The 72,089-nt window shown below is 38.1% G+C and overlaps 2 protein-coding genes across 2 annotated transcripts; both read left to right on the top strand.

Annotated features, from left to right (window-relative positions):
- The first annotated feature begins 32,252 nt into the window (after positions 1-32,252).
- Positions 32,253-51,761, top strand: LOC149815095 (protein disulfide-isomerase-like). The gene is made up of 6 exons (XM_089990477.1): positions 32,253-32,365; positions 42,356-42,644; positions 49,935-50,012; positions 50,141-50,287; positions 51,275-51,379; positions 51,594-51,761. The coding sequence occupies exons 1-6, from the start codon at positions 32,253-32,255 to the stop codon at positions 51,759-51,761; spliced, it is 900 nt and encodes a 299-aa protein (XP_089846603.1).
- Positions 51,762-69,037: 17,276 nt separating this feature from the next.
- LOC149815096 (early nodulin-93-like) lies at positions 69,038-70,744 on the top strand. Its single transcript, XM_089990139.1, has 4 exons — positions 69,038-69,215; positions 69,609-69,670; positions 69,805-69,880; positions 70,537-70,744. The coding sequence occupies exons 1-4, from the start codon at positions 69,110-69,112 to the stop codon at positions 70,626-70,628; spliced, it is 336 nt and encodes a 111-aa protein (XP_089846265.1). The 5' UTR covers positions 69,038-69,109; the 3' UTR covers positions 70,629-70,744.
- Positions 70,745-72,089: the final 1,345 nt, after the last annotated feature.

A 72,089-nucleotide genomic window follows, 5' to 3' on the forward strand; every position in this document is an offset into this window, starting at 1 on the left:
TATCTTATTTGATGTAATTACAAATTAATTCATTCATGACTCTATTGACATCCCCAAGGTAGCTGACTTACTTGGGAGTGATTACAAATTAACTTTTAATTGAAATTAAAGTGCCTAAACACACTGACTTGAATCAGTAGACCATGAGTTGGCAGATTTCTTTTATGGACTCTCTTGGTCACTCAGACTCTGTCATTGTCAAAAGACGGAACTTGGTTCAATTGGGAATTCGGCAATGTCCCATACATCCACATTAACCAGGCTTGGTCCATAATAGCTGGTCAAAATTTCTCCCCGGTAAGCATATCGCAGACCAGGCCATGTTGGTCAAATTTGGCCTGCATTGACTCTCAGGCTCGGGTGTATGCTCCTTGGAGTCCTTGTGGATCTAGGTTGAGTCCTTTATTGTTCACCCTAAGTGTGTTAGGAAAAACCACGAGCAAGAGACAATCAAAAGGAAACAAAGAACAAGAACGATCAAACAAAATACAAAAAGAACACAGATTTACGTGAAAAAACCTCTTCTCAAATTCGAGAGAGTAAAAAAACCACGGCCGCCCAGAGAAAAATATTATTACTCTTAACAGACAGTTACAAGCTCAAGAAAGAAAAGCGAGAATATAAACAAGGCAAGGGCGACAACCCTAACCCTAACCAAATCGGGTCGGATCCACTGAAAACCGGGACCCGCGCCGGGGGAGCCCCCGGACCCCCTTCATGCAAGGGCAAAAAACAGTGAATCAGGCTCCACAATTCATCAAAGTGAACAATCATCTAATTAGAAAGTCCTAATTGAACCATTATTTGGGGTGTCTTGGCCCGAGTACGCCGGATCATCTTGACCCGTTTGACTGAGCCTTTTCCCTTCTTTTTGCACCTGCGTGGAGCACTCATGGTAAGTACGACCAAGTCATGATACGTTTGTTAGTATTTTACTGCTTGTTGTGTGCATCCACTCATTCAAAGCCGTACATCATAATAATGCAAGATGAGAAATATTTATAAACCCTAGAATGGCTTCTTTCCCATTATTCAATTTTGATGGCAAGTTGCCATCTTGAGTTCAATCCTCCTTGAGCCCAACATGGTTTTCTGTCTAGCGAGCTCATCTTTATCCAATTATTCACTTTAAATAAATATAAAGGTCACACTAGCTACGTGAAAAAGTTTTGTTTTGTTTGCAAAAGTAGCATGTTCTCTTTAATTGATTATCGCAAAGCCTGCCTAAACACCAGCTTGCCAAAGTTGCATGAAAGCGAGAGGTCCATCCCTTGTCATTCCCTTCAAAATCTGCATCTGATCATATAGATGTAATTTTCATGGTTGAAAATATATGATTAGATACTTTGATTAAAGTTTTTTGATGTGTAAGATTTTATAAAAATAACATTTTTAAAAATTTCAAAACTGTTGATTGGAGTCTATTCATATGATCAGATTTGCCAAAAAAAAACATATCTAACATACAAATTTTGAAAGGAAAGACAAGGGGTGGACCATTTAATGAGTGAATCATTCCCCTTCTCATATATATATATATATATATATATATATATATATATATATATATATATATATATATATATATATATATATATATATATATATATATATATATAGAGAGAGAGAGAGAGAGAGAGAGAGAACCTACTCCCTCCTAATTAAAGATTTCTTTTGTCAAATTTAGTTAACTTTTTAGATGATCAGACCCTATACATATAGATACTATCTATAAGCATTATTTAGTAGATATGTACATTTTTTAAGACCTTTAAAAAATCAATGGTGCAGAGTGTATCAAAATTTTATGATTTAAAAAATCTTACTTTTATGTTAAGAAAACATGATCCAATTTCTATCAAATAAACCATGTTAAGTACATCTACAAGGTTTAATTGACAAGATAAACCTACAACCATGATTTCTAGTATGTGGGAGTAAGGTACTCTCAAAGCATCGCTCATATATATATATATATATATATATATATATATATATATATATATATATATATATATATATATATATATATATATATATATATATATACAACAACAACTATGCCTTCATCCCAAAACAATTGGGGTCGGCGATATGAACCAACAAAGAAAATCATTATGGGTCTTCCACATGAATCCTTCTCCTTCATTCATTTTTATCCAATGCCATGTCCTAGCGCAGTGAGGTTCAAAGCATTCATATCCTTTCTTATCACCTTCATTCATGTCTTCCTAGGCCTACCCCGACCTCTTTTAACTAATATATTTTCTCATTTCTCCATCCTTCTAACTGGAGCATCATTAGGCCTTCGTCGAATATGTCCAAACCACCGTGAGGCTCATATATATATACACCTTAGATGTGATTTATGAAGATACCAGTTTTTCTCAACTCATAAAACATATTTTTTCATTGAAAAAAATGGTCCAAGAGTGATTTCCCTTAAACCGATCATGCTAAATATATCTAACGGTTTAGATCTATCATAAAACACTTAGGACCTATAGGTATACTTGGCAGAACGAGAAATGGGGCCTAATATTTTCAGTTTTTTTTTTCTCTCAATGTGTATAACAAAACCTTAAAGACAATTCAGCTCCTGGGTTGTCACAAATGAAAAGATACATATTACAACTTTTTGTAAAAAAAATCATTAACATGTAAGGAGACGATATTATAATACATTAGAATATCTCTCTGACCTCACTCCTGGTGGCGTGAAATTAAAGTTGGCATTTAAATAGAGGCCAGCCAATGTGCGGTCTGTGAAAGGAGGTTTGCTCTTAGCCTAGCCAAAAAAAAAAATTTGACTTTAATCAAATTGCCAAACAACTTGGGCTCGCTTTGCTTTGACAACTAGGGCTGTGAATGGGTCCGATTTTATTTAATGACCGACTGAAACCTGCTCCTTTTAGTGGGGTTTGGCAACCCAAAATCTTATCTAGTTATAACTAGACGCATATATGGTTTTTGATTTTTTGCTGACGAATATAACCACTATTCTGATTTAATGGATGTCTGAATCCAATTACATGTAAGGAACCGGATATGATAAGAGTTTTTTTTCATCCAAATTCGAATCCAAATCTGAACCCATTTAGCTAACATCTGATTAGTAGAATATGATAATAACCACATCCGACCAGGATTGAGACTCTTTACATCCCGATTCAGTCCAGAATCAAAGCAACCCCCGTCAAGTTGGTTGTCCCCTGCAGAAGCGAATGCATGCGCCTTCTTGAAAGTGGCTAAAGGGGTCATCTTTATCGGAGCAGGATATATGTCCACCCCGGAAACATGCACTATAGCTACAGTATGTGTTCGGGGTCTGATTGAGCACCGTGTGGCACTCAGTCGGGCGTAGGGGGTGCTGTACATCGCCGTATGCCAGCCTGCAGGCTGTATGGCGGTGTACGGCACCCCCTACACCCGACTGATCAGCACCACGCGATGCTTAGTCGGGACTCCTGAACACACATTGTAGCTACAGTGCATGTTTGGGGGAGAACACGCAACACCCTCTCCATCCTTATTGGTTCACATGAAACTGATCACTGGACCAAAAATCCAACGAGTTTTGCGAACCCGAGGTTAACAGCGTTAGCCCAGCGCTACCAGATCTTCATGCCGGGTGCGGTTTCTTGGGGTTATAAATCCAAAAAAAAAAAGAGATACATATCCGTTAAGGGTGCCAGCCATATGCATCGAATGGTGATCGCTCCAATTACTGGATTCGCTCTCCTTCTATAAAGTGACAGACCAGCATGGACCCTGTGTTGGCCTAGACCACTCCCAATGCACATGGAATGCCCTGATGGCCGATGTAAATGGCTCATGCATGTCCTTTGTTTTTGGGCATGCATGTTTAAGCTAGGTCATGTGCTTCTGATTTGCTACTTGCGCCCATGGACAAGGGTGTTGGAAGTATGCATAACATACTCAAGATGGAATGCAAGTACTTGTGCCATGCCTTGTCAGTGCATCATGTGCTATATGGAAAATAAAGGACCAAGACAACCATGTTGAGGTATATATGTCCTATTCACTTGCCTATTTGCATATTGGAATTTCCTTGTTTCCACATAGGGCTGGGAAAAGAGATGAGCTGTTTGTAGTTTAACTATTGTATGATCTATAAAAAGCTCGTTCAAACTCGTGAGATACGTTACTCAAGCCAAACACAAAGAACAGGTGCTCGGCTCAACTCCATTAGGATAGGCTGGTTACCTAGTAGTAAATATATTTTATATCATAAAGCTTAAATTGTTTGAAGTGTTTGACTTGCATGCAATAAGTTTATAGTTCAAATCCTGTTGTTTACAATCATGAAACAATGTATTCATTATGTGAATAACCCACCTTAAGGTTAGCTTTAGAGTCGAAGGTCTATTATTTTTAATTTGATACCAACCAATTGAAATAAACCAAGCCCTGGTAAAGTCCATGGGTTGGCTAGTATGCTTGGGCGAGTTCATAGGGGCGCAACTTGAATATTTTTGTAAGCTCCTAAGGGCATGGGTTGTTGGATAGTTAGTAAGGGTATTTTAGTCTTTTAAAGTCATTGCGCGAGCTGACACATGCATATGGTGGGACCCCACTTGGACCACTAGGTAGCTCCATGGATGTGCTACTTTGCTCGTCGAGTCTATGATGCGGAAGGAAAATCAAAGCGCAAACCAAAATGGTCTAACACTTTTGCACTCACAATGACCAACACATTGTCTATGCCACTCAAGTGCAAGTGTGTAAGGATTCGGCGTTACCTAGGTGGGATCCACGGCCAAACCACGATGTGGGCTCTCAAGGGAGTGTGGCACGCCTATGCAAGGGTACAAGCACAAAATACACAACCTCACAGGGTTGGAGTACGAGTCACTTGGGCAGCGAGGGTGCTGAGACCCTTTAATTACAAACCCCAAATGCGTAAAGGTGAAAAAGTGTCAAGCAACGCACAAAAGTTCTCGGGCAGGATCGGACTATGGCGAAGGGAGGTTCAGTCCGAACCACTACAATGCTTGGTCCTAGGTATGTGGTGTGAATGTGCGCAGGTGCACCCTGATGCCACCCACCTAACTGCACCTCCTACTCAATGTTGCATTGTCGTTTGTTGCTTGATGCTCACGCGTGCCTGTGCGCCAGCTGGTGTTGCAGGTGGGCTGTGGTGGTGTGTGTGCAGCAGCCGCAGGTGGCCTGCGTGTTGTGCATGCACGTGCACGGGTATGGTGGGACCTTAGATTTTGGATCCATTAGTGAAGGCGAAAGACCTTGCTCAAGGTCTCTAAAACTCTTTTGCACGAAAGTTTAGTCTTCTAGAGCTATTTTTCTTAGCTCCTTTTTTCTTTTCGCTCTAGTTTGAGGTGCCACTTGTGTAATGTGTGCTTGTGATTGATCCACTATTTTTTACTACACTATTACAAGGTTTAAGACGGGTTTTGTCTATCCTTAGGCTAACTTAATGGATGTCTAAATCCAATTACATGTAAGGAACCGGATATGATAAGAGATTTTTTACATCCAAATTCGAATCCAAATCTGAACCCATTTAGCTAACATCTGATTAGTCAAATATGATAATAACCACATCCGACTAGGATTGGGACTCTTTACATCCCTATTCAGTCCAGAATCAAAGCAACCCCTGTCAAGTTGGTTGTCCCCTGCAGAAGCGAATGCATGCCCCCTTTTTGAAAGTGGCTAAAGGGGTCATCCTTATCGGGGCAGGATATATGTGCACCCCCGGAACATGCATTGTAGCTACAGTACATGTTCGGGGTCTGATTGAGCACCGCGTGGCACTCAGTTGGGTGTACGGGGGCATTATACATCATCGTACGCCAGCCGGCAGACTGTATGGCGGTGTACGACACCCCCCTACACCCGACTGAGCACCACACGACGCTCAGTCGGGACCCCCGAACACACACTGTGTGAGTTTTCTCATGAAATTGGGTTGAGTTTCTACATAGAATGAACAAGTGAGTTCTTCACCCCCATAGTGAGAGCTAGAACCTTCCTTGATTCTATGACCTTCATTGGCTTTGACACCACTGGGTGGGACCTTAGATTTTGGATCCATTAGTGAAGGCGAAAGACTTTGCTCGGGGTCTCTAAAACTCTTTTGCACAGAAGTTTGGTCTTCTAGAGCTATTTTCTTTAGCTTATCTTTTCTTTTTGCACTAGTTTGAGGCGCCACTTGTGTAGTGTGTGCTTGTGATTGATCCACTATTTTTCACTACACTATTACAAGGTTCAAGAGGGGTTTCGTCTAGCTTTAGGATAACTTATAAGCTTAGAACAAAGATTACACAAGACTAGGCCACAACCGACCTTAGCTACAAACAACCTATTCAGTCCAAGCCTATCACACAGGACATCATACACACAGTGCTGTACACTGTAGCCGGGGGAGGTTATCTGCTCGCTCAATAAGAAATCAATTCTATAGGGTTCTGGCAAGTGGCGCACTAGCATGCACAGTGTGACACACGCAGGTAGCGCTGTGCATCCCTATTGCGCTTCATACTCCCTGAATGACCTTGCCACATTGCTTTGCTCGTGGTGTAGGTTTGACCGAGAAAGGTGCCATCCACATCTCTTAATGACAATAAAAGGAGATGCTGGGAAGAACGTGGCGAAAGATCAAGATGGTTGGATTAGGTACTAGTCAAGGAGTATGAAGCGCTGAGAGAGAAAAAGGTTGCTGTCTAGCAACATAAAGCAGTTTAGAGGGGATTGGCCATGAGTTTCCCCTGTCAATGCACCAACTTTCGGTGTTGTCTGCGATACAGACTTTGTAATGGTGGTTCAGAGATTAGAGCCCCAACAACCAACACCACTCAGAGGAGGATTAACTGTCGAACCTATTCAGTCCATAAAAACCCAGTCCCTAACAACACTCAGCTGAACGATCCTCATCTGCCGCAGGCAGTTGCACCTCACAAGAATCTCCTCATCATGAGGGTGGAGAGATGTTACCTAGGGTCCCTAAAAAATCTCTCTCAATGGGGGCGTCCATGTCAGCTTTCCCTTTCAATATCAATTGTAAATACAAATGGAGGTAGACCATCTTTTTTATTGGTGGGTTCAAGGGGCGCGAGCTGGCATGTTTTACCAAACGCCGGTTGGTTGACACATTATGAGGCTTCATCCCCATTCTCTTTATACAGACCGGTTTCTATTCCTCATTTAATGAGCCACCATTGCCTGACCCAGTATGAAGTGGACCTACCACACTTGCAAGCTTCATTTGAGGACCCGTTCCATCAAACTTCGGATACAGGTCCACTGCAGAACCTAGACCTATCTAGTCCAAGGGCCTCTCTGTTTGTTGCTGAGCAGAATTTTTGCTTGGGGGGCAACCGACCTCATCCCCACCTGTCATAAACGACACTTACCTTGCCTGAGAAAGATGGTAATTCGTCTGAGAGTAACCGAGTTTCAGTGGTTGGGGAGGGCTATGACAGTGATAATGACTGCACATTGTTAGACATATTGGCTGCGATGAAACTAAAGATATCGACTCCTTCACGGTTGAAGCTTGTTGCAGGAATGCGGTCCAAGAAAGCTGAGATGCGGGCGTGGTCGCCCAAGGGACTGTTAGCCAGTTCTAGCTACTGGGGTGGTTAGGGTCAATTGGTTATTGATGAAGATATTGACATGGAATGTTCGTGACCTGGGTGTCAGGGAGAAACAAAATTCTGTCACACATCATCAGACATAAAAGGTCGGATATTATATGTATCCAAGAGACTAAAATCAACTCATTTGAGAGGGTGTTCTTGGATGAGAATTGGAGAGGATGTCAATATGCGGAGAGGCCAGCGATTAGGCGGTATTCTCGTAGCTTGGGGAGATGATATGACTGGAGTGGTCGCACACACGGGAATTTTTTATTACCATTCATTTTTCGAATTTTCCTGGGTCACAGTTTGTGCTTACTACCATCTATGGCCCCTGCACTGGGCGATCAAAAAAATGTGTTTTTGGGAGGAGCTAGGAAAGACTAAGAATGAAGTGGTGGACTGTACATCCACCTCTTGGTGTGTGGGTGGATACTTTGATGCGTTACTTAGGCTCAAGGTGCAAAGGTATACAAATAACATGAGGCATTTTGCTTCATTTCTTCATTGGGGGGGGGGGGGGGGGGGGGGGGGGGGGGACCTTTCTAAGATACCTACGCAAGGGGCTACTTATACATGGTCCAATAACCGCATTCCCCCAGTCATGCGTAAATTGCACCACTTTCTTATCTCCTCTCACATGATACAACATCACGATTGAAGGCCTCATCGGACCCCCATTGCTTTATCGAACCATGCACCCATTTGGCTCTCTTGGGATGATCTGACAGTTTTGATGAATAAGGGATTTCATTTGGATCTATGGTGGCTTGAGGACGGGTATCTTAAATCTGATTTGGTTGTGGTGGGAATCGGCACCATCTATGGGGGAGATGGGCAGCGCAATAGATGGTCCCTAAACTTGCCTTTGTTCGTAGCAAGTTAATTGATTGGAATAGATCCAATAATGCTGACAAGTTTGCGGCCTTAATGACTTGAGAGGATCGTTTGAAATCAATCCAGCTCTTAGAAGAAAGGGTAAATGACGTGTTGGAAGCCTTAGAGCTAAAGAAAGAACAGGAAGAGCTTGTGAACAGTATTAGTGTTTGGCAGGTAAGAGAGTTTGCTTTGGAAGCAAAGGGCCAAGGCACATGGGCTTTAATCCGATGAGCTAAATAAGAAATTTTTTCATGTGTTCTACTAGGAAGATGAATCATATTGTGTCAATGGTCATTGATGGACAACTTTATCGGGATCCACCATTCTTCTAAAGGCCACCAAATATTTTAAGAGGTGTTTTACCTTGTGTTCATCGATCGTATATGATATGGCAGAAATGGATTTTAAAAAGTTTTCGTTGGCTGATCGGGAACATATAGAGGCTTAGTTCACATTGGAGGAGATTAAAAATGTCATTGGTGTTGGTCATTATAAGTTATGGGTCCAACCCACAAATGTGACCCTGTTTGACACCCTCCTAGTGGGTCACGTTAGTGACCACGTAATGGGGTAGTGGGTGGGAGTTACGTGAATGTGGAATAACTTCATTCACGTAATTGCCTAATCTCCCATTACATAAGGGGTTAGGGGCTACAAGGATGATGAGAGTCTCATAGCATTTTCCTGCCAAATTTCGTTTCGCATTCGGACGCAGCGGAATAGGGTCCTGCTCACCGTCGACCTAAGGCCTGGGCTCATTGTGGGCATCGACCGACTGAGGAGAACACCGAATTACCGACACGAACTATGGCGAATTCAGGTACGCTTCCTGTCATTGTTGTTTTTGCAGGGATACGCCATCATTGGGTAAATAGACCTCGGGTTCGACCCGGCTCTAAGTATGGGTCGGGTCAGACCTGAATCCCATTTAAACTGGGTCGGATCCATGAAAGCAAGATCCAAACACTATTAAGACTGAATCGGATCAGGAACCTGATCTGACCCCTTTCGGAACCGGTTCAGAGCTGTTTTTGACCGGTTCTTTCCAGTTTTTCATTGGTCCCGAGATGCTGAAACCCTGTTTTTATAAATATAAAGAGATACAAGGATTTTGGCATACAGTTATAGGGTTTTATGAACTTTTGTTCATATTAAGTATTGGTTTATAAGGTTAAGAACCGGTTCAGACCCTTAGATGACCGGTTCGGGCGGTTTCAGACCGGTTCATAGTGTTTTTAGACCGGTTCCTACTTGAGGACCCTGGGTTTTACCCATATGAGCATGTTTTTTTGTTATTTTTCATACTTTATAAAGTATTTATTTTGAATAATGCATGACTTATGCATGTTAATTCATGTATTTTGCATTGGTTAAGTTGTGCATGATGATTTTAAGCATGAATTGTAACTAAATTCATGATAATTAGTTTATGCATATTTGTTGAAGTATGAATTTATATTATGTCATGAATATACATGCATTAAAATGTGTGCATGGGCGTGCTCCATAATACGAATAAGATTTTCGGTAAAAGATCTTGATTGACTGATTCATGTAATCACCAAAGTGATCTGAGTCGTATTAATTAAGGATTCTTTGGACCGTATTAAGATTCATAATTATGATTGCGTGTGAATTTATGAAACATCGATTCTACCCAAAGGTAGGTTGTTGTGTTCCAAATTTACACAGGGTGTGATAGTAGATGTGTTTTTCAGCCCATGAAGCTTGTTCGTACTCAAAGGTACAATGCAGAATTGCCTCTGGTTACATAATCTGCTAGTTTCACCGACTGATGTCAATTCCTTGAGAATTGAAGAGACGGAGCAAATATGAGTATTGTCGTTTTCACCAAAGTGAAACAATAATGGTTCAACTATGCTTGTCTCAGAAAAGGTGAAAATAAATGGTCTCACTTTTACTTTTTCAACACGAGTCTCGTCTGAGCAATAATAGTAATGTCTTTCCATTTTCGTTCCTCATTTTATCAGGTTCCTACCATATCGACGGTTCTAGTAATATCCCCATCTTAGACGGATCAAATTTTTCTGATTGGAAAGAAATCGTGTTATTCACTTTGGGCTATATGGATTTAGATATGGCCCTTAGAATTGACGAACCTTCCGCTCTTACAGAGCAGAGTACAGCCGATCAGAAGGCTGCCTCTGAGAAGTGGGAGCGCTCGAACAGACTTAGCTTGTTGCTTTTGCAATCTCGAGTGACTAAGAATATTCGAGGCGTCATTCCTCATTGTAGGACTGTGAATGAATTTCTGGGAGCCATTGAGGCTCAGTTCGTCACTTTTAATAAGGCAAGGGCCAGTACGCTCATGTCCAAATTAGTGTCTATGAAATATGTTGGTGACAGTCACATCCGACAACACATTTTGGAAATGAGGAATATTGTGACTCAACTGAATGACATGAAGTTCGCCATCTCTGACTCCTTCTTAGTTCATCTGATCTTAACCTCGTTACCTACTGAGTATGGACCCTTCAAAATTACCTACAATACACATAATGATGAGTGGTCTTTTAATGACCTATTGGCTAAGTGTGTTGAGGAAGATGAGAGATTGAAGGGTGAGAGGGTGCCAAGTGCACATATGGCCTTTCATAAGGATAAACAGAGGTCGAGGCCAAAGAAAAGCTCATTCAAAAGGAAGAATTAGAAGAAAGCCATTGGGGAGAGTTCAAACTCTCAGGCGAAAGCTCAATCCCAGTCAAAAGGCTCTTCTATAAAGTGTTTCTTCTGCAAGAAGAAGGGTCATAAAAGGTGGATTGTTTGAAGTACAAGAAGTGACTCAAAAATAAAGGTAATAAGTCATTTGTTTCTCATGAGTGCAATCTAATTCATGTTCCATTGCATAGTTGGTGGATTGATTCTGGTGCCATGGTGCACATTGCCAACTCTTTGCAGGCATTTCTGAACAAAAGGGAACCAACATAGCATGAAAGAAGCATGTTCTCAGGAAATAAGATGCGTTCGCATGTCAAGAGCGTTGGGACCTGCATAATTGTGTTGGAGTCGGGATTTATATTGGATTTGGTCGATACATTTTATGTTCAATCTTATAGTCGGAACCTAATTTCAATTTCAAAACTTGACAAGTTTGGTTTTGCTTTTAAATTTGAAAAATCTGAACTTATTATTATGAAAAATTCAATGAATATAGGTTCTGCATATATGTGTGATGGTTTGTATCGATTAAGAACCAAATTCCAAATTCAGGAATCTCATTTCATTGAGAACACAATGATTGGCAATAAACGTGGCCTAAAGGATGATCAATCCTATTTGCTTTGGCATCAAAGATTAGGACATATCTTGAAAGAGAGAGTCCAAAGACTCTTGAAAGAGAGAATCCTTGGATCCCTTGATTTTACGAATATAGAGCCATGTGTTGACTGCATAAAGGCTAAGCAGTCTAACACATATAAGAAAGATGCCAAACACAATAATGAAAAGTTAGAAATAGTGCATACGGATGTCTGCGACCCTTTTTCACCATGTTATACAAGTGAAAAATATTTTGTCACCTTTATAGACGATTACTCACGGTATATGTATCTCTACTTATTATCTGAAAAATCAGAGGTCTTCAGGTTTTTAAGGACTTCAAGAAAGAAGTAGAGAAACAAACCGGTGAAGTTATTAAGGTTGTCAGGTCAGATAGAGGTGGCGAATATTATGGTTGTTTCACTGAGATGGGATAAAAGGAAGGTCCATTAGCGCAGTTTCTAAAAGAGGAAGGCATTGTGCCTCAGTATACCATGTCTGGTAGTGCTTACCAGAATGGTGTAGCTGAAAGGAGAAATCGTACGCTTAAAGAAATGGTTTGAGCGATGTTGAATCACTCAAACCTTCCTTTGACCTTGTGGGGTGAAGTTCTTAGGACAACGGTGCATATTCTGAATAAGGTTCCTACGAAGGTTGTTCAAAAGACTCCTTACGAGTTATGGACAGGTAGAAAACCTTCTTTATCATATATGCACATATGAGGATGTCCAGCAGAAGCTAAATTGTATAACCCACATATAAAAGCTTTTGATCCTAGGACAACTAGTGGTTTCTTCATTGGTTATCCAAAAAGATCGAAAGGCTTTAGGTTTTATTGTCCATCTCATACACCACAGATAGTGGAAACAGATAAAACAAGATTTCTTGAAAATGATTCTATTGGGATAGATGTGTCTCAAAATATTGATTTTGAGGAAATGCAGGATTCAGGTTTCACACCTGCTAAGGATAAAGACCCAATTTTCTCTACCATTGTTTCTTCGAGTAATGTAAGAGAAAGTCTAGTCAATGAATATCAATCCCAACTAGATCCGATTGTTGATGAGGATATACAACAACAACAGGATACAAAGGCTCATTTTGAACCACCTGTAGCACCTGTATGGAGGTCCACCAGAATTAGGAAATCTACTATCCATCTGGACTATGTGGTGTATTTACAAGAGTCAAATGATTTCATAGACATTGATGAAGATCCCTTCACATTTGCAGAAGCCATTGAAAGTGAAAGATCAACACATTGGATTAATGCCATGAAAGAAGAGCTTGACTCTATGGCAAAGAACCAAGTGTGGGATCTTGTTCCTTGACCTGATAGAGTTAGACCTGTTGGTTGTAAATGAGTTTATAAAACCAAAACAGACTCTAAAGGTCATGTGGAGAGGTACAAGGCTAGGTTTGTTGCAAAAGGTTTCACACAGATAGAGGGCATTGATTATAATGAGACTTTTTCTCTTGTCTCAACTAAGGAATCATTAAGGATAATCATGGCCCTCGTAGTTCATTTTGATTTAGAGTTGCATTAGATGGATGTGAAAATTGCCTTCCTGAATGGGAATCTGGATGAGGAGGTATACATGCAACAACCTCCTGGTTTCAGTATAGATGACTCGAATAACTTAGTTTGCAAATTGAATAAGTCAATTTATGGACTTAAACAGGCCTCCCGCCAATGGTATAAAAAGTTCAATCAGGTAATTATGAACTTTGGATTCACTGAAAACATTTTAGATTAGTGTATTTACATTAAGGCTAGTGGGAGTAAGTTCATAATTTTGGTTTTATATGTTGACGATATTCTTCTTGCAACTAATGATTTGAGTCTTTTACATAAAACAAAAGACTTTCTTTCCTCTCATTTCGATATGAAAGACATGGGTGAGGCCACTTATGTCCTTGGAATCGAGATCCGTCGTAACAGAACTAAGGGTGTTTTTGGTCTATCTCAGAAATCCTATATTCTTAAGGTTCTTAAAAGATATGGGATGGAGAATTGTTCTCCTAGTTTGGCACCTATAGTGAAAGGGGTAAAATTGAGCTTAAAGGACTGTCCTCAAGATGATATTGTGAAGGCTTAGATGGATGTTGTCCCATATGCTTCAACAGTTGGGAGTTTACAGTACGCGCAGACCTGCACTCGACCTGATATAGCATTTGTTGTGAGAATGCTTGATAGATATCAGTCAAATTCAATCATTGCGCACTAGAAGGCAACAAAGAAGGTCATGCGCTATTTACAAGGAACGAAAGACTATATGTTGACCTACAGGAAAGCTCACCAACTAGAGGTCGTTGGATACTCTGATGCGGACTTAGGAGGGTGTATTGACAGTAGAAAATCCACTACTGGATACATTTTCCTTCTAGCGGGTGGTGTTGTCTCATAGAGAAGTGGAAAGCAGTCTACCACTGTTGCTCATACCATGGAGGCGAAATTTATTGCTCTATACGAGACTTCGCCACAGGCCATTTGAATAAGGAACTTCATTATGGGTCTTGGTATAGTGGACTCTATTGAGAGACCACTAAAGATCTTTTGTGACAATGAAGCAACCATGTCCTTTTCAAATAACAACAAGAGCTCAACATCGTGTCGACACATGGAGTTAAAATATTTTGTTGTTAAAGAAAAGACTGAGAATCATCTGGTATGTATTGATACAATTGAGACAAAGGAAATGACTGCGGATCCCCTTACTAAAGGGCTAGCACCGGGATTGTATTCCCAACATGTAAAGGGGATGAGTCTTTTTTATTTCTTCTGACGTATGACAATACATTATGTGATCACATTTGTGTTTATGTTTTGATTTTTTAAAGTTTTGTGTTATTGTTGATTTTGCATAAAGAATCTCTCATATGGGTTAGAGAGAATATCAAAATAACAATATTAAAGGACCAATAGAATAGGTGAGAGACCAACCTATTCATAAAGGTAATTTTTTTACATGCCTAAGCACTGAAGGTGAATTGTAGCGTAGTACATGGAAATATGACATTTCATAAAGGGGTGTTCATATCCTTGACTCATACGACTCATCCTTATGATAAAGGGTGGCATGTGAACCCATATAAAGAATTAAATCGAGATAACGGTATACACCTCGATTTAGTACACTTTTGGTGTCAATGGGTCAAGTGGAAGAATGTTGGACATTATCAGTTATGGATCCAACCCACAAATGTGACCCTGTTTGGCACCCTCCTAGTGGGTCACGTTAATGACCACGTAATGGGGTAGTGGGTGGGAGTTACGTGAATGTGGAATAACTCCATTCACATAACTGCCTAATCTCCCATTACATAAGGGGTTAGGGGCTATAAGGATGATGGGAGACTCGTAGCATTTTCCTGCCAAATTCCGTTCCGCATTCGGACACAACGAAATAGGGTCCTGCTCACCGTCGACCTAAGGCCTGGGCTCATTGTGGGCGTCGACCGGCTGAGGAGAACACCGAATTACCTACACGAACTATGGCGAATTTAGGTACGCTTCCTGTCATTGTTGTTTTTGCAGGGATACGCCATCAATTGGTTCTCTTCCTAATGAAAAACCTTTGGGTTTAGATGGATTCCCAATTGAATTTTTCAGGCACAACGGGGAATGCGTAAAAGACGATTTCTAGATTTTGATGGTGGAGTTTCACTTTAATGCAAAGTTACCAAGCGTAATGGGCCGTTTCACACTTATTATCATTCCTAAAGAGGCTTAGGCGGAGGAGATTGGAAGGTTTAGGCTTATTTCCTTAGTGGGCATCTTTAAAATTATCTCAAAATTCTTGGCTTCACGTTTAAAGCTCATTGTCAACCTCTTATTTCCAAAGCAGGTTATATGTTCCCCCCCCCGAACAGGGCAGTTAGCTACATCTCATGCTCGGGGGTCCCAAAGAGCACCACGTATGTAAGCATGTGCGTCTCGTATCCCCATGTTTGTCAGCATTAATTAGCATTGGAGTTTGATGCGATTGCAAAGACTTAAGTACCCTCTCCTCCATTGGTGCCAAAAAAAATGACGATTCTTGAAAAAGAGTGGTTGTAAAGACTTAAGTGCCCCAAAGATGATTATTTAAGACCCAGTCTCTGCACTGCAGGATTATCTGAGAAAGAAATCTCTCCTGGAGGAGGCCATGAACATCAACCCTCTCACACTCTCTCTCCCTTCTATTTCTGCTTCTATGCACATCCAACAGAAGATCTTACATTGCTCCATCAAGCACCGGCTGACCTGCACATTGACTGTTGTGGAGCCTAATTCAGAGTTTTTACCCTTACAGGAGGAGGGTTTGGGGGTTCATCCCAGCGTGGGTAGCATCATTCAACTAAATGAGTTGTAGATCCTGATTCAAAGTTTTTACCCTTATAAGAGAGGGGTCTGGGGGCTCCTCCCAACGTGGGTAGCATCATTCAACTTAAAGAGTTGTGGAGTCTGATTCAAAGTTTTTACCCTTACAGAAAAGGGGTGTCTGAGGGCTCCTCCCAGCGTGGATAGCATCATTCAACTTGATGAGTTGTGGAGTCTGATTCACAGTTTTTACCCTTATAGGATGAGGGTTTGGGGGCTCGTCCCAATGTAGATAGCATCGTTCAACTTGATTTGTTGTGGAGCCTGATTTAAAGTTTTTGCCCTTACATGAGAAGGGTTTGGAAGCTCCTCTTGATGGTCATCCGACGAAACAAACCTGAGCCATCAAAAATGTCTATTTGAACTTTTCATCGTCATCTTCTTCTTCTTCCTTCTCCGTAAAACACTGTAAAACCCTCTCTCTCTCTAGAGAAGAAATCAAGGGAGGCAAATAGTTCCCCCTGGAGAAGGCCATGAACATCAACCATCTCTTTCTCTCTCCCTTCTCTCTCTACTTCTGTGCACATTCAACAAACGATCCAACATTTCTCCATCAAACACCGACTGACCTGCACACTAACTGTAGCATCGTTCAACTTGATGAGTTGTGGAGCCTGATTTAGAGTTTTTGCCCTTACAGGAGGGGGGTTTGGGGGCTCCTCCCAGCATGGGTAGCATCATTCAACTTGAAGAGTTGTGGAGTCTGATTCAAAGTTTTTACCCATTCATATTTTAAGGCATTAAATCTCATGTTTGAACATTCACGCATGTGCAGTTTGCTTTCATCATGTTCAGTTGCTTTCTAGATTATACTTTGAATTCTGGTGCATTTTAGATCTATCGATTTGTATGTAACCAGAGCTCATTTTAATCTGAATTTTTTACTGCAACTTTATGCATATGTTTTCATACTCTCTACCACAAATCCGATCATTCTGAGTTTGTTTGACCAACTTTAAAAATCGAGATTCAAAACCTGTTATTTTGCACCGTCAGGATTTTAGCAGAATCAGGACCAACTTGCGGGGGTGATGTCTCCCTAACCAGAGATGATCTTTCCGATCAGTAAAAAGGGTTGTTTTCTAAATTGAATTTAGTTTGTTTATACCAAGTTTCAGCGATTTCTATGGTGATTTCATACCAGTTTTGGGTCAAAAATCATAACCCTGTCACCCTGTGTCATTTTAACGGCTCAGATTTTGATCCATTTTGTTTGAATTTTATTTCCCTAATGGGAGATCATTTTTCAATTCTGTAAAATGGGTTCTCTTTGTTTATGTGTCTAATTCATCCCTGTAAATTTTTAGAATTTTTCAAGGTCAATTACTATTTTATTTTGATTAAATACCAGAACCTTGTATCTAGATTTTATAAATATTCTGATTTTGGCCCCCATATCATGACTGTTGTAGCACTTCTTCAACAAATCGTTATTTGATTGGCAATAGTATTCAGCAAATTGTTGTTATGATTTTTTTGGGTCTCTAATGAGTCTCTACTATGATTTGTAGTATTTTTGGGTCTCCAACGAGCCTCACAATGATTTATAATATTGTTCGGTCTTTTAACTATGATTTATAGTGTTTTGGGGTCTCCAACGAGCTCCACAGCGATTTGTAGTGTTTTTCGATCTTTTAACTATGATTTATAGTATTTTTGGGTCTCTAACGAGACCCACAGCGATTTATAGTGTTGCTGGACCTCGCTATAATGATTTGTAATGTTTCTCGCTAAAACTACAGCGATTTGTAATACAAATCGCTATCTGAATCAGGACCAACTTGTCAGGGCCATATCTCCCTAACCAAAGATCGGATTTTAAATCCGTAAAAAGTGGTGTCTTCGTTATGAAGTCTAGTTTATTCCTGTAAATTTTCAGCGATTTCTATGGTCATTTGATACCCCCATTTGGATTTAAAACCAGACCCCTATCAGTCTGCCTTATTTAAGTGAGATAGGTTTTTATTTCATTTTGTAAGAGTCATATCTCCCCAACAGAAGATCATTTTCCAAATCCGTAAGAAGGATTTTTTTACTCTATGTGTCTAGTTTATATCTGGAAAGTTTTATAACTTTTTATGCTCATTTGATATTTCAAACCTATTAAAAACCGAAACATGTTATTATTCCATTTTAAGTGAGTGGATGGAAGTTAATTATAACTCTTCTCGGTTTTTAACAGGTTTGAAATATCAAATGAGCATAAAAAGTTATAAAACTTTCCAGATATAAACTAGACACATAGAGTAAGAAAACCCTTTTTACGAATTTGGAAAATGATCTTCCGTTGGAGAGATATGACTCTTACAAAATGAAATAAAAACCTATGTCACTCAAATAAGGCAGACTGATAGGGGTCTGGTTTTATATCCAAATGGGGTATCAAATGACCATAGAAATCGCTAAAAATTTATAAGAATAAACTAGACTTCATAACAAAGACACCACTTTTACGGATTTGAAATCTAATCTTTGGTTAGGGAGATATGACTCTGACAAATTGGTTCTGATTCGGATAGCGATTTGTATCACAAATCGCTGTAGTGTTTAGCGAGAAACACTACAAATCGCTATAGCGAGATCCAGCAACACTATAAATCGCTGTGGGTCTCGTTAGAGACTCGAAAACACTATAAATCATAGTTAAAAGACCGAAAACACTACAAATCGCTGTGGAGCTCGTTGGAGACCCCAAAGCACTATAAATCATAGTTAAAAGACCGAACAACACTATAAATCATTGTAAGGCTCGTTGGAGACCCAAAAATACTATAAATCATAATAGAGACTCATTAGAGACAAAAAAAAATCATAATAATAATTTATTGAAGAATATTGTCAATCAAATAACGATTTGTTGAAGAAGTGCTACAACAGTCATGATATTGGGGCCAAAATCAAAACATTTATAAAATCTGGATACAATGTTCTGGTATTTAATCAAAATAAAATAATAATTGACCATAAAAAATTTTGAAAAATTTACAGAGATGAACTAGACAAATAAACGAAGAGAACCCGTTTTACAGAATTGAAAAATGATCTCCCATTAAGGAAATAAAATTCAAACAAAATGGATCAAAACTTGAGCCGTTAAAATGACACAGGGTGACAAGGTTATGGTTTTCTACCCAAAATTGGTATGAAAATCCCATAGAAATTGCTGAAATTTGGTATGAACAAACTAGATTTAATTTAGAAAACAACCCTTTTTACGGATCGAAAATATCATCTCTGGTTAGGGAGAAATCACTCCCGCAAGTTAGTCCTGATTCTGCTAAAATCCTGACGGTGCAAAATAACAGGTTTTGAATCTCGATTTTTAAAGTGGGTCAAACAAACTTAGAATGATCTGATTTTTGGTGGAGCGCATGAAGACATATGCATGAAGTTGCAGTAAAAAAATTTAGATTAAAATGAGCTCTGGTTACATACAAATCGATAGATATAAAATGCACCAGAATTCAAAATATAATCTAGAAAGCAACTGAACATAATGAAAGCAAACTGCACATGCGTGGATGTTCAAACATGAGATCTAATGCCTTAAAATATGAATGGGTAAAAACTTTGAATCAGACTCCACAACTCTTTAAGTTGAATGATGCTACCCACGTTGGGAGGAGCCCCCAAACCCCCCTCCTGTAAGGGCAAAAACTCTAAATCAGGCTCCACAACTCATCAAGTTGAACGATACTACAGTTAGTGTGCAGGTCAGTCGGTGTTTGATGGAGAAATGTTGGATCGTTTGTTGGATGTGCACAGAAGTAGAGAGAGAAGGGAGAGAGAGTGAGATGAGGTTTTACCCCTCTCTTGTAAGGGTAAAAACTCTGAATCAGGATCTAGAACTCATTTAGTTGAATGATGATACCCACGCTGGGAGGAGCCCCCAAACCCTCCTCCTGTACGGGTAAAAACTCTGAATCAGGCTCCACAAGAGTCAATGTGCAGGTCAGTCGGTGCTTGATGGAGCAATGTAGGATCTTCTGCTGGATGTGCACAGAAGCAGAAAGAGAAGGGAGTCAGAGGGTTGATGTTCATGGCCTCCTCCAGGGGAGATTTCTTTCTCGGATAATCCTGCAGTGCAAAGACTGGGTCTTAAATAATCATCTTTGGGGCACTTAAGTTTTTTCAAGAATCCTCCATTGATTTCTTTTCTAGAGAGAGAGAGGGTTTTACAGTGTTTTACGGAGAAAGAAGAAGAAGTCTTTGAAGAGTCAACATCATCTTCGACTTTCTGGATGGAGGACATGTTTGTCCTTTTTTTGAACTGTTTTTTTTTTTTTTAATGAAAGGCATTTTTGTCATTTTCTCAAACCATCACTTTATGAGAAGAATAGCAAGAAAGGGTACTTAAGTCTTTGCAACAACACCAGAGTCCGATGCAAAGTTATGTCAACATACACGGGAATACGAGCCCCATGTGCTTGTATACGTGGTGCTCATTCAAAGCCCCAAACACAGACGTGGGATTCAGTGAATCATCGGGGGGGAACATACACCACCCTCTCTCTTATTTCTGTCTCTCAGAGCGCTTTCACTCTTAGTCAGAAATTGCATCAAAGGCAATCCACTCCATCAATCAATCAAGTATTAAATCTTTTATTTTAAAAATTGATCTTAAGAAGACATTTGATTCTCTAGATTGAAACTTCTTGTTATGTTGCTTGAGATCTATGTATTTCGGTGATAAATGGCTTGCTTGGATTGAAGGGCTGCTCCATGCTACCTCCATTAAGGTCTCCATTAACGGGAAAAAACGTGAGTCCTTCAAGCCTAAAAGGGGTATGAGGCAAGGGAATCCCCTCTCACTTTTGCTTTTTATTGTGGTATGGGAGGTTTTATATGTTATGATTACCTCTGCTGAAAATGGAGGTAGATATCATGGCTGTAGGTTATCTGACAGCGTTAACATCACATATCTATTATTATTAGCGAATGAAATTTTGGTGTTTGGAGAGGCGACATAAGAGAATATGTGGTCGATGTGGTTGATTCTCAAATGCTTTGGAGAAATTTCAGGTTTGCTGTTAAATGGGGCCAAGAGTCAAATCTTGGTTATTAATGACACCACGAGTGAGCTGCAGAGTAAGGCCTCCACTATTTTTTATTGCGGATCTGGTTCTTTGAACTACTTGGGTCTGCCCCTTTTTGATGATTTTTAAGATCCCTAACAAAGTTGAAAAGAGATTGGTTTCTCTTTTCCTAAAATTTATATGGAAGGGAGTTTGGATGGTAAAGCTATAACTCATTGGTGAGCTGAAAGGTTATTGCCCAACCGAGAGATGGGGGTTTGGGGCTGCATCACCTTGTAGTGGGACGTTGCAAGTTCGAATCCCAATGGTATATGGTTGTATAACTGGTAGGGGTCTGCCTAACCCCAGCTTTCTGGGTAGGAAAAAAAAAAAACTAAAGGAGTACGACTCAGGTCACGTTCTCTCTTGACTCACCAGGATTCTGGCTTTGCTATCAACTGTCTGTTTTAAATGATCTGACTCTGCTTTAAGTACTGTTCATCGAGACTTGGACGGCTTTCATCAGGATTGTTGACTGTCATTATGGGTTGAGGCAAGACGAAGCCCTTTTTGGGATGGAATGAGATAGCTGGAATTTAATCAAGGGATCTAAATCACAGTTGCATTGGTACTTTTTTTTTTTTGAAAGGCAAGCTGGGGTTAGGCAGATCCTACCAGTTACACTATACCATTGGGTTTTGAACCTGCAACATCCCCAACACAAGGTGATGTGCACTAGCTGCTCCTACCAAACAAGCTGAGCTCCTGTTGGTCAGTTGCATTGGTACTTGATACACCCAAGCGGTTCTTATTATATCATACTAACTACTTAACAAGCTGCTCCTACTAATACCAGGTATTGATACAAAACTCGTCTTGGAAACTATAAATAGAAGTATCGAATGTTCAGGAAACTTATTCTAACTCCTTAACAAGCACATACCATCTTACCTAGAAACATGTTTATTTTACATTATAAATGACTACCACCCTGGTTTCTATTAATGTTTTTGCATACAAACAACAATTTCATTTAATAAAAACACTACCTTTATTATGACTTTTAATATTATGATTTCTAAAGAAAACTATAATGCTTTGCATATGTATAGTTATTTAATTTGTATGTATCACTATTAAAATATATATTTCATATCAAATCTTTAGAAACTTGTGCCAATTGAAACCATATATCAATGTTTATTTCATTCGATATTTTTGTCCATCGCCTCACCGAACCCCTAACATTCCAAAACATGGTCTTCATGGATTGAGGTGTGTTAGAGACATCCTGGCTAGCATAGCCATCTCCCTCGATTCCAAGCAGCATATCATCTCGTGATAGTTATGAAGGGAGCCCATTACGAAATCATCCACCCTGCACCCTTCGTCGAGTATATGCTTCAATAAGAATGACAGAGAATCGAATACTTTTTTTTTTTTTTGAAAGTATTCGATTGTATTCATATCGGATCTTAGTTTAGGATCTTGTTTTGGATTGTATTCATATCGGATCTATCTCAAATCAATATTGATTCTTGAGTCATGTTTTGATTATGGTTTCAGATTGGATCTATCTTAAATCCATATTAAGATTAAGGTTTCTAGGTTTTCCTCTTTTCATTATAAATATACATTGTAGAGAGACTGAAAGTTAAAAGATGATGAATTATGAGTGATTTTTTTTTTTTAAGTTTTCTGTCAATTTCTTGCTTTTCATAGTTTTTAGTTTCCTTATTGCGTGCCTATTCGTGTAGGGTTCGGGAGCGATCCTCCTGACCACTGCATCAATTTTCTTCAGTTTGCGAAGTTCGAGGGAAGATCCTTGTTAAGGAAAAGGAAATGTTGCCTCGATACATTTATCCGAATAAGTTGAGGGCACAATCCTGACAAATTTTGGAGATCAATGGAAGAATATCAAGCACGTCACCTTGAGGGTGATCAACGAAAAACAACTGAGGACGTTCTTGATGGGATAAATGATCTTCTCAAGTGCATGCAAGAAAGCCAACGTCAGATTCTTACGGAGTTAACTGATACAAAAACAGTCCAACATCACCCCAGGTTGGAGAAGTCGTCAAGAGGGCATTGGAAGCCCTAACCCTCGTTTCTTTGCGTGGCACCCATCAGCTGTTTTTGATGTTTCCCTAAGGTACTGCCCTTGTCAGCAACTCACCGCCCACTGTGGGGTGTTGGGGCATGCCTTGGCCATCGAAAACTCGTCAGGAACAGCCGGTGGTGGTCGTCAAACCACCACCAATTTCCCTTTTCAACTCGCGGGTGGCACGGCGGTCAGACTGTCAGCCGTCGATGGGCCACCACTGGCCGACGAGAGGCCCAACCGCCCGTCATAGCCCCCCCCCTCCTCGGGGTTCAGGCGGTGGGGTTACCGTCTGAGCATCCTTGCTCGAGTGAGAGATGGGTTGGGTTTGACCCGCACAAGACCTGTACCAAACCCTATAGGGTCAGGGTTTTGTGATAAATAAGAAGAACCGATTAGAATCCTGGTTGGACTTGAAGGGTCCGATTAATACATGGAGCCGGCTATGGTTTGTGAAAATTTATACCAGACATGGGTTCCACCTGAGTTCTGATTAAGATTCACAATTTTTCAATGTAAAAATAATAATAAAATATTATTTTACTATGTCTGGTCTGAGTCTAGTTCATGTAGTCTTTTTAGGATCCTGTATGGTTTCGCTTATGGTGGGTCCGATTAGACTTGGGTTCGGATACGATACCATCATCTCAAATCTGGTTTGAGTCTGGTTCCACCTAGTTCCAAACCAAACAGAACATGTTGACACCCCTAGGAGAATCTCACCCACCGAGGCACATGGGCGAGTGCCCCAGATTTGGTTCCAATGAGTCTGGTTTTGGTTGTGGCCCAAATGGCTCCCATTGAGATCGGGTTTGGATCTATGGGTTTGGTCCTGGTTCTCACCCGGATCAGATCCAAACCCATATTTTTGGTCCCATATATGTGGACCTGAACCAAGCTGGGCCTAATCAGGCACAGATGGAGCTCTCCAACTTGGTTTTGGATTAGGTCAAAACCATACCCAACCAATTTTTGGACCTGGATCAGGTCAAGACCAGACTTATTATCCCCCAAACTTGATTCAGGCTTCGTCCTACCCTAATCCAGCTCCAACAACTTATCATGTACGCGATCCCACTAGATTTAACCAAACTCAATTAATTATTTGTACCAAATCCAAGTCCAACCATACCCATCTAACCCAATTCCATTTAAACTTGATATTGCCCAAAAACTTTCATATCAACACCAAATCCAAGTCTGTCCACAATCAAATCTAGTCTACCCAAAACCAAATCCAAAATTTGAACCTAAGTCAAACCCGAACTCCTCTCAACAACCTAAAACATATTCCAGGATCCACCTCCTCCGAGATCCAACACCGGCAAGCCAACACCTACAAATTCAAAGTGAAACTTTCAGAGTTTCATAGTTTATTGGATGTGAAGATATTCTTTGATTGGATCCATGTGATGTGGTTCTACTTTGAGTACCATCATGTTTCGGAGCATCGCAGGATTCCGTTGGCAGCAACACAAGTTCGAGGATCAACCCAAGTATGGTGGGATGAGTTGCGAAAAAGTCACGAGAACCAAGGTTTGGGACAAGTTCAGATTTGGGAGGAGATGCATCGTTTGATGCAAACCAAGTTCGTTCCTAAAACTTCTACCCAAACCCAAGTAGTTGAAACCGATTTAGAATCCAATTCAGATAGATATTCATTAGAGCCTACCCGAAATGATCCATCATTTGAATCCATTCAAGTGTTTATCTTAGAACCCATCTAGTCCACTCTTAAAGACATGTATCCAATTTAAAAGGATTTGGACCCAAATTCATATCCAGAATTCAAATATCTTATATTGGATCCTCCTAAATTTATTTTGAGCTTAAATCCAAGTCCATTGGATCCAATGTCACGTAGACCTCCCCAAGACTTATCCATATCCAAATCTATTTTAGTTGATACATTAAAACCCACTAGAGATTCCATGTAATACCAATTTTTTTTGAGGTTTTTCTTGAATTTTGGTGTTTGAATTATTATGTGATAAATTCTAAATTTTAAATTTTAGCTAGAAATGCTCTGAAGGTTTGTAGGGTTAGCTGAAAAAAAATAATGGAAAAAAAACTGTATATAACCCCACACGTCTAGAGTTTTTGAGAAACTCGAATCATATTTTGGTAAAATTTGGATTTAGCCTTGAGGGAATGAATTAAAATAAATGATTTAAATGTTTAAAACTTTGAAAAATTATCAATGAAATTTTAGTAGGCATAAATTTAATTAAATTACATGTATTAGCATTTCATGTGAATTTTAAATCAATTTATGAAATATTTTAATTTAATTTAAAATAAATTTAACTTGAATTTCATGGAATGAATTTCAAAAATTAACTAAAGTTTATAAAATGGCAAGAGTCCATAGGTGGGTCATCCCATCCTATGTGGCATCCCAATTTAAAGTTTAAATTAGTAAAAACAAAAAACAAACTTGAAAATGAAGTTAAAATCAAACTTACTAAAAAACAAGGTAAAGGGTTGAAAAAGTCAAAAGTTGTCAATTTAAAAAATTAACCCCATAAGGGGGTGGCGTCAACTTGGGAACCCTCTAGAAGAGGTTGGACTTTGGAGTGAAGAAAGGAAAGAAGAAGAAAAAATAATAATAAAAGAAAAGAAATAAAATTCAAAATGTCAATTTGCTTGCCAAGCCAACAAGTTGCCTATTTCATAATTTAGAAAGAGAGGCCAACCAAGAGGGGGTCGACCTACCCTCGCTCTATTTTAATTTATTCATGTTACATATAGTATATTAAGTGTATAAAGTATATATATTACTTAGACTATACTTATTAGAAAGAAAAAGGAAGTAAACTTTTTGTTGAGATTTGGAAAGTACACCTTGATTGATATCAAGGGCTGGGATTTACTCCAGCCCTTGACCCCAACTAAAACCCTATAAATATAGAGGAGGGGATTACGCCCCCTCCCTCTTTATTTGATATTTTTTTAAGAGTTCCTTATTTTCTCCAATTTCCTCTACTTTTCTAAACTTTCTCTCCCTTTTTCACATCAAACCCTTTAGTGTTTTTCTCTCTTAGGTCTATAAGAGAGGGCTTCACATGATTGAAGTGGGCTTAAGTAGATTCTATTTGAGGTCATGGTATGTGTGGACCAGTCGGTATGTGCAAAAGGATCAAGCTACACGAGTAGGAATGAGTTTTTTGCCAAAAGGTAGGAGGATCTATACTCTACTTGCAAAACAGAATTTGTTACATGAATTCTGCTGATTTTTCATAAACATAGACCCTAAACCAACCCTCACCTATGTGGGTTTGGCCTAGGGCTATCAAAAGATGGAAAAAGAATGGTTTTTCAAGAGAAAACTCATTTCAAAATACATTTTTTCCCAAAAAGTGGTTTCTCAAAAAATAAAATCATAAATTTTCAAATTATATAAATTAGGCTATGATTTTTCTGCAAATTTTGATTTGGGTCAGTAGTGTATGATTTAAGTCAGTAGTGTATGATATTTTTCTGCAAATTTCAAGACTTTCATGGTCAAAATTCTTAGATTTTATGAATTTAGTTTCATCGGGTTTTTTAGAAAAAAAATTGGTAAATTTAGTAAAACCTATAGGATTTGTAATTAAGTCCATGCAATATTTAATTGTAGTTGGTAGAATATATGCATGAGTATATTCTATGATTTTTACACATTTTTCTGATTTTTATTTGTATACAAATTCTATATTTTATTTATTTAATAGTGAATTTTACCAAAATTAATTTTGAGAAATTAAGCCATAAGCAAGACGGGTTTATTTTTCTAGCCAAACGGCTAAGGAAAAATAAATTTGTCTATTTTAGGCTATGATAGACTAATGTATGTGATTTTATTCAAAATTTTAATTTAAATTATATAAAAAATACAGATGAATGGATTCGGGTGACCCAGTTTGGCCCCACCAGAATGCAAAGACCTAGTATGACAGTTTTCTAGCTAGACATTCAACCAATAAAATGCTCGTAACCCTCTCGTCCGGAGGAATTTTAATGAGTGGTTTATTGCATTAGAAAGCTAACAAAATTTCATACCTACTATAAAATTTTGGACTTTGTTCATGGATTGAGCACGGTTTTGTGATAGTCAAAACAAAAAAATATACATATGTAGTAAAACATTTGTGACTTCCTCATACAGATGAATTTTTACGAATGATTTGTAATTATAGATAAAATTTTCTGCAATCTGTTTAAAACTCAGTTTTGTTCACCAAATAATTTTTTTTTTAACTCTATAACAGTCGGACAAAGTTGAGAGTTTCACAAATTGGAACTAGTCTAAGGACCGAACCCCAATACTTGTGTAGTTGCTTATGCTTTGCGTAATTTCTTTTTTTTTCAATCAGTATACAAAATGTGTATGCATGTATATGTTTGATCTTATGCAGGGTATGATATGCCTATGATAAGGCATGCATGAATGTTTAAAAAAATAAGACATGTCTGCCAAAAAGGGGACTACATGTAAGTAAGGGACCGAGAGGTCTGACTTGTGCAATATGATTATGGATATTATTGATATCCCTGCTATAAATCATGTAAATACATGTGATAATGATGATGATGATGATGTTGTTATGTAAGCATGGATGTATGCTAAGTGGTAGATGAATTTTGCATTGATTGTGCATATGCACATGTTTATTTTTAAAAGCATGAATGAATGAATGTTTATAAGTGCATCGATTGCCCTAAAAGGGGTTGAATCCTTTTTATGTATTTGATTATGATGATTGCATGTAAGACATTAAGTTAATAAAGTAAAATAATGCAACATCACAAGTAAAAGATGCTTGCTAGGAGAGTGGCAAGCTGTACAAAACTTTATGGGGTAAGTTAAGTTTTGAGCACCTAACTTAGAACACATATAAGCATGATTTCATCACTATAAAAGTTTTTGACAACCTTAGAACACAAATATGCACGCTTGAAGCACTATGAGAGTTTTTTGACAACATTAGAACATATATAAGCATGATTTCATCACTATGAAAGTTTTTAACTGCCTTATAACACATATATGCATGATTGAATTACTATGAAAGTTTTTTTACAACCTTAGAACACATATATATGCATGATTGAATCACTATGAAAGTTTTTGACAACCTTATAACACATATATAAGCATGATTTCATCACTATGAAATTGTTTGACTGCCTTAGAACACATATATGCATGCTTGAATCACTATGAAAGTTTTTTGACAATCTTAGAACACATATATGCATAATTGAATCACTATGAGAGTTTTTTGACAACATTAGAACACATATAAGCATGATTGTAATACAAAAGACATTTATTTGATAGCCTTATAACACATATATGCATGCTTGAATCACTATGGTATTTTTTTGACAACCTTAGAACACATATCTGCATGATTGAATCACTATGATTTTTTTTTTCAGCCTTAGAACACATATCTGAATTCTGTTAATGTTCTTCACTTTATTGCTAGCTAGTCTATGTGTAATTCATTCTTGTTACTTTGATTGACTTACATTAGGTGCATTACATATAATTTATTTCATTATATTTTGTTTATCAATACTAACATTTCTTTTCTCTTGTAGGATGCTGGAGATAATTAGCGTAGAGGAGCTGATATTGGCATGGATGAAGGGGTAGATCGAGACAATGAAGAAGATTATGCTCAGAATCTTGGCGATGACTAGATTCATGTGTTGAATTTATTGTACCTTGTTGTTTCAAAAGAAACTTTTTTGTAAATGTTCACTTGTAAATAATTAGAACTTGGCGAGGATTATAGTGGATCGATAAAAATTTTCACCTTGTATCTTGTGTTAAATTTGTTTCAGCTACTTTGTATATGTATTTTTTATGTGTACTATGTTTTTTATACACGGGATATATAAATTGTATAATGAGACTTTTTTTTATATTTATAGTTTAAACAAATTTTTTAATTTTTTATTTAGTTTTTGCAACGGATTAGCGAAAGATATTATCCGTTGTTAATTAGTATTGGCCTTCAATTTAGCGACGGGTTATGGACAAATATTTATCCATCAAAAAACTCAATCGGTTGATGTTTTGTGATGGATTGTAATCCATCGCTAATTTTGTCACTAATGTAGCAATGGAATTAGTGACATATGTGTATCTGTCACAAAACTAAATCTCTGTGGATTAACGACGGCCTTGCGATGAATCATGGCATTCACTAATTCATCACAAATTAGCGACTGAAGTAGCGACATATATTTTCCATCACTAATTAGCGACTAGGAAATTGTGATGAAAGTTATCTATCGCTAATCCATCGCTAACCCATCGTTAAACTGTTCAACGATAAATTTGTGATGGATTAGCGACGAATTATGACCGTCGCTAATCCACAAATTTCTTGTAGTGATATCTAATGAGAGTTAACCCATTACCATTTAGATATGCCAAACATTATAAGCCCATTTAAAAGCTTTAAACATATCAAATATGATAATAAATAATTAAACCACAAGTTTGTCAACATATAAGTCCAGATCCATTATTGGATCTATGAAAAAAATCTATATCCAAATTCATTAGATTTATATGAGTCTGTATCCAAAACCGACTTGAGATGTTATCATTAAGTCTAACATGATCCATATTAAAAATGAATTTATGTGCAAGCTTAAGCAAATCCATGGATCATAAAGGATTTCATCGAAGTCCAAATTCATATATATATATGTTCTAAATTCAAATAAATCCACACCACAAATCGAGCATTATGCATATCTAAATGTATATGAGTCAAATTAGGACCCATACAAAATATGTTATTAGGTCCAAAAATCTGGCTTGATACTATCTAGATCTAACATAAACTCTAGATCAAATCTAGATCCATATCTCATATCCAGGTATTATACTATCAGGATCCAACATTCGATTCATTCAATAAGAGGACTCAATAATGAACTATCCAAATTATACATGCATCAAACCATAACTGAGTTCATATCATACTATGGGCTTTGAGTCAAAAAACAATTTCAAACTAGATCTCAATATTTGATCTTCATTGCATTATTTATTCAAAATTTAAAATAATCTCAAAAACTCATAAAATGACTCATTCAAGTATAATAATAGTGCAAGCATGTTCAATGATGTTTCCTAGATCCAAAAATATTTGACTGGATCTATTTAAATCCATTTAGCTTCAACTAAATTCAAAATGTTTTACCGGATTTAACCAGGTCTATATCACCTTACAAGATCCAAACATCTGATCTAATACTGATCAGATCTAATATTGATCCAAACATGAGATCTAATGGATCCATAGTCCAGTTAAACTCGATTCATCATAAAAACTGGATCACTACAAAGCCATACCAGATGCATATATTAATATGATCCAAAACAAGAATTAACTGACAAAACATATCAAAAAATAATCTTCAATTACATACAATATTTCAAGATCTAATATAAATGCATGCTAAAAAATCTACCTCTCTCATACGAGGGTAGAGATCCAATCAAAATTATAACTAGATCCAATAAAACCAAATCAATCATGAGTTTTTGGATTACAAGAAAGTAATATATATATATAAATTTTATGGATATTACCTTATTCAAATATTGAACTCATGAAAAATAATCCATGATCCAAATAATAGATCAAAACTTGTCTGGATAACGCACTGGAAGGTTTTCAGTAAACTTGGAACACTTTTCTATAAAATCATAAAAGTAAGAGCAAAAACAATAAATCAGAACTAGAATATTAAAAACTTACTTAGTTAAACAGAAAGTCTATGTGGTTTTCTGTAATTTCAGAAAGTCTAAGGGTTGTTCTGAACACAACAGAAACTATAACCATGTCTCAGGTGTTTTTCTGTAATTTCAAAAAAGTTCTAGAGCAATTATAAGAAAATTTTCAAATTGCAACCCTGACTCTGATATTTTCTAGAGGACATGTTTGTTTCTGAAATTACCCAAAAACAGAACCTCTATTTTGAAAACAGAAGGCACAACTAAAATAATGAGTTATGCAGAAAGAGTATGGGTAGATCCATAAATTAATTTTAATAAAAGGATACAACCAAGATTACAAAAAAAAAGGACTGGTACATAATTTCAACTAAAAAAACATATAAGGCTGAAAGAATTGAGTTTCTCGATTCTTTCGAACCCTAACCCCTCTTTTCTTATTTTGTGTTTTTTTTCTTTTCGTTGTATCCTTTGCGATAGCCACCATGATTTTTGGCAACCATCTGGCACACGCAGAACACACCCATCTGTTGGAGGGGTCTCTACCATCTCCCCTGCCCTCTAATATTTTGCCTCTCGTCGAAGCTCCACTACTAGATGACAACTTCATTGCCCTTCACCCGAGCACCACCACCTCCAACAAGTCTCCTCCATCTCCATCTCTGACAACAACCATTTGATTCAATGTCAGGAAGCCACCCTGCTCCACGAGCGTCGCCGCACTTTCGGTAGCACAACCATCCTCTGGCAACGTCCACTCGACAGAGAGGAGTGGTTCCTCCACCCTTGACTCCAATGTCCACGATGAGGTCTCTGCCACCATTGGCACAAGCAACAAATTCGATTGAGAGAGGGGGTTCCTCCACCATCAATGGCACCTCTGTCTAGAAAAAGGTTTACTTGGTCTAACCGACGGGCAAGACCATGTTGTAGGGTGCTAGATAGAGTCTTAATTTCAACTGGATTCCTCGAAATCATCCCAGATATAAAGGGGTGGATTATTTTCCCAACTCTGTCTGACCATGGTCAGGTGATCGTGCAATGAGAAGGAGGTTTTAGATCAGTTCATCGATTTTCTTTCAAGCAGTGGTGGTTAACTGAACCAAAGTTTCATTCAGTGGTTGAGGGGTCGTGGACTTCGAGGGATCATGAAGACATGACTGCTATCTGATATCAAAAGAAGCTTTTGCGCCTAGCTAAGGATATTAAACTTTGGTTGCAAAGGCGGTCTGTGAGTAAGGTTCATGAGATGGCTGAATGGGAGGTAGAGATCTCATCATTGTTCACCCTATTATCTTCCACAAAAGGATTGTCGGACGAGCAGTTGAAGGGGTTGCAAAACAGACTTGCTGATCGGACGACGTTATTGAAACGTTGGAGGATAAAAGATGAGTTGAAATGAAAGCAGCGTGCTCGGGTGAAATGGTTGGCGACAGGGGATGAAAATACTCATTTTTTTCATTCATTTGCTTCTGATCGGTTTAGACAAAATATCCTTCAATCAATCATAATTGACAGGGTGTTGTGGGAAGGGTAGAATCTTGTGTCGGCGGTCTCTAACTATTTCGAGAAGCTTTATTCTATTTTTCCAAATATGGGGGGTAATATTGGGCATGAGTTATTTCCTTCTCTTCAACCGGATCAGGTCTTAACCTTGCAACGTAGGCTTTCAAAAAAAGAAATCATGAATGCAATTAAAGATTTGTCGGGTTGGAAGGCACCAGGAGTAGATGGTTTCCCTGTAGATTTTTTCAAAGTTTTTTTGAGAGTAGTGAAGAGTGATTTGTGTACAGTGTTTAATGAGTTTCATCGTAACTCTAGACTGCCTAGACAATGTCATGTCGAATTAATCTCCCTTATTCTAAAAGAAAGCGTCGCCATAAATATTATGCGCTTCTGTCCCATTTCCATAATGGGAGCCTTATATCGTATAGTCGCAAAGGTCTTAGCATCAAGACTAAAATTGATGGCATCTAATCTATTTTCTGATTTTCAGTTTGCTTTTATTCCAAATAGGCGAGTTCAGCAATCATATATCTCGGCTTCAGAGGTCATTCATTTCATGCACGCGAGTCGTACTCCTTACTTCGTGTTGAAGCTTGACTTTAATAAAGCATATGATTTTGTGTATTGGCCTTTTCTTTTGCAAGTGGTGAATCACATGGGATTCGGCAACCATTTTTTCAGATGGGTGTCAGAGCTCCTTACCAATGCACAAGTCATGGTGTCCATTAGCAGGGTAAAGGGTGAACAATTTTCATTATGGCATGACCTACGATAGGGATGTCTGTTGTCTCTGTTTTTGTTTAATATAGTGGCAGAAGGACTTGTGATGGTTCTTAGACACGCTCAAACAAGGGGTTTTGTACAGTCGTTGGATATTCAAGGTTTTTCTGGACATATTATACAATATGCAGATGCTATGCTAGTCTTTGAAAGGGCTTCACTGCAGCAGATACTTCATGTAAGGCTTATTCTTATGTTTTTTGCAGCTTTGTTCGGGCTGAGGCTCAATGAAAATAAGTGTTTGGTCACGCTTTTGAATGGCAATCCGACCAGTCAAAACGCAGTAGAAAAAATTTTCAACTGCGCTTTAGGGTCGTTGTCGATCAAGTACTTGCGGCTCCCCCTACAAGTCAAGTCAACCTCTAAAACATCATGGGCACCGGTTGTTGACAAGGTGTGTCATAAGCTTCAGTCTTGGCATGCCAGATATTTGTCTCTTGCAAGCAGGATTACTTTGATCAGGCATGTTTTGTCAGTGATTTTGGAATTCTTTATGTCGGTTTGTGTCATGCCAGTCAACGTTGAGCAACAGCTTAAGCGCGTCCTGTCAAGTTTTTTGTGACGTGGTGTAAATGGACCTTATAAGAGGCACTTGGTGGGATGGGACTCCATCGTTATGTCAAGGACTATGGATGGCTTAGGAATTTTTGCTTTGTGTAAAAGGAGTGTGGCATTGGCTATGAAGCAGTGTTGGTTGGCTCATACTTCACAGGATGCATGTGCAAACTTTCTCTGACTGAAATATGGTTTAATTGATTCGCTTATTGTTTGTCGGGGGGTTCGTGGACTATACACATCATATTTGAGGAAAATGTGGTTTAAGGCATTGTGTTTGTTTCTTGATAGGGATTTGGACGTGGGGGTAGACAGATCTTGGCTTCAATGGGCAATCTCAAATGCGGGAGTTTTCCAACTCCACAAGGTCTATCGTTCTCTTTTACCTCCAAGTCCGAACTGGATCTCAAAAAATGCTTTATGGGCGAAGGGACCATCTCTGAGGACCAAGGTATTGACTTGGTTGATTTTTCATGATCGAATACAAACCCATAACAATATCAAGAGGATGGGGTTTCAATTTTCCAGTTGGTGTGAGCTTTGTCGACAGGCTAAAGAAACCACACATCTTTTTTGGTCGTGTGAAGTGTTTCAAGAACTGTTTTCTATAACTTGGAGGGCTCCATCAGTTGTTGTGTGGGAGGGTTGCTTTGCGTTAGATCTTATCCTCGGCTCTGCTATAATTAGATGCGAAAAGAAGTGAAGGACTATTTGGAGAGTTTGGTTATTTACAATGTGGTGGTTCATATGGATGACCAGAAATGATGTTACTTTTCGAGATGTCCCGTTCAACCTTAACTGTTTGACTCATAGAGTCTTGGCTGATGTGTATGCTATCTTACGCATATATCTCAAAGACCTGTTTCTGCCTCCAATCGATCCTCATCTAGATGTCTGTGGTCCTTGATGAGTTTTTTTTTTGTGTTCGGGTTTTTCTGTTTTTGTGTAAATGGTGTTTTCATGTTTTGTTGTTGTGTTTGTGCCTGTGGGACTCAATGCTTTGTTGAGTTTCACTTTTAAGTAATGTTGATTGCTTTTCGACTTTGTCACCCGCTTGGTCCAGCCGGCTACTCTGCAATGCAGAATGGTTTTTGGGTGGGGACCACACACCTGAATCACATTGTCGTTGGATTCTCGCTCTTTGACACGTGCTACGAACTAAGAGGCCAGGATATGATGAAGGTGCCCACCATGGTGTTTCAGTTTGGCAACCAGGGGGGCGGGGGCAGATTTGTCGCTTTCGGTGAGCAATTGCTTGATTCGGTGAACATCGTCAGCTTCTTTCGCTTCACCTTTGTCAACAACACCAACAACTTCCCTGCACTCGGATTAGATCCCCACCAAGATCCAATCCACTTTGATGACCACGACCCAGATCTAGAACAACTGGTTGACTGACCGCCACGACCGTTCCTCTCTTTTTTTGTTTTCTTTTTTAGGTTTGCCTTTTCGATTAGTGAAGCTTAGTCGTCTGATAGGGTATGAACCGCTATTTTTTTTTTCTTCGCCCCTGATAGTAAGAACTACACAATCATTCAATCAACAAGCCTTTTTGACTCTGAACTCCCCTCTACAACAACCTCTCTCCAACTATCGCGTCTCTCTCATTTGTTGTCGTTTTTTGCAGCTGGACGAGCTCAGCAATTCCTGGGTTTTTCGAAGAGGGTTGTGTTTGTGTTGATCTTCATATGGTGATATCCATTGAGTTACTGTGCACACTGAAACCGTAGCTCTGATACCACTATTGGAATTCAGGGATCAGTGGTGTGCATAGTGTGTGATGAGAGAATAGAGAAAAAATAATGGGAGATCGAGGAATACCGGGAAACCGCCTATGTCAAGAGGATAAGCACATTGTAGGATGCCGTTGTATGTGCAAGTGATGGAAATATATAACCTCACTTGGAGTAGTTGTTCGCAATCCCAACTATAACTGTCGCTTTGGATTCCCAAACATACCGGGAATCCAATGTGTTGTGGGTCCAATACTATTTTAGTGGCTCACATTTCAAGGTACCACTGCCTAAGTGGGCCATAAGATTTTCAGTCATTGGATTTTCTTAAAAGATCTAATAATAAACTCTAGATATGATACAAAGATTCATATTTTTGATCCAATACACGGATCGAACTTTGGATCCAATAATAAATCCAACATATGACTTATGGGTTTCATGTGTAAGACCCAATGAACACATTGGATCCCTACCACGATCCAACATACCCCTACCAATTACATTCATTACATTTCACTGAGAAACCAATCCAAAGGTTTGTCTTTCTATACTCTGTCACGACCAAAGCAGCCCATTCGCACTAGAATACAAGCCCAATAGCTGCAACACTTGTCAACATGCACACAATTTTTTTTTTGAAGTACACATGCACACAATTGATATAATGAAAACTTGACATCATGTGCACAATATCCAAATACAAGTACAGAGGCAGACTTGCATGTCACCGTGTTCGTGCATGTCAGACGGTGTCAACAGTGAAACACCACCAAAATGGCGTGGCGTGACCCTGTGAAACAACCTTTGGTCAATATGATGCATCATTTGGTTGTAGGAGTCCGGCGGGATTTTTCTTCCGACGAGGCCGCAGACTTCCGGCATCCCTGTAGAGCGGTGGCCCTGCAAAAACAAAAACAAAAAAATATAGACAGTGTACCTGATGCTGCCATTTACGGAGGTCGGAGGTCGCCGGAGTTGATCGCCAGAATTTCTGCTCAGCCGGACTGCTGCTCTTCACGAGCCCAGGCTACCAGATGCAGTCGGTGAGTAGACCTTCGATCTCCTTTTCCACACACAGGGTCGCTCATGATACCCTGTACTTATATGCATAAGGTGGGAACAGTTATGCACCGTTCCCCTTTATCTCATGCTGATTTATCGGCAGGATCACCCCTCAATGGGGATGCATCCACATTGTGGATAACCACCACGTTAATCATGGTGGTTAATCCAACATTCTCCCACTTGATCCGGCGATAAATCTTTTTAACCAGAAAACCTTATGGAAATAACTTGATGAATAGAATGGCCTTTATATTCTATTCTAAAGGTCCTTAGTTGAATCTCTAATCCTTATGAGATTAACAACAACCATAATGAGAATCAAATGATTGAAAGTGATCACTTTATTTATATGCATATGTCAAAAAGAGTTTAACAATCTCATCCTCATTACATGTTCGGAATATAATCCCGGTGCTAGCCCTTTAGTAAGAGGATCAACGATCATCTCTTTGGTACCAATATTGACAATATGCACTAAATGATTCTTCGTCCTTTCTTTAACAACAAAATACTTTAATTCCATATGCTTGCATGACGTAGTACTTTTGTTGTTGTTTGAAAAGGACACCGCAGCTTCATTATCACAGTAGACCTTCAGTGGCTTCCCAATGGAATCGACCACCATTAACTGTGATATGAAGTTCTTTAACCATATAGTCTGTGAAGTAGTCTCGTACAATGTAATGAATTCTGCCTTCATGGTGTGGGTAGCAGTGGTCGTCTGCTTTCCACTCCTCCAAGAGATCGCTCCCCCAGCAAGTAAGAAGACGTACGCAGTAGTAGACTTTCTACTATCAAGGCATCCTCCTAAATCCGCATCTGAGTAGCCAATGACTTTGAGGTGATCAACTTTATGATACGTTAACATATAGTCTTTTGTCCCTTGCAAGTACCGCAAGACTTTCTTGGCAGCCTTCCAATGGGGTAAACCTGGATTAGACTGAAATCTGCCAAGTACCCCTACTGCAAAAGAAATATCTGGTCGAGAACATGTTTGCGCATAATGCAAGCTACCAACAACTGATGCATATGGATAAGCACTCATCTGTGCTTTGTCAATATCGTTCTGTAGACAATCCTTTAGGCTCAGCTTGTCACCTTTTGATATGGGTGTAGAAGTAGGAGAACAATTCTCCATCCCATATCGCTTTAACACCTTTTCTATATAGGATCTTTGGGAGAGGCCTAGAAACCCTTTTGCTCGGTCTCGACGAATCTCAATGTCAAGAACATAAGCAGCCTCACCCATATCTTTCATATCAAAATGTGATGCAAGAAACTGTTTTGTCTCTGAAAGTAACTTCATATCGTTGGTTGCAAGTAAGATATCATCCACATACAACATCAATATAATGAACTTACTCCCACTTTCCTTAAGGTATATACATGGATCAATAATGTTTTCTGTAAACCCGAAAGTCACAATGACTTGGGAAAATTTAATATACCATTGTCGGGAGGCCTGTTTAAGTCCATATATTGATTTGTTAAGCTTACAAACCAAATGATCATTTTCAGAGAAACCAAGAGGTTGTTCCATGTATACCTCTTCATTCAGATCCCCGTTGAGGAACGTTGTTTTCACATCCATCTGATGTAGCTCTAAGTGATAATGAGCTACGAGGGCCAGAATAATCCTCATTGACTCCTTAGTTAAGACAGAAGAAAATGTCTCATTATAGTCAATGCCCTCCATCTGGGTGAATCTTTTAGCAATCAATCTTGCTTTATGTCTCTCTATGTTACCTTTGGAGTCTTTCTTGGTCTTAAAGACCCATTTACACCCTACGGGCTTTACTCCTTTAGGTAACGTGACAAGATTCCACACTTGATTTTTAGCCATAGAGTCTAACTCTTCTTTCATGGCTTCAATCCAGTGCAAAGATTGTTTGCTTTCAACAGCTTCCATAAAAGTCAACGGGTCGTCATCCATATCTATGAAATCACCAGGCTCCTGAAGGTACACCACATAATCAGGATGTATGGCAGATCTCCTAATCCTTGTGGATCTCCAAACAGGTCGTTCCTCAGGCTCAGATGAAACCTGATCATCCTGCTCGTGCTCTTCCGCATTGTCCACAATAGGTTCACTTTGGATTTATGCATTAACAATTGAATGATCAACCACACCATCATTAGGAATAACAATGTGTTATCTTTCAATGTTTTTCTTAACAGGTGATGAAACTGGATCCTGTATTTCCTCAAAATCAATGGTTTGAAGTGCACTTAATCCTACTGAACCATCTTCTAGGAATTTAGCCTTATCCGTTTCAACAATCTGTGGTGAGTGAGATGGGCAATAAAACTTGTACCCTTTTGATCTTTCTGGATAACCAATGAAATATCCACTGGTTGTTCTTGGATCAAAGGCTTTAATGTGGGGGTTATACAGTTTAGCCTCTGCAGGACATCCCCATATGTGCATATAAGACAGTGATGGTTTCCTACCTGTCCACAGCTCGTAAGGAGTTTTAGGCACAGATTTCGTAGGAACCTTATTCAAAATATGCACAGCTGTCCTTAAGGCTTCACCCCACAACTTTATGGGAAGTGTTGAATAATTCAACATATCCCTGACCATTTCTTTAAGCGTACAATTTCTCCTTTCAGCTACACCATTCTGATAGGCACTACCAGGCATGGTATATTGAGGCACAATGCCTTCCTCTTTAAGAAATCGCGCTAATAGTCCTTCCCTTTGCCCCATCTCAGTAAATCTACCATAATATTCGCCACCTCTATCAGACCTGACTATTTTAATAACCTTATCGATTTGTTTCTCTACTTCTTTTTTAAATTCCTTAAACATCTGAAAAACATCAGATTTTTCGAAAATCAAGTAGAGATACATATACCGAGAATAGTCATCAATAAAGGTGACGAAATATTTTTCGCCTGTATAACAGGGGGAAAATGGTCCACATACATCCGTATGGACTATTTCTAATATCTCACTACTGCGTTTGGCACCCTCTTTATATGTGTTTGTATGCTTAGCCTTTATGCAATCAACACATGGGTCATTGTCAGTAAAATCTAGAGATTACAAGATCCCTTCATTTACCAGTCTCTTTATTCTTTTTTCAGAGATATGACCCAACCTTCGATGCCAAAGCATGTAAGATTTATTATCTGTCATGCTACGTTTATTTTCAACCAATGCGTATTCAGAAGTCAAAGACTCCTGAGTTTGGATCTTCATATTCAATCTATATAAACCATCATAAACAGATGCAGAACCAATTTCAATTGAATTTCTGAATATGAACAATTTGGAATTTTCAAACTTAAAACAATATCCAAATTTATCCAGCTTTGAAATTGAAATTAAGTTTCTACTATACGATGGAATATAAAAGACATCATGAAGATCTAAAACTACGCCCGTATCCAGAGTAATCCTACAGGTTCCAACACCCTTCACATGTGAACGCATCTTGTTTCCCGAATAGATGCTTTTCTCATGCATTGTTGGTTCCCTTCTGCTCAGGAACAACTGTAGACAGTTGAAAATATGAACAGTAGCACCAGAATCAATCCACCAGCTATTTTCAGGAATTTGTAATAAATTACATTCATGAGAAATAAATGACAAATTACCTCTCTTTTCCAACCACTTCTTGTACTTTATGCAATCTGCCTTTATGTGTCCCTTCTTCTTGCAAAAGAAGCACTTTATGGGAGCAGAGTTGGATTGCTTATCTTGGGATGACTTATCCCCAGTTGGCTTCTTCCTAGCATTTCTCTTAAATGCATTCTTAATTGGTCCTACCTTGGACGTATGAGAAGCCATATGTGCACTTTGCACATTCTCACCTTTCATCCTCTCTTTTTCTTCAACACACTTGGACATGAGTTGTACGAGATTTTGAAAGGTCTGTATTCCAAGGGTAAAGACGTTAGAACTAAATGCACTAGGAAAGAATCAGAGATGATGAGCTTTATGTCATTCAGCTGAGACGCTATGTTTCTCATCTCCAAAATGTGCTGGCGAATGTTTCCCCCTCCAGTATATTTCATAGATATCAGTTTTGACATCAGGGTACTGGCTCTGGCCTTGTTTGAACTCACAAATTGTGCCTCAATGGCATTCATGAATTCCCTCACTGTTCTGCATTGTGGGATAGCACTCTGAATGTTCTTAGCTACTTTAGATTGCAAAAGCAACAAGCTAAGTCTATTCGAGCGCTCCCACTTCTCAAAAACAATCTTTTGATCAACAGTACTCTGATCAGTGAGGGCAGCGGGTTCATCTATCCTTAGGGCCAGATCTAGATCCATATACCCTAATGCAAATAAAACAGTTTCTTTCCAATCACTAAAATTGGATCCATCTAGAAAAGGTATAGAGCTAGAGCCATCTAAAATCACAAAACTAGAAACTGCATGACAAAAGACAAGTATCAAGAAACATTCATATGAGACTAAAACTTTAGTGGAAAAAGCAAAATAATAAAGGCCCTTGATATGCTTCTTTTCAGGCGAGTGAAGGGGGTCATCGGAGTCCAACTTTGGTAAGAGCTCCGACATGCGAAACCACTTCGCCTACCGACCATATTCGGTAAAACTAAGGTTATTGTGAAGATAGACCATCAACACAAGGTATCTTTGGATACACATGTGTGATGTATCTCGACATATTTACCTTATTCTACCCTACTTAAATTCCAAACACGATAAAACTACCTTTGGGTCGTCTATCGTTTCATGAATATAAGTACAATGTGCATATTGGCTTAGGAACTGTATGATAGTATAAAATTCATTTATGACTCACGTGTATTCAGTCACTTTGGTGACATGAAAACACTGATTCAATTAACTATCCTTAATGCTAATATGCAAAATTATATCTTAAAATAGTCCGTAAACCGAATGGACTAGACATATGACCCTCGAAATGGTTCTTAAACTGAATGAATCAGTCATATGTTTCACGAACCGGTCTTAAAGCACTCTGAACCGGTCTGAAACAGCCCCAAACCGGTCATCCAAGGGTCCGAACCGGTTCTGAACCTTATGAATCGGGTCAAATATGAACAAAAGTTCATTAAAACCCTATAACCGTATGCCAAAACCCCTATATTTTCTTATATTTAAGAAAACAGGGTCTTAGCATCTCGGAACCGGTGAGAAACTGGAAGGAACCGGTCAAAAACGACTCTGAACCGGTCCCGGAAGGGGACTGAGTCAGTCCCTGATCCGGTTCAGGCCAAATAGTGCCTGGACCCTTCTGGATCCGGGTCAGACCCGACTGCTAACTGGATCCGGGTCAGACCTGGGGTTATCCAGATCCGGGTCGGACCCGGTTGCTTCTGGATCCGGGTCAGACCCGGTACTGGCCGGATTCGGGTCAAACCCGGTACTGACCGGATCCGGGTCAGACCCGGTACTGACCGGATCCGGGTCGGACCCGGTTATAACCGAATCCGAGGCGGACCCGGTACAAACCGGATCCGGGTCTAACCTGGCTCAAATTGGATCCGAGTCGGACCCGGTAACCGCTGGATCCGGGTTTACCTTATCCAGGTCGGACCCGAGCGGGTCCCCACCCGAATCCCTGATCTGATCCGAATCACCTTATGGATCGGATTCGGGTGAGCGGGTCCGGTTCAAAAAATGAACCCGACCCGAAAAACAAAACAAAAATGATAAGATCGAATTAGGGTTCAGAAAACCCTAATTCGACCCTTTTCATTTGTTGCAGGGTGTTGCCGCCGCCTGCCGGCAACCAACGCCGGCGCCTGCCGGTGATCAATGTCGTCGTCCACCGGCGACCAACGCCGCCATCCGCCGGCGACCAACGCTGCCATCAGATGGCGCCCTTCTTCGGCGAAAGCATCCATCCGCCGGCCAAAACCAATGCCGCAGAAGATTTCAGAAATCCGGCGACTCAAAAAATCGCCGGCGACAGCTCCCGCAGCCTCCTAATGGCGGATGAAGAAGAAGATGCCGGCGGGATCCTCGCCGACAGGAAAAACCCTCAAAAACCAGAGGTAAGTATTTTTTTTTATATATATATTGTCGCCCAACGGCGACAGTCGCCGATGCCGGCGACAGGCACCGGTGCCGGCGACAGGCGCCGGTGACCAGCAGCAGGGTCACCCCACGGTGACCTGCGTTTTTGGTCAAAACCGGAGCACACCCCGCGGCGGAAGCGGGGTGTGGGCCCATAACCCAATGTAGGAGTCCGGCGGGGTTTTTCTTCCGGCGAGGCCGCAGACTTCCGGCATCCCTGTAGAGCGGTGGCCCTGCAAAAACAAAAACAAAAAAATATAGACAGCGTACCTGATGCTGCCATTTACGGAGGTCGGAGGTCGCCGGAGTTGATCGCCGGAATTTTTGCTCAGCCGGACTGCTGCCCTTCACGAGCCCAGGCTACCAGATGCAGTCGGTGAGTAGACCTTCGATCTCCTTTTCCACACACAGGGTCGCTCATGATACCCTGTACTTATATGCATAAGGTGGGAACAGTTATGCACCATTCCCCTTTATCTCATGCTGATTTATCGGCAGAATCACCCCTCAATGGGGATGTATCCACATTGTGGATAACCACCACGTTAATCGTGGTGGTTAATCCAACATTGGTGTCAAGAAATTTGTTGTTAGTCATACCCTGAGAATGTGTATGAACTCGATAGGGGTGATGGTTATGGATGATGGATGAACAAATTGCAAGAAGAAGGACCATTGACAATATTAGATTGCTTTAGCTTTTATGCTTTCTGTATGATCCTAACATAAATCAATATCTTGAACAAGCACCATGGATCAGCATGCTTGATTAGACTAAATTATATAGTTATATAATCTCGATTGATTTGTGTAGCATGAGATTGTGATTCATTTTTTTTTTAATGAGAACCGGGTCACTTAATGGGCCCGGCTCCCTGTGAGGTAAAACTAACTTTTGATCACTTTAATCATGTATCCATGGGACACGAGGGCTCCGTGCACTTGGCTAGGTGGGTTGGCTTTAGTTGTCCCCCACCTCATGGATGAAAGCAGGGTTAAGACGTTCCCTTCAGACAGGAATGGAGCACCTGAAGTTTTTACATATATGCGGGGATGTTAGTGAAAGGACGATTGAGTTCCTTGAGGGTGTGTTTGATTCATGAGACAAACGCCGTGAGGACAGAACATCCAATTTATGAATGAAGTATCTGATCCAAAAGATAAGATATGGTTGCAAGTTGCAACATTTTTATTTTTTCTGAAAGGCAAGCTGGGGTTAGGCAGACCCCCACCAGTTATTAATCAACCGGGTTTTGAACTTGCAACACAAGGTGACGTGCACTAACTGTTCGGACAGACAAGTCTAGCCTCCGTTGGTTTGCAAGTCGTAAATTGTTTAACAAGTTATATGATATATCAAAATTGTGCAATTAATTTTGTAGGTCTTTTGATCACAATCAATCCAAAAGTACCCAGTATTCCTCAATTAGGTGGGTGTCATATCATTGGAAGCTTTTTTAAGAACCATAATTTCTTTTGTATTCTATGGGTAGGTGAATGATTATCTCTATCAAAGTTATATACTAAGAGAAGAGTTCATAAGTGTATGCTTCATATATATATATATATATATATATATATATATATATATATATATATATATATATAGAGAGAGAGAGAGAGAGAGAGAGAGAGAGAATATTTGCTAATAATAAAGGTAAGGAACTAATGAGCCAGAAATCATAGGTTCAAGTTGTATAGACTCAATTTAACATGTCTTCAGCATGCATGGTGTATTTGCTAAGATCAAGCCTTGGATCGTGCTTTTCAGATCAAGCCATTCTTTTACCCTTAATCCCAAAAAAATATTCAAAATTTTGAAATTTCTTATGGACTTTCTGTCTTTTTTCTGTAAACTGCTAAAGAAATATCTACTCTTTCCATTGGAGATTAACTCAAGTTAAATTTCTGTTAAGATGAATTAAATATCAATAATGCCCTCAAAAGACTAAATGTTTTTCCATGTCCTTTCTAAGGATAAATAAGTATGCTTCCACTTCAAAGGGCAATATAAAGAACTGGAAAAAATAAATTTTTCCAAGATGTCGGCAGTTAACCTGTGGTTTTTATTGGGCAGTTTCAGTAAACCTGAATCTTATATCGGGAAATTAAAAAAAAAAAATGATGCATTCTTGCATTTAGGGGCAAAAAAGTTTGTACCTAAATGAATTTTTTCCAATTTTTTTTTTTTATCTTCTAAACCTGGCCAACCTACCGTACCAAATATTCATGAATTATAAGGGTCTTATTGGAAACTAAATATGTGTCCAATATCATTCACTTTTGCATACTATGGGTGATAAGAGGATGAGCTCGCTCTAAAAGTTCCTTTTTTATTATTCCAAAGTGGTCCACTTATTATATATTATACCGCAGCACAAGGAAAAAAAGACCATTTGACTTCATTTTGCATTTGTTTACTCTTCCATCGCCTTTTTTTTTAGGCTAGAACCGTACTCATGTCATTTTCACAATATCATTTTCAAAGCTTTGAAACGAGTAACATCTTTACTTTTAAAATAAATGGTAATTGACCAATCTTTAGAACACAAAATAATAAGTTTATCAAACCAAGATTTGATGGGCAATGGTTTGGTTTATAAAGTAGGGGAAGTTCATATTGGCCCGTGTAAAGATGTGCTACCTCATCAATACCAAATAGAAGGATTGAAAAATGAGACAAGCGTCAACTAGTATGAGGAGGATTATCTTAATCCGTACCCTAATGCCAATCTGTTTCAACTTGAAAATTTTGGTCTATCATTTGCTGATACATTTATTTTTTTCTATTTTTGAGAAGTGGTGTTGAAAGGTAGGGTGGACATCAGGCCGGCCTGGCCCAATTTTATTAGGGCTTGATGGGGCCGACCCATATCCTGACTTGAGCTTAGCCCAACCCTGTTATAATGGGCTTGGGTTGAGTTGGGGCTAGGTCCTTTAAGCCTCACTTAGCTAACAGGCTGAGCCTATTGGGCCGTGTATTTTACATATGAGTTTGGCATATTTCGAGGCCGATTACTTAAATGAGCTAGACCTACTCTGAGTTTAATCTGGCCTGAGTTGCATTTTTCATCCTGGGCTCGACCCATAATGGGCGGGATACCGTACAGCCCCTCGAGCATCGGGCCTAATATTCACCCTTATTGAAAGGTAGGGTTGGAAAATCAATCAAACTAATCGAACACAAAGTGTTTATGCTCAAGCCATTTACCATTAGGTGTTCGAATTCGTGCTTGTGTTCGTACCTAGATTAGTAGAATAGAGCCGACCTCAAGTTTGGCCTTGAGCTAGACGAGCTGGCTGGTGTAAAAAAAAGGTGCATATATTTTATAGAATAAAACCAATGATATTTCAATTTTAAACCTTTATTTTGAGAGGCATAAGGGTATATATTTTATCGAAAATTATCGTGATAAAAATGACGTGTTTATCTAAAGACTCCATAATTAACAAAAATCCACTCGATAAACAAAACCACAAATATTCAGATATAAAAGAATCATTTTAACCTTCACATGTGTGAATTTTCTCTAGATAGGTGAATTTCTTTCGAAATGTGTCAAAGTATTGTATTCAAGATATTTAACATACTTTGTCACTAGTTTTCAACCAAAAAAATAAAGGATTTTGAAAAAATACAAAAAAATAAAGAAATTAAACAGAAATGTCTTTCCAATAACACCTTATTCGCTTGAAAATGATGAATGAGTGATGAGATACATCCCTAACATCGTTTCTAAAATAGGAGATGAACAAGCAAGATTGCACCTATTTTGATTATTTTATACTATTTTTTGGCCATCTGCGCCAACAATCTGCAAAAAATAATAAAGAAAAAATATAGATCGAGGCGTTAGCTTTTCAACACCACTAAGATTACCTTTATCTAATGAGCGGTTGAAAAGAAACGTTCTCTAAAAGGTAGAATGTTTGGTTGTTTCTATCTGCAAAGCATGTTTTTGTTTTTGTCTTAAAACTCTAAAAAGGAGAACTCTAAAGGGGTTTTCAATTCTAACTCAAAACAATAAAGTTATAAGTTTGTGTCTCAACTTTTCAACGACTATAAAAATGCAAGTTTACGATGTCAGATAAGATAAATATAGTTTGAAAACAAAAACTGTTTTGCAAAAATTATGCGAATTTACTATATATATATATATAGCAATGGTAATATATCCCTAACATCCCTGCCCCATGTCGTACTCGATGGAATTTTTTTCAAAAATATATACCGTTGATTCTAGAACCTTATAAAACCTATCCACGCATCGGAATCAAATGATCCAAGATGCAATTTCTATAAAAACAAGTACGTAGAACACATTTGTAAGGTTAGAATTTTGAAAAAATATCATTTTTTTTTAAAACAACCATCTTGTACTATTTGGTCATTGATGGGTCTAGTATCTTCACATTTTCATATATATATATATATATATATATATATATATATATATATATAGAGAGAGAGAGAGAGAGAGAGAGAGAGATTTTCTCATAAACATGTAAATTTTTTTATTTATACGTAGATTTTCTGTTAAACATGAATTTTCTTCTAAATATATGCAAAGTTCCTCTTATATATACGGATTTCCTCCTCAACATATGCAATCTGTTCATATATGAGGAACTTCACATATATTTAGCATGAAATTCACTTATATATGAGAAAATTTCTATATTCGCATATTTTAAAAGAAAATTCACATGTTTAAAAGAAAATCGATATATATATATGAGGAACTTCACATATATTTAGGAGGAAATATATATATATATATATATATATATATATATATATATATATATATATATATATATATATATATATATGTGAGGAAATTCACATGTTTAAGTGAAAATCCACATGTATATGAGGAGCTTCACATATATTTAGGAGAAAATCCACGTATATATGATGAAATTCATATGTTTAGGAGAAAAATCACTTATATATGAGACAATTCGCATATTCACATATTTTATGAAGAAATTCACATGTTTAGACAAATATTTGCATATATAAGAGGAACTTCACATATATTTTGGAGAAATCCGCATATGTAGGAGGAACTTCACATATAATTAGGAAAAAAATCACATATATTAGAAAATCCATGTATATTTAAGAAAATTCACATATATATGAAGAAATTCACATGTTTAGCAGAACATCTATATATATAAGAGGAACTTCGCATATATACGAGAAAATTTGCATATTTACATATTTTTTGTAAAACAATTTTGTGTTCTCAAATTTGTATCTTTCTAATCCAATATCAAAAACTTGTGTTTTTACGGTTTTTGAAACACTAAGACACAAGCTTATAACTTTACTATTTTGAGTAAAAGCCAAAAACCCTTCTAGAACGTAGGGTTTTCGTTTTTGAGTTCTAAGACTAGAACAAGAACATTCTCTGCAGACAAGAACAACCGAGTATTCTATTTTTTAGAAGATTTTTCTTTTCAACTGCTCATCAGATCGAGGTGATCTTTGTGGCATTGAAAAACTATTGCCCCAATTTATCTTTTTCTTTTTATTGTTTTTTTTAGTTTCTTTACATAGGTGGTCAAAAAATAGTATAAAATAATAAAGATAAGTGCAACTATGCCTATTTATATCCTATTTTAGAAACATTGTCGGGGTTATATCTCGTTGTCCTTTTCATTATTTTTCATCAAATCATGTGTTGTTGGAAAGGCATTTCTGTCTAATTTATTTGTTATTTTTTGTATTTTTTCTAAAATCCTTCATTTTCTATTCAAAAATCAGTGATTGGTAAAGATCTTGAATGCAATACTGAAGCATATATTTGAAAGAAAACTCACATATCTAAAGAAAATTTGTACATGCGAAGGTTAAAATAACATAGCGAGGTTTTTAAAAATTATAGAAAATTTTGAAAAAAAAAACATTTTTCCATATAATAAGAACATTTTTCGTATATTTAATAAAATAAAACCAATGATATTACCACCACCGGGGTTCCCTCCAAGGCCAGCGAGGTCGTTGTGAGGATGCTGAGATGAAGGTACTGGATCAAATTTCGTGGGTGCTAGTAACAAATTCTTAACGAGGAACTAAATCAAACCCCTATGGTGCCAGTACCCTCGTGGCGGACCCAATCAGACCCCTTCTTTTTAACCAATCCTTGAGTAGGGTATGCTTCGAGTCAGGTTTGGGTCATAGTTGACAGCCTTACCTCTAGGGGTAGCAAAACCTGACCCGACCTACCAACACGCCTCTTAGGCGGGTTCTAGTTTGGCTTAAACTAACCCGTTTAATAAATGGGTTGACCCGCCTAACCCGTTTATTAAACGGGTCAGGTTCATGTTAGAGGTATGCCAACCCGCCAACCCGGCTGACCCATTTAATAAACGGGTTAGGCAGGCGGTCAACCCGTTTACCCGAACCCGGCCCGCCAACCCGTTTACCTGACCCAACCCGTTTATTAAACGGGTTGCGGGTCATGTTGGGTTACCCATTTAATAAACGGGTCGGGTTGGTGCCTAGGTATTGAAGGGAGTTGGAGGTTCAGAGGTTGTGGGTGATGTGCAGAAGCAGGAAACCAGCGATTTTCAAGATGCACGTAGTGGCCCACACTTTTTCTCCCTTATACCAGATGTTGTTGGCAGACTTATGAGCAAGCTTGTTGATTTTATTCCTGTAGATCAAACTTATGACTGAGAAAAATAGGCCTCCACATAGAATTTCTTGCCCACTTTGGTCCTAGAGTTGGAGCTTGTCGGGAGAAAAAAGAAAAGAACACTGAAGAGTTAGCTTTCTGGGTGGATCTTATGCAGAAACAACTGCAATGAGCTATTGATAGGGAAAGAATATGGTCAAGACTCACAACATGTAAAACTATTGAGGTTAGAGATTTTGATTTTCCCGAGGAAATCTTGTTCTTGTTTCTTCATTTTATCGTTGAATTCAGGTTGTCCTTATTGGGACATATATAGTCAGTATTTCTTGTATGTTTTTACCAATATTTGGATTCTTCGTTGCACTAGGAAGGAGTACCCAATCCTTTTTGTCAACTAATGGTGTTGATACGAAGGATGATTCTGTTGAAAATTTCATAAGGTTTTGTTTAATTTTTGACAGACTTTATTGTGTGATTCTGCCTTTGAATTGCATTGGTGTTGCTTCTTTCTTGGCGAATAATTCAATATTGTTCTCATGGCTATTCTAGGTATCTAATAGGTGGAAGTGTGTTACATGTTTTTAATAATAAAAATTATGATATTATTTTTCCCATTAGGTGGTTTGTGAAGAATTAGAGTGGCTTCGCTTCTATTCAAATAGTTCAGGCAATGAGTCATATCAAGCACTTGCCAAGGTTTGTTTATAGTTCCTTGCATAAGTGCAATCAGATCTTTTTCAGGTGGATGTTGTTGCTTAACCTTTTGTGTATGATTTGTTTTAAAACATGTGAACTTCATTATCTAATACATGTCTGGCTTTTAGAATTGGCAGGCTATGCTCTTTATGAATTTCACTAGTCAAAATTTTGAGAGTTTCAAGTCTAAATATCATGCTACTGCTGGGGAGTACAAAGGAAAGGGTGGGAGTTTCTTGCTTGGTGATGTTGAGACTAGTCAAGGGGCTTTTCAGGTGTTCTAGCTACAATGATATGAAATTTGTATGACTTGCACGTGACCTTGATATATAAATGAAGGATGAGAAAATGTTTATTGTTGGAATTTCACTTAGGATTAATGTTGGTATTAGCTGGTGTCAATTTTGATCTTTTGAATGTACTTGAAGTCTCTTCTAGCTTTTCTTGATAATATAATTCAAACTGGAGTTGATATCCCTGATATTTTGCTATTTGATACTTTGTATGGTCATGAATTGAATTTGCATGGACTGTGTGAGCTGCAGGGGACTTGCATTTCTCCATCATGTGGTAGGTGTGGTTGAGCTCTTGCAGTTTTTTTATACATTAGTAGGCTTTTCTAAAGTAATACATCATGAAATTTAAACTACATGACCAGCTCCCCTTCTTAGTTGACTATATCTCTAATTGCTCCTTGATTTTTATCATTTATTAGAGATCTTTGATTTTTTTGATCATGCTACTTATTGTAATTTGGTTTGAGAACTAGAAGTTCATGGTGTCTAATTTGAATTTTGGTTCCAGAATCTAGCGTTGCAATTGACTTGGAACTTAGCCTGCATACTTAATTGGCCCAATTAATTCTTGGCCGGCATACTTGGTATTGTAGACTCACTTAGGCCTTCCAGTACACAGCCTAGTCACCTGAGTCTCAGTTTGAGTTTTGATCTAGTTGGGCAAGTAGCCAAGCCTCTGGTGATTTGATCACGTTTGTAGCTTTGCTTGGCCAAGCCACATAAGACTTAAGTTTCATGGGCTTAGTTGGAAGTCAATTTGTGCTAAGTCCCAGTCATTAATCAACCTTTATTTCTTTAGAGTCCAGATTTTTTCATTTGTCAAAATTCAAAAGTCATTAGCTATGTTTAGTAAGTTGCTTTTGATTATTTTGGAGCCATGTCTAACTAAAGTTGTTGATTTTTTTATTTTTCATGTTATCCTAGTTATGAAGTGACTTATGTCAACTTGTAGATTTTGTTTTGCAGGTAATGGACAAAAGTAATTTCAAGATTGTTACTGATGAGGAAATAGAGGTTGCTCGCTTTGGGAAATATCTTCTGAATCTTCCCATTTCAGTTGATGAATCAAAGGTTTATACTTCCTGTCCATTTGCATTGCCTATATATCTGTACCATTGTTTTTTTAATCATCACCATATCTCTCTCTCTCTCTCTTCCATTTTCTCAATGTTGAGTATTTGCTGGATCTTTTGGGCATAAGTGCAATCAGGTATTTTTTGTATGATTTGTTTTAGAACATGTGAACTTCATTATCTGCTACATGTTTGGCTTTTGGAATTGGCAGGCTATGCTCTTTATGAATTTCACTAGTCAAAATTCTAAGAGTTTCAAGTCTAAATATCATGCTACTGCTGGGGAGTACAAAGGAAAGGGTGGGAGTTTCTTGCTTGGTGATGTTGAGACTAGTCAAGGGGCTTTTCAGGTGGTCATCCTTCTTATCACGTTTCTCTGAGATTATACGCAATTCTATGCTCTATTTCTATGTTGTGGCTTTTTTCCTGTATAGAACACAGTGATAATTTCTTTAAATAGTACTTTGGTCTTAAATAAGATCAAGTATCAATTATCGTCATACAAAATATGGATGGTGAGAAGTTTCTCAAGGCCAAAGTAGAACTTAATGCTTAATGCTTGCTCATTTGTCTCAAATTTTTAAGGTATCTCATATGCACTTAGCTTAATCTACTGCAGCTTTTGCTTAGAGAGCTCATTGAACAGTTCTAAGGTTAGAGAGAAGGTTCTGGTTTGTCGAACATTGAAAAGTTTACTTGTTTCAAACATTATCAATTGTTAAGATGTACCAAGCTTTTGATAGAGATATTTTCATTTGACTAATTTTCAACTTCTTTGATGATTAATAAAACTTATAATTTCTAGCATTATGGATTTTTTCACGATTGCTTTGTTATTAAGGCTAAATGTTGTTGATGGCAATCTTGTGTCGCTATAAACTAATTTGAAAATCAGATTTGGGGCAAAAACCAATTTGATGTTCATATTCGGGGCAAAATCCAATTAGAGATCCAAATTTGAGGCAAAAATCTAATTTGAGATTCATATTTGGGGCCAAAATTCAATTTGAGATCCATATTCAAGGCAAAAATACATATTCATGGCAAATATTCAATTCGAGATCCATATTTTGAGGCAATAATCTATATTTGGGGCAAAAACCCAATTCGAGATCCATATTCAAGGCAAAAATCGAATTTGAGATCCATATTCGAGGCAAAAATACATATTCAGGGCAAATATCCAATTCGAGATCCATATTTTGATACAAAAATCCATATTTGGGGCAAAAATCCAATTAGAGATCAATATTCAGGGCAAAAATCCAATTTGAGATCTTTATTTGGAGCAAAAATCCATATTCGGGGCAAAAATCTCATTTGAAATCCATATTTGGAGCAAAAATCCAATTTTGAATCCATATTTAGGGCAAATATTCATGATTTTAAATATAATTTCATAATTGGATCTATATTCAGGCAAAAAAACATAATAAACTTATTAAAACATGTAAAATGGTGGATGGACCGGGTCATACGATCCAAAATGAAGTAATTTAACCCATTATCTTGTTTGCACATCATCATCAAACAACGGACATTTGAAACATAGCATTTGAGTACGGTCCAAACAAACGTTGGACTTGGAACAGTTGTTACAGAACGAACATAACCAATGTTTTGTTTATTTTGTCCAACCATGGACAAGCCATCAAACATACCTTAATGGGCTTGAAGAGTGTATGACGACAAATAAGAAGACCCGATTAAGACCTGGGTTCGGACCCGAAGGTTCGATTAAGACATGGATCCGAGTATATTTTGTAAAATTTTATATCAGACTTGAGCCCTACCCAAGTTTCGATTAAGACCCTCATTTTTTCAATGTAAAAATGAAAAAAAATAGTATTTTACCCGGTATAGCCCGGGACTAGTTCATGTAGTTCTTATCGAGTTCGGGTATGGTTTCTCTTATGGTAGGTCCAATTAAACCCGAGTTCGAACCCCCGAAAATCAGGGTTAGGTCTGGTTCCACATGGGTACAAACCAAATCAAACCCGTTGATACCTTATGTAACACCCTAGACATTGAGACTATCACTCTGCCTTCCGTGCTCCATCCAAGCGACTGAAAATGGTGTTTTGATGTGTCAATTTAAAGCACCACACTGTTAGTGAATGTCGCAATGCACTTTCAATAGGTCAATCCATCGATAGATCAAAGAAACAAAAACCAAGAAGAAAAAATGAGCCACACAAAAAGAATTTTATGTGATTCCGACAAAAGTTGCCAGCATCCACAATTACATTAGATATACACATCCATTATAAAAGACGAATTGCACTATTTAAATACAAGAAGTCTAAGACAACTTATTTTGGATAAAATTATAGAACTACCGTCTAAAGTAAATTAAGAATTTATATCAAAGTAAAATAAATTTTCTTTCACACTCATCCAACACACATGTTAATGGCTGCTAAAAAAAGTACGTATACAGAAGCTAGCTACTTGTCATATTGATTCATATCTTTTTTTCTTATATTGTACTAAACATTGGCTTCTTCTGTAACTGAATATTATTTGAATTACTTGTACCACTTTGGCGCGTGCAAAGTGGTAGAGCTAGCAAGCAAGCAACTCATGAGCATAAATATAGGCAGCCAAACCTACCACTATAAACACTTGACCAAGGAATAGACTAGAGGTCCGCGCCATTAAATTGGGGCTCAAACGGTGAACACTTGAAAACCATGACATCCCACAATTAGGGGTGTCAAGGGTCCTGGTTTACCCAAACCCAACCCGAACCAATCCATATAGGGTCCGGGTATGGTGATAAATAAGAAGACCTGATTAAGACCCGGGTCCGAACCTAAAGGTCTGATTGATACATGAACCCAGGTATAGTTTGTGAAATTTTATACTAGACCCGGACCTGACTCGAGTTTTGATTAAGACCCACAATTTTTCAATATAAAAACGATAAAAAGTATGGTTTTACCAGGTATGATCCGGTTTTTGTTCATGTAGTTCTTATCGGGTCTGGGTATGATTTTTCTTATAGTAGACCTGAATAAACTCAGGTCCAAACCCAATACCATACCTGAAAATCTGATTCAAGTCTGGTTCCACCTAGGTCTGAATCAAACCCGACCCGTTGACACCCCTACTACCCACAATGACTTCGTTGGTTTTGTGAAAATAGGTAGGGCTCAAAGGCTCTGCATATCATACAATCTATAATGGAACCTTTTATAATACGGCATCAGAACCTAATTCCAGATCATGATTGATTGTCCCCAATGAGCGTAAGTCCCATGTAGGATGACATATGGAAGCCAACCTTAGCGATACATATCGGCCCCTTTAAAAAAAATCACGATTTTTTCTTCCTGTAAAAAAAATCAGTTTTTCACTATAGAAAGGATGCCGTTAATTTCCTGATCTAAACTTATTGAGCTTTCCTTAGACCAGGGGCAGCATGTTCAAGGCTCAACAGCCCAATGGGAGTAAGCATGCACAAAGGTTGCGGCTTGGTCCCAAGGAAGTCAAAATAACACATTTTTACATCAGTACCTACTATTCACCAATTCTTTAGTAACTCGGGTTTTATACATTTATCTTGACTCTTCAACTGATTTGGGCCAACCATTCTCTCTAACCCTCCGCCGGCCTCGCCGTCAGCCCTCCATTGATCCCATGCATCTCTGCCCGTTTACCGCTGCAAAGGGAGAGAGAGGGAGAGAGAGAGAGTCGGGTCCCTCCGTCAAAGCATAATTTTTTTTTTTTTTTGGTTCTCCCCCATCCTGTTATTTTCGTAATAAGGGGTGGTGGAACAAAAATGATGTTAAAAAAATGACGTTCCGCGTTCACCGTAATGCATAGGATGAACCATCAAAGATGGCCTTAGGTTCTTACTCTGGACACTGCTGGAAGAGGCTCTCTTATGCAAAGGTTTTGACTCAATCCTTTGAAAGGTTGGTATTGTATGCGCAAGGTCATTTTTCACCTTTTGATGTAATTTTTGGATATATTTGTCTCTTGTAATAGGAGTCATTTATCATTTTCCTGTTCATGAAAGCCTTGGGTCATTTGAAGTAGTTTCTAGCTAACTTGGCACAAATTGGTTGGTGTTATACTCATGACTGATCTTGATCGGGTGATCTTTTCTTTCTTTAACCCAACAATCGGCATATCAGTATGCTCCTTGGGTTTGGACAATATGGGCAGTACAGGAAAGTTGTCATCTTCTGTTATGAACTTTTTGTTTTAGACATTGAGGAGAAACTTTGGTTTGATTGTTGTCTGTGTATCAAGTTTATCTGACTGGTTTTTTAAAAATTTTCTTAGTTCACCCATGAAATTTCTCTTCCTTATACCATTGTTCTTCCTTGACAACAGATCTAGGGTACCATAAGCATTGGGCAGAAAAAAATTACTCAAGATGAGGGCTTCTGGAGTACAAAACATTGTATTGATAGACGCCCTTGTCTCATACCTTTTCCCAATAACCAATTTTCTCTTGGTTCACAAGACTAAACAACTTCTTTTGTGGTATAGCCATTGTTACTTTACTTTGGTTGTTTTTCATCTACCAGCAGTTCTTCTTTTTATATTGCTTTGAATGACATGCTTGAGGATAAAACATTCTTTTCTGTAGTGACCCATAGCTCTATGATATCCGCAATATTTAGCTAGGTCCTTGCCATTCAATCTATGAGGGTCTAACACTTTGAGCAACTTGAGTAGGCCATCTTGTAACAGTAAGATTCATGACCTGTGATTGGGGCCACTCAAACAACTTGGTGAACATTGGGTTTCTAAACTACTTAAGATAACCCTTATATCCAGTTTCATTCAGCTTCATTGGGGGTGACCTTCTGGTTATCTGCCTTTGTCATTCTTCTTAACCTTTTGTCAAGTGGCCCCCATTGTATTGACTGGTTAGACTTTTTGTATATGTTGTCTTTATTGTTTTTCAAAAACATATCATATAGTCTTATTGCGAAGTTCGACATATGTTTCAACTTGAGTCATGCTGATAAGGCTTCTTAGAGGTTAGAAGAAGTTGTCTATGACTATGACCAAGACATAGGTGTCAAAGATTGGCTCATTCATTTATTAATAAACTCGTGAGCACTTTTCTCTTTCTTTTATTTCAAATCATATAACTGACTTAGGGTTGAAAGAGCTTCGAAATTGAAGCAGAACTGGTAGATGATCTACTTGAAAATCTCTAACACTTTGACGATTCAGGATAACGACGCCTCTCATTCTAAAAACCGGTTGATGGCTGTCCTATCGTTAGTTCAATTTTCTTCATTTTTTTTTTTAGAATAAATAAGTATGCTTACACTTCGAAGGGCAATATAAAGAAAAAAGAATAATGTTTCCCAACATGTCGGTGGTTAACATGTGGTTTTTATTTGGCAATTTTGGATAAACCTAAAGGTTATACCAGGAAATTAAAAAAAAAAAAAACAGGCATTCGTGCAATTAGGGGTAAAAAGTTTGTCCCTAAATAAAAAATTTCGAAAAAAAAAATTATCTTGTCAGCCTGGCCAACCTACTGTACCAAATATTCATGAATTATAAGGGTCTTATTGGAAACTAAATAGGTGTCCAATCATTCATTTTTTTGCAAACTATGGGTGATCAGACGATGAGCTCCCTTCTAGGCGTTCCTTTTTTTATTATTACAAGTTCGTATGGGCCCGTGTAAAGATATGCTACAAATGAGACAAGCCTCAACTAGTATGAGGAGGATTATCTTAATCAGTACCCTAATCTTCATTAATCAAATCTTTAAAGTAAGGCTAATCTGTTTCAACTTTAAAAAGTAGGCCTAGCAACCAGGGGTTGCTAGTCCACGTCACCTTGTGTTGCAACGTTGCAAGTTCGAATCCCAATGGTATGATTGAATATCTGGCTGGTGTCTGCCTAACCGCAGCTTTCTTTGTAAAAAAAGAAAAGGAAAAGAGAAATTAGGCTTAGCATTTGCCGATACATGTATTTTTCTCTATTTTTGAGAAGTGGGTGTTGAAAAGTAGGCTTGACATCAGGCCGGCCTGGCCCGATTTGATTAAGGCTCGATAGGACCGACCCGTATCCTGACTTGAGCCTAGCCCAACCCTGTTATAATGCGCTTGGGTCGAGTTGGCGGTAGGTCCTTTAAGCCTCACTCAGCTAACAGGCTGAGCCTATTGGTCCCAGTGCATTTTACACACGAGTTTGGCTCATTTCGGGCCTAATTACTTAATTGAGCTAGACCCAGTTCGAGTTTAATCTGGCCTGAGTTTCATTTTTCATTCTGGACTCGACCCATAATGGGCCGGGTACCTTACAGCCCATCGGCTATCGGGCCGAATATTCACCCTTATTGAAAGGTAGGGTTGGAAAATCAATCAAATGGATCGACCAAAAAGTGTTTGTGCTCAAGTCATTTACCATTAGGTGTTTGAATTCGTGCTAGTGTTCGTACCTAGATGAGTCGAGCGGAGCCGACCTCAAGCTTGACGAGCTGGCTGGTGTAAAAAAAGTGCATATATTTTATAGAATAAAACCAATGATATTTCAATTTTAAACCTCCATTTTGAGAGGCACAAGGATACATGTGTTTTTCTAAAAATCCTACAATATGCTAAAATTCACTCAATGGCTAAAACCATAAATATTCATATGTAAAAGAACTATTTTAACATTCACATGTATGAATTTTTCTTTAGATATATGAATTACCTCTCAAATATGTGCTTAAATATTGCATTCAAGATCTCTGACAGACTTTGTCAATAGTTTTTGACTTAGAAAATGAAGAATTTTGAAAAAACATAAAAAAGAAGACAAAGAAACTAGATAGAAACACCTTTTGAGCGATACATGATTCATTGAAAAATGATGAACGATCGATAGGATAAACCCCGACAATATTTCTAAAATAAGAGATGAACAAATATGGTTGCACTTATCCTGAGTATTTTATACTATGCTAAAAATCTAAAAAAAAAAAGACAAGGATAAATTCAGGTGTTAGCTTTCCAACACCACTAAGATCTCCTTAATCTGATGAGCGGTTGTGAAGAAACATTCTCTGAAAAATTGATTGTTTGGTTGCTTATGTCTGCAGAGCATGTTTTTATTATGGTGTTAATACCAAAAAATGAAAACACTAAAAGGGTTTTCTGTTTTAACTCAAAATAGTAAAGTTATAGGCTTATGTCTCAACTTTTCAATGACTATAAAAAAATAAGTTTTTGATGTCGGATCAAAGAGATACAAATTTGAGAACGAAGATTGTTTTGCAAAAAGTATACGAATATGCAAATTTTCTCATAAATATGAGGTTTTCTTCATATATGTAAGATTTTTCTTATATATGTAGATTTCCTCATAAACATGTAATTTTTCTCATATATATGAATTTTTTCCTAAACATGCAAATTTTTTCTTAAATATATGCAAAGTTCTTCTTATATATATATATATATATATATGGATTTTCTCTTAAATATGCAAATTTTCTCCTAAATATATTAGAAGTGCCTCTTATAAATGAATTTTCTCCTAAACATGCGAATTTTCTCTTAAATATATGCGAAATTCCTCTTATATATATGGATTTTCTCATAAACATGTGAAATCTACATATATATATATATATAGAAAACTTTACATATATAAGAAGAAATTTGCATGTTTAGAAAAGAAATCAACATATATATGAAAAAATTTGTATATTCGCATATTTTAAAAGAAAATTATTATGTTTAGAAGAAAATCCACATATATAGTTAGAACTTCACATATATTTAGAAGAAAATTCACATATATTTGAAAAAATTTGCATATTCACATATTTTTAAAGAAAATTTCTATGTTTAGGAGAAAATCTGTATATATGTGAGAAAATTTGTATATTCACATATTTTAAAAGAAAATTTTTATGTTTAGGAGGGAATCCGCATATATATGACAAAATTTGTGTATTCACATATTTAAAAAAAATATGTTTAAGAGGAAATTCACATATATAGTTGGAACTTCACATATATTTAGGAGAAAAACAACATATATATATATATATATATATATGTGGAGAAATTCACATGTTTAAGTGACAAATCACATATATATGATGAACTTCACATGTACTTGAGATAATATGTATATATGATGAAATTTACATGTTTATGTGAAAATTCACATATATATGAGAGAATTCATATATTTACATATTTTAGGAGTAAATTTGTATGTTTAAAAGAAAATCTACATATATAAAATGAACTTTGCATATTTTTATGACAAAATCCTCATATATAGGAGAAACTTCACAAATATTTAGGAGAAAATTTGTATATATATGAGAAAATCAACATATATATGAGAAAATTTATATATTTAAAAAAAATCTACATATATATAAGAGAAACTTCACATAGATATGAAGAAATCCACATATATATACAGAAATTCGCATATTTGCATATTTTTTGCAAAATAATCTCTATTCTCAGATTTGTATTTCTTCAATCCGATGTTAAAAACCTACATTTTTGTAGTCACTGAAAAGCTAAGACACAAGCCTATAACTTTATTGTTTTGAGTTAGTACCAAAAACCCTTCTAGAGTTCGTGTTTTAGAGTTCTAAGACCATAATAAAAACATGTTCGAACAATCTATCTTTTAGAGGACGTTTATTCTCACCCACTTATTAGATCAAAGTGATCTTTGTGGTGTTAGAAAGCTAATGCTTCGATCTATCTGTCTTTTTTATTTTTAAACTTTTTTTTTGAAATATTGTCGAGATTATAATTCATTAACCATTCATCATTTTCCTATGAATCATGTGTCATTGAAAATGTATTATGTTTAGTTTCTTTATTTTTTTTATGTTTTTTTTTAAATTCTTTATTTTCTGGGTCAAAAATCAGTGACAAAGTCTTCTATAGATCTTGGATGCAATACTTAAGCACGTATTTATGAAAAAATTTGCATATATGAAGAAAATTCTCGCATGCGAAGATTAAAATGATCCTTTTAAATTTAAATATTTGTGGCTTTGGAAATCGTAAGGTTTTCAAAAATTATAGAGAATTTTAGCAAAGGTTAAAATGATTCTTTTAAATTTAAATATTTGTGGCTTTGGAAATCGTAAGGTTTTAAAAAACTATAGAGAATTTTTAAAAAAATGCATCATTTTTAGCATATAATACAGTTATTTTTTGTATATTTTATAGAATAAAACCAATGATATCACCACCACCACCGGGGTTGCCCACATGGCCAGCAGGGTCGTTGTGAGGATGCTAAGATGAAAACACTGGATCTAACCCCGTTGGTGCCAGTAACGAATCCTCAACTAGGCACTGGATCAAACCCCGTTGGCACCAGTAACCTCCGTGGCCGATCCAATCAGACCCTTTCGTTGTAACCAATCCCTGACTAGGATCTGCTCCGAGTCAGGGTTGGGTCATAGTTGACACCCCCTACTATCGCGGCTGGCCCACGTGGGACGCGTGTCCCACACTTTAGGGGATGGTGGTGATGTGATGTGATGTGAACAGAAACACCCTGATTTTCTTTAACCTCCACCCCCACCCATAGTTTTCTAGGTTTGCACGCACCTCCAAAACGATGGACTCCTGCCTGTCCAAAACAGACAAACGAGGAATGATTTACCCATGTTCCACCAAACTTTATATTACTGTGAAACGCAGAAAATAAAAGGAAAAAAAATATATTCTAAGGCTTCACCGTTTCACCTCACAAGTCACGACGGACAAACGAGGAATGATTTACCAAGGGAATTTTTTTCTGAAATTTCTGAGAGTTGCGTTCAGTAAAAAGTGACGGGAGGAGTACCAACTGGGGGTTCCGCGTGTCTGGTAGGAGCAGTGCACGTCACCTTGTGGTGGGACGTTGCAAGTTCGAACCTCTGATTGTATAACTGGTAGGGGTCGGACTAACATGTATCCAAAAAAAAAAAAAGTGACGGGAGGAAAGAGAAAGTAGAGACGGTTACAGGACTCGATGCGATCTTAGCCTAAGATCGGCTTAAATTGAATTTTTAATTTAGTTAACTATTTTTTTAGTATGATATAATTTCCTTTTTTTTATGACAATAAAACCCTCACGGAGTATCAGATCTTAATGTGCTCACCGCTATGTGACGTAAAATTAAAGGTAAAGGGTGTCAACAGGTGGTTTACGCGTACCTGATCGGTACCAGTCCGAGAATGGTGATAAATAAGAAAACCCTATTAAGACCTAAATTCAGATCTAAAGGTTCGACTAATACATGGATCTGAGTATAGTTCGTGAAATTTTATATCAAACTTAAACCCGACGTAAGTTTCGATTAAGACTCACAATGTTTTAATGTAAAAATGATAAAAAAATATTATTTTATTGTGTATGGCTCGAGTCTAGTTCTTATCAGGTCCGTGTATGGTTTGTCTTATAGTGAGTCTGAACTCGACACCATACCCGAAAATCGGGGTCATGTCTCGTTCCACCTGGGTCCAAATCAAATTTGACCCATTAACACCCCTATACAAAACCACAGTTGAATGAAATCGAGACAATGATCCTTCATTCTCATACAAAATTGATGTAAATTGAAAGCTTGATTTATGAGAAAAATATGCTACTCTACTCATCAAAACTTGAAAGAGAACGAGAAATTAAAAGAAAATATGAAATATCAACTCATAAAAAAATAACCAATAATCTAAGTTGTCAAGTCAAACTCAAAAACCTAATGAATATTCATTCATTATTTTGTTTGCAGACTCATTATAGTTCAGATCTATGGGCTAACCCTTCAAGGTATTGATCAACCTAAACCAAAGTGCAAGAGTGGCTCAGAGAAAGTTATAAGTGACTCAACACTTACATCATGACTCAACCAAAGCAAAATAGATTCTAGACACAATTGTACAAAGTAGTTCATAGGGAAACATGCTCCCTTCTTCAAATCATGTGTTGCCCTCGACGCCATATGTTTTATGGTAGACCCTGACTTCTTCTAAATAGCGGTTCTTCATCCGGAATGTTGGCCCCTACGTTGGTTCCACTGTTTTCTCCCACTATACAAAGTTTCACCCAGTCTTTCTGATTGACACTAACAAAGCGCCTGAGGTATTGCTCTAACAGTCTGTTGATGCATTCCGTCTGCCCATCCATCTGTGGATGAAAACTTGTTGAAAATAGCATATCAGAGCTGAGTAGCTGAAACACTTCAAGTCAGAATTTGCCCATGAAGCTAGCATTGCGACCGCTCACAATGCTTCTTGATACACCCAAGTGCTTCACAACATGCTTGACGAACAACTCTGCAGTCTTTTTTCTAGGGCACTCTTTGAAAGTTGGGATAAAGGTGGCGTACTTAAAGAAATGATCTACTGCCACCAGGATGGAGCTAAAGACATCTACCTTTGGTAGAATAATAATGAAGTTCATGAAAATGCTCTCCCAAGAACGTTCTGAAATAGGTAAAGGCTCAAGGAGGCCGACAATTTTCTGGTTGGTCCCCTTGTCTTGTTGGCAGATGAGGCACGTTCGCACATACCTCTCCACATCCTCTATGAATTGTGTGTGCGAAAAGAGTTATTGTTCATGACTCGTCAATTCCTGCGAGAACATTTTGCTGACTCTGGATGAGAGTTACAACGTGTCGGCTTTCAAAGGGGAGTTGCAACATTGGGTCAAGGTGCCCTTGTGAGAACGAGTGCCCAAGAAGACACTTTGAATGACTACTTTGGGGTGAAACGCAAGAATGCGTCCCCCACTCGAGGACTAGTTTGGACGGTTGAAAAAATGCAAGTTTGTGCCTAAGAGAGTTGATATTCTCGTGGCACTCACGCATTGGTAGTCGTCTTTCTCTACGAGGACCACGAAGGGCTTGGAATTGCCCTTGTTGGGGTTGGAAGGCACCCCAGCCATGAGCATGAAGACGACAAGTTTGTCGTGTAGGCGAGGATGACTTGCTTATGTATGAGACTGCACTGAAGTTTCATAAGCAAAGAATGCTCGATGTTGATAAAGCAGAAGATTGATGTCTAAATAATCGGAGGCGCGTTAAGGAATAAAACTTAGCGTGTTAAAGGTTGCAATGATGGTGAATGTAAACTAGAACAAGTTTAGTAGGCTGAATTAAAAGAGTAAATCAAAGATAAATACAAAGAGAAACTGACATATCAGTGAAGACTGTGTTTTTACTTGCACTAGCATTATCGAGGACAATAATAGTTTTAGGTGGGGGGGAATGTCCCGAACCGATCTTTCAGAATAGGGCAAGTTGCAGTGCAAAGCTCTATTGAGTGGAAAATGCATCGAGTGTAAGAACGCGCGGTGTACGTTGGCTTGATCAGTGATGTGCGGTAGTACCATGGCATGCAATAGGCAACAATATTGTCATTAGTGCATCACTGTATGACGGCACAGACATGAAGCGTTGTTTGGTTAAGCAATGTCAGTGGATCAGAGGATGTTGCCTTTGGAGATGTGGTTAATGACCTCTCAGCTTGCAGATTATCCTACGTATAACGGTTGGACACACGAGAGTGTGTGTGGGTTAAGGCTAATTCTTTTAGGAATCACATTCGGTGATTCCAACCGAGTATGGTGACTTGAGGCTAGGCGGGTGAATGCTTAGGTGCCAGCGAATGAGCCTGGGTGGTGCGCTTCGCTATAGTGTTCAATCATTAACTGGTCTTTAAACTGGAGCCACAAGGTCTTGTTTCTTCGATGACGAGGTTTTGTTGTGTCGTGTATATGAAGTCGTAATACGCTCTATGACATGCATGGCTAAAACAAGTTTGTATTCTTTTCAAAAGTAATAGCTGGTATGTGACGGCTATAAACTAAGTGGCATGAACTACATAGAATACACATCTGAAGATGCGTTTGATCAACTTTCGCTAGGCAGCTGCACACGAGGTGGTGCGCAGGGCTAATGAAAATAATTCAGCACATAGAAAGGTATTGGTAATCGGCTTTTGGCCGTTGGGATGGCTAGACCGAACAACTTGACACATCGCGGGTTTGCAAAATATTCTATACATGTGACAAATTAGTTGCAAGAGAGCGACTCAAAAGGCTTACGATGATAAGGAAGGACCGTCATGCCATATTGGCTTATTAAAAAAGTAAGCTTGTGATAATTGCAATGTCTTTAGATAGTAACTGTTTAGGTAGAATTGAAATGGATACACGATAAAGTTTGGAATGATTTGTAAAAAGTACGGCTCTCCTGGGTTAAGTTAATTGAATGCTACTGGAGGGTTTTAGGCGGTGAAAGGAAACTATCTCCAGCTAATCCTAAAAGGTATTCAATTTTTCTCTGAACAAAAATGTAATGTGGTTCGGCAAGAGTTGCTTATGTCCACGATGGCACTGAGATTCACTTGACATACATACTCATTACAAAAGTCAAATTGCGCCATTTAAATACAAAGGGTCTAAGGCAATTTACTTTGGATAAAATTACAAAACTACCTTCCTATACACACATGTTAATGGCTGCTAAAAAAACATATATGCATAAGCTAGCTACTGTTTAATTATGAACACGTTTATTTTTTCTGTTTTTCTGAAATACTAATCAAGGTGTCAGTCTATTAGAGGTTTATGTTTTTTTTTTGTTATGCTTTATGGTTGTTGGGATAACTCAAATATATGTGTGGGAAGCTTCCAACCATCGTAAATATGACCTTTGGAGGCTAACCCAATGTCTAGTTGAACTGCCACTTACCATCTTTAGGGGATGAATCTCTTGTATCCTTAATGCTTTACTAAGCATTTTTTTAGTAAAATTTTATATATTTTATATTGTGTTGTGTGTGCCTATAGTAGCCATTGTGTATGCCTGTAGTGGTTAATGGTATATGTGTTATGTTCTTGAGATTGTTCTGTATTGATCCGTGTTGAGATCTCTTGTATTTTAGCTTGGCTTATTGATTCATATCTTTTTTTGTTTTCTTCTCTTCTGCATGCAACTGAATATTATTATTTGAATTACCGGTACCACTTTGGCGCATACAAAGTGACCAAATGTCCCTGTTAGTGGTAGAGCTAAGTCTAAATATATGCAGCCAAACCTACCACTATAACCCACTTGACCAAGGAATGGTCTATAGGTCCGAGCCATTAAATTTGGGCTCAAACGGTGAACACTCGAAAACCATTTCGTTGGTTTTGTGAAAAATAGGTAGCGCCCAAAGTCTATGAATATCGTACAATATATAATGAAACCTTCTGTAATACGGCTGGAGAACTTTATTCCAGATCATGATTGCTAATGAGAATAGGTCCCCATGTAGGACATGCAAGCCAACCTTATTTCCTTTAAAAAAAAAAACACGATAATTTCCGGCCTTTGAAAACAAAAAACCAGTTTTTTCGTGAAAAAGAAGAAGCCATTATTTTCCTGATCTAAACTTATTGAGCTTGCGTTAGAGCAAGGGCAGCATGTTCAAAGGCTCAACAGCCCAATGGGAGCAAGTTCAAAGGTTGAGGCTTCCTCCCAAGGAAGTCAAAAGAACACATTTTTATCTTTACATACTATTCACCAATTATTTAGTAACTCGGTTTTTATACATTTATTTTCAATTACCTTTTTAAATGCATAACTTGTTTAATCATGTGATTCTTTGCTGTTTCACGTATGGCTAATCTAAAAGAGTTCTCAATACTTTTAGAAGAAAGACAAAAAGGATATAAAGAAAGGCAAACACATCAATATACCTGGTTCGGCTAATATGCAACTGGTAGAGGCACGAGGATGTTTGTGAAATTTCAAAGATCATGAAGCCTTGACATCTGCTCATCATGTCGCCATTTCGATGGATCTTTATAATGCAACTGGTGATCATTGAATGGAAGACAACTCTCATAAAAAAAAAAACATGGTGGCTAATATAGCCACGTCTAGTTTCAACATTAAGACAACAATAGCCCTTGTAGTTATCACTGTAACCCAAAAATATGCATGGCATAGACATGAGAGATAACTTATTTTTGGCATAATCACGCAAGTGAGGAAAACACCTTGAGCCAAAGATTCATAAATAATCATAAGATGGTTTCTTATGGAAAAGTCTTTCATATGGAGAAATCAAATGCAAAACTGAGCTAAGAAAATGATTTAAAAGGCAAACAGTCATAAGGAATGCCTCAACCCAAAATTTTATGGGTAAGCCCGTATAAAAAAGCATGGCAAGACTAAGCTCAACAATACTGCGATGTTCTGCTCGGGTGTGTGTAGGCAATATATATATTGTGATGGATTTCATTGTTTCTTAAAAATGTTAGGAAATCATTACTCATAAACTCACTGCCACTTCTGATGTCAACGGGCTAACTGATAAGATTTTTTTTTATATTTAGAACGACCAAAACATTTTTTAAACTCATCTTTTTTGGGCTGATCTTTAGATCAGCCGTACCAATGTGAGTAATTGGGAGTCTTTCTCCATTATCCACCATGATTCTTTCATGGCTAGAATATTGGCAAAGATTATGAAGCATACCTGGATCAGCCGTAATACGTGAGCTTGCACTTGTATCAGGAAACCAAGCATGATCCTGATTATCAGAACTTATCATGGCTGCTAAGGCTATCTCCGGCTTGGTACATCTGGTTGAACCTGTGATAACACTTGATAGCAGTGTGATTTGGTTTTGAACAAATTTGACATACCACATTCTTGTCTTTCTGCTAGTTGCTTTGCTTATTTTGACGATTCTAGTTATTTTGAGATTGTTGATTTGAATTTTGATGATTGGTTTCCCATTTGTGAGAACCCTCGGCCTCAGAAAGAAAATCGACCCTGAAAGCTCCCTCTTCTATTATTTTGATTTTGGTCTTGGCGTTGACTCATGAAGACCACATTTTGATTTGGTCGATTCTCTTGATCAGAAGTCTAAAGAGACTTAAAAGTCTCATGAGACTGCATTAAGAAGACAAATTTCTTCTAAGTGGGGACTGGCGGCCTCATCATGGAGATAACAAAAGTTTCATAGCCTTGTCTGAGGCCATTCAAAAGAGAGAATACTTTGGACCTATCATCGACGGGCTTGCCGATAGCTGCAAGCTTTTCACAACTATTCTTGAAGTTGGCAATATATTCTGATAAAGGTAAATTACCTTTGTGATAAGTTTGCAACTTTTGAAAGAGATAACATTCACGTTCTTGTGAGTCAAGAGCAAACGCTTCTTCCAACATCGATCATACTAGAGTAGCAGTGTCAAAGCCAACAATGAAACCAAGTGCTTCTTTAGAGAGAGTACCGGTTATCTACCCTCTCAACAACCGATCTAATTTCCTCTATACAGTGAAATCAGGATTTTCATGTCATAGTCCATTATCGTCGATCATGCTTCGGAATCATCACGTCATTGGTTATGAACCCTTGAAGGTCTTGACTTTCAACCGGACCCAAGAGCTGAGTTCGTCAAAAAGGTAATTAGTGTATGTCAGTTTGAGAGACACAAAATTTGCAAGTTTTATACGTTGCGGGGTATGAAAATTTGGAGAAGTATGTGGAGGATACAGCAGCCGTGGATGCGACACCAAACTAATTATACGGTAAGGATCTGATACCATAAACGAGTTCTCAATACATTTAGAAGAAAGACAAAAAGAATATAAAGAAAGAGTTTGTGGAGTCCTACTCTTTTTTCATTCAGGGCCAAATGGCCTTACTACAAATTTTATACAGTTTGTGGAGGCATGATCAGGATTAAATTGTAGTGAACATTCATTCTTGTCAGATGATTCCTTCATTTGAGGGTAAGAAATAGTCTCCCACTGTTCTTGAAGATCATTACTAATTGCCGCAGCTATGAATGTGGATCTGCTTTTGGAATAGGTTCTGATAAGGATATGGTAGTGTTCTTTGCTAACGGCTGTGGATGAGGATCGATCTTGGCTAAAGATGTTGTATGAGGATAGGTTAATATAATCATGGTATCATCCAAGGTTCTAGAGTGAATCCGAGGATCAGCCTAATGGGGGTGCCTTGCATCTCATCAGTTCTCTTAGAACTACTAAACTCCATCATACACAGTGATAAGTGATGTAATGTGTTCGATAAGGCGATAAGGCTGGCTCACTAAAATGCCGTTTTTTTCTGTCAATTTCTCCAAAGACAGAGCAAAACAGTGGGTGCTTTTCCGTTGCTTCTCCACTTTTTTTTTTTTTGTTTAAGTTGCCGTTATGATGAAAATGAACCACAGATATTATATCCAGAAAACCAGGACTCATTATTTGTTACTCTTCCCATCTTTTAATTATAAAAGCTTGTACTTTTTAATTCTTCTTTTGGGAAGAGTGATTTTTCACCTGTGGGGAAGTGGGGTAATTTAATTTCTTGTTTTTCCCATAACTTGCATTTTACGTTACTTTTGTCCTCTTTAAAGTATAGCCTTCTAAAAAGTTTTTTTTTTTTTAAAGAAATTTTGCCATTTAGCTTTTACCGTGTCGTTACCATTTTCCAGAGGCTACAACGCTATAAAATCATAAAATATTATAGTTTTTAACTGGGGCCTTTTTGCTAGCAACTACGGAAAACCATTAGCTGCGGGCCGACCCCCAGATTTCTTTTTCACAAACCCGGAAAAATCTCAGCCGCTGCTCTTTCCTCCTAGCACTATAAATTGCACACCCTTCAACCTTCGTTCCACAAGAAACAATCTGTGCTCCCCTGATCACTACTCCCTCTTTTAATCATCCCCTGCTTCTAAGTTGGTGGTTGTTCTCAATCAATCTTGTGAAAGACAATGGCTGGTGAATCTTCTGCTCGTAATATGGTTTCTTCTCCACTGGAGATCAACGGTTTGGGGACTCTTGATCAAAAGCTAACCATGGCAAAGCGCTATGGGCATGGTAATTTTGTTCTTACCTTATCTTGACTATTATTTCACGGGATCTATATATTATTATTATTCATTCATTCATTCATCAATTGCGGGTCTTATATCCACAAAAAATGACAACCCACATCAACAATTTTGATGTTGTTTTCATCTTTGACTCTTGGTTTTGAAGATATTCAGCTTACTTATCAGTGTCATTGTATCATTCCCACTCTACCATTTCCACATTTCCTAGATTTGCAGAAGCTACTACTTTTTTCTGTTAGTTTAGGGGGAATTTCTAAACAAGAAAAAGGGCAAAGAGATGCCTAAACAAACCATTTTTGTTTATAAGCCATTTTACAGTTTTCTAAGGATTTTATTTTACTGAACTACTGATTGTTTTTGTTTTTTGAATGTGAAGAGGGAGTCATTGCAGGAGCAAGGGCTGCTGTGGTTGCCACCGTTGCTAGTGCTATTCCTACTGTAAGCAACTATTCCTCTCTCTTTCAATCTCTTTATATATATATATATATATATATAGCCTGTCATGTGTAAGTTAGTATCCTGTACTATTATGATTTACCAATCTCATTTGGGGTTGCTTGTGTATGATGCAGTTGGCAAGTGTGAGAATGCTACCATGGGCAAGGCGCAACCTGAACCCCACGGCACAGGCCCTCATTATCTCCTTAGGTAAATTTTTTGGTCCCCATCATTCACAAATTTGGAGCCTTGTCCATGTGGTCAGAGTCAGACACAGGTAGGACCCGGCCTGGTTTGGTTGGTAAATAAGCTTAAAACCTGGTCGATATCCATATATTTGTGGTCGGACCGAAACCTGCTTGGTGCCTATTTAATAAAGTGTTATCATTTGAAACTCATAATGTGAGAGGCTGTTTTAACCAAATCTGACGACATCATGGAACCATAAAAGTTTTTTTTTTTTTTGAAGTTTGAAAATTTGTAACATCTGGCATATACCTTCAAAGGTCAGATCACATCTTTAGGGTCAGATGTACAAAAAAAATAAAAATAAAATAAAAATTTTACAATTTTTCACTAGGATTTTTTTACCCGGGGTATTAAACATTTCCCCTTTATTAAAATACTTAGTTTATACTTTTTGAAAACCTGTTTCTGATTTGAGCTAGGCCGGGTTTGGATCAGAATCACCTTTTGTTGACCATCTTGGACCTACTCAGCCTTATCCTTTTGAGGCCAAAAAGCTTGGTCTATATCAGATCTGCTTATAATTTTCAATGATTATAGTACAAATTACTGTATGGTCATCGTTCTTCTCTAATTGTAATAAGAAACTAATCTAGTTGGGGGACTTTGATTGCATGCAGTGGCTGGTTCCGCATACTTCATTGTAGCAGACAAGACAGTGTTGGCTACCGCACGGAAGAACTCCTTCAACACAGTCAAGCTTGAGAAATAAATGTTGCATCTATATACTATATATCACTTCTGCCTTTTGTACTCGAGTTGTTTGTTACATATATGACCTAAATGTATAGTTTTTGTTTGTTACATATATGATCTAAATGTATAGTTTTCCTATGATATATATATATATATATATATATATATATATATATATATAATGATGTTGCGGCGTTTAAACCACTTGCTAGCCTGTTTAATGAGTACTCTCTCTCTCTCTCTCTCAAAACCCTAACGCAGGGCGATAGAAAAGGGGGGGGGGGGGGGGGGGGGGGGTTGTTGCAGCGCAGCCACCGGGGAGGGGGAGGGGGTTATGAAGTGTGCTTGGGTGTGTGTCTGTGGGAGACCAAAAATCCTCTCTCTCTCTCTCTCTCTCTCTCTCTCTCTCTCTCTCTCCTTACATTTTAAAATGTTACAAGAATGTACTCTTCCCGCATGACTTGTAGCCTACTTTAACGATGGTTTCGCCGTTGCTAACAAAAAGGCCATGATTTTGGAAAAGAGAGAGGATAGACAAATAAAAAACAAAAAAAAGCTCTGCCCTGAACTACACCTGTTCGGCTTATTTCTTTCTTCAAGGACCTGTCAAATTTTTGTAAGGCCTACAGTATGAGCTATGGAGCAATACCCTAATAAACCGATCGATTCTCAAGCTGTTTCCTGACAAGGGAGTGCCAGTTGCCAAACGACTCAAAATGTTATCAATGTGTCGAAAAGCTAGCTGCAATATGATGCATCATTTGATGTCAAGAATTTTGTCGTTAGTCCTACCCAGAGAATGTTTATGAGCACCCCCCCCTTTGGTCAATATGATGCATCATTTGGTGTCAAGAATTTTGTTGTTAGTCATACCCAGAGAATGTGTATGAACTCGATATGGGTGATGATTATGGATGAACAAATTGCAAGAGGAAGGACCATTGACAATATTAGATTGCTTTAGCTTTTATGCTTTCTGTATGATCCTAACATAAATCAATATCTTGAACAATCACCGTGGATCAGCATGCTTGAATCGACTAAATTACATAATGTCAATTGATTTGTGTAGCATGAGATTGTGATTCAATTTTATTACTTTTTTTATGAGAACCGGGTCACTTAATGGGCCCTCCATGTGAGGTAAAAGTAACTTTTGATCATTTTAATCATGTGTCCATGGCCCACGAGGGCTCCGTGCACTTGGTTAGGTGGGTTGGCTTTAGTTGTCCCAAGTTGAAGGACGCCATGAGTTCGATATTCGGGCATAGCACCACCACCTCAAGGATGAAGGCAGAGTGAAGACGTTCCCTTTAGACAGGAATGGAACACCTGAAGCTTTTACATTTATGAGGGGATGTTAGTGAAAGGACGATTGAGGTCCTTGAGGGTGCGTTTGATTCATGGGACAAACACAGCGCGGACAGACCATCCAATTTTTTAATGAGGTATCTGATCCAAAAGCAAAGATCTGGTG

Source organism: Nuphar pumila, chromosome 15 (assembly GCF_984573655.1).
Source record: "Nuphar pumila chromosome 15, dmNupPumi1.hap1.1, whole genome shotgun sequence".
Classification (NCBI taxonomy): Eukaryota; Viridiplantae; Streptophyta; class Magnoliopsida; order Nymphaeales; family Nymphaeaceae; genus Nuphar; species Nuphar pumila.

Bases quoted from the DNA above. Each gene is read 5' to 3' on its own strand.
- LOC149815095 (XM_089990477.1), top strand. From the start codon at position 32,253: ATGGCTGAATGGGAGGTAGAGATCTCATCATTGTTCACCCTATTATCT. The intron at 42,645-49,934 runs GTAAGTATTTTT...TTTTCCCATTAG, and splicing joins AAAACCCTCAAAAACCAGAG to GTGGTTTGTGAAGAATTAGA. The intron at 50,288-51,274 runs GTGTTCTAGCTA...TTTGTTTTGCAG, and splicing joins CTAGTCAAGGGGCTTTTCAG to GTAATGGACAAAAGTAATTT.
- LOC149815096 (XM_089990139.1), top strand. From the start codon at position 69,110: ATGGCTGGTGAATCTTCTGCTCGTAATATGGTTTCTTCTCCACTGGAG. The intron at 69,216-69,608 runs GTAATTTTGTTC...TTGAATGTGAAG, and splicing joins GGCAAAGCGCTATGGGCATG to AGGGAGTCATTGCAGGAGCA. The intron at 69,671-69,804 runs GTAAGCAACTAT...TGTATGATGCAG, and splicing joins TTGCTAGTGCTATTCCTACT to TTGGCAAGTGTGAGAATGCT.